Source organism: Lonchura striata, chromosome 20 (genome assembly GCF_050655825.1).
Source record: "Lonchura striata isolate lonStrDom1 chromosome 20, ASM5065582v1, whole genome shotgun sequence".
Classification (NCBI taxonomy): Eukaryota; Metazoa; Chordata; class Aves; order Passeriformes; family Estrildidae; genus Lonchura; species Lonchura striata.
In genome coordinates this window covers 13,126,553-13,198,242 of record NC_140722.1, presented here as the reverse complement: position 1 = coordinate 13,198,242, position 71,690 = coordinate 13,126,553, and the positions used below count along the sequence as shown (strand labels likewise).

The 71,690-nt window shown below is 44.8% G+C and overlaps 1 protein-coding gene across 1 annotated transcript; it reads right to left on the bottom strand.

Annotated features, from left to right (window-relative positions):
- Positions 1–15,532: 15,532 nt before the first annotated feature.
- On the bottom strand, positions 15,533–57,539 carry BMP7 (bone morphogenetic protein 7). Its single transcript, XM_021553590.4, has 7 exons — positions 57,014–57,539; positions 32,744–32,936; positions 22,578–22,726; positions 20,867–21,064; positions 19,553–19,629; positions 18,785–18,895; positions 15,533–18,282 (listed from the first exon to the last, which is right to left on the bottom strand). The coding sequence occupies exons 1-7, from the start codon at positions 57,522–57,524 to the stop codon at positions 18,133–18,135; spliced, it is 1,389 nt and encodes a 462-aa protein (XP_021409265.2). The 5' UTR covers positions 57,525–57,539; the 3' UTR covers positions 15,533–18,132.
- Positions 57,540–71,690: the final 14,151 nt, after the last annotated feature.

Here is a 71,690-nt window from a genome sequence, read left to right as displayed (position 1 = left end):
TTTGCTTTGCAGAGCACGCAAAGAAGCTCTTCAAAGCTTTGTGGTGCCACGTAACCTTGACTTCAACTCTGCTTTTAATGGCTACTGGGAAGATGACAACGACCACACTCTTTGGGAATCTGTCATGGGGTGAGCAGCCTCAAAAACCACAGGGCCCAAATCTAAGCAGAGATGAATGAAGCCCGTGCAGCCCACACAGCTGCAGTGGCAGCTGCCAGGAGGATGCCAGAGCAATCCCTGCTCCTGGCTGACAACTGCAGGACAGAGGGGCTGAAGCACAGCTGGAAGGAGAAAGGTTTCTCTGATGGACATCCAGGATGGGTGACTGCTTCCTTTCATGCTGATCAGCTCCCACAGCAGCCCTGCAGCCAGCATGGGTGGGTGGCATGGCAGGAGCCTTAATCCATAGGCAAAGTCACTTAGAGAATGTGGAGTTGATGAATTTGGGTGTTTGTTTGACTTGTCAGAGGGAGAAGCCAAGCTGTGGTTGATGGGTAGAGGAGGACTGGGCTTATTCATTTGCTAATGGCTTTCTGGCCACAGGCAATCCTGGTTTTGCAGGAATTCTGTCCTGGCACTTGGTTTTAGCAGGAGTTTTCTCCCCTGCACTGACCAGCATCCCATATTATCCCTGCCCGCCTCCATCTGTGCTCACAGTCTAGTTCCCTCTCAGTAACATGTATTTTATTAAATTTGGCTGTGAGAATGTCACCAATTATGAAGGGAAAAGCAAGAGTGAAGGTTAGAAGGGAAAGGTGAAGGTTAAATTCAGACATTCATAAGTTTATGGGGCAGTTTGTCCTCAAATCAAAGCCAGGCATTCATGTCAAGCAACGCAAACAGGAATAAACACTCATGTGAAAGTCACTTAAGGAGCAAAAACCCGTAAGAATGTTTGCTGCAAAATATGTGCTTTCTTCTCACTCCCTTCCCCTCCTCTTGGCCCCACAGAAGGAGATTGCTGAGAGTGTTTCCAGCATGGACAATGTGATGCCTCCAAAGATAAAGACAAAACCATCGCTGCCACAGAGACATTTCATGCTCTGAGCCACTGCTGGCAGCACGGCCTCAAAAAACAGCATTGGATTCCAGAGCCCTGGGGTTAGGACACATCCCAGTCCTTCCTGAGGTGCCCAGTGATGTTTTTCCTAAATACCACACTCTGTAAATGTTTAGCTCAAAGTAAAGTTTTGGGAAGAAATGAGAAAACTGGTGAGAACAGTTTTTTTAAAAAAGCAGATTAACCTCAGATCCTCAGCTACCTTTTATTTACCAAGCAGAAGAAGTTTTCTCTGTGTGATACATTTCTCAAATTATAGGTTTCCCATTTCCTGGCATCCCAATAAAGTCTAGATGAATGATGAGACAGTCTGCTGGGAGAATGAGTAAACATCTCCTACTGTCTGGAATGCAAGACGACTACTGTCTTATCCTTTGTTACAGGTTGTTAAGATAAAATTACCCTATATATCAACAGCACTGTCAATGAAATTAGAAAGGGCATTCTACCTCCACACTGCCCCCGAGGGTTTGAGGAGGGAGGAGGGAAGGCAGTTGTTTCTTTGTTTATTTTGGTTTTTCTTCTGCCGCGAAAGAAAGGAAGAAAAGGGGTTTGTTTTGGGTTGGGGGGAGAAGCTTTATTTTGCTTCTTTTTAATGCAAATGAAAAAAGAGGAGAAAAGCCAAGGAGAATGTGCGAGGCAGGTTTGGGCGTTTGATGGTTTGATGGGAGATGCCCCAGGACAGCTGAACTGCAGCAAAGCTCCGGTGCAAGGGGACCCTGAAGCTGCAGATGGCTCCAAACAGGGCAGAGTCCCCGAGCCAAGGACACCCCAGGGCTCTTGAACCCAGCAAGTGTGTGCTGTGAGCGAGGGCTGCTGCAAAATTTGTCAGCTGCAGTTTGGGGAGAAGCCTCTTGTGCACGCCTGTAACCCCCTGACCCGTCTCTGGTGTGAATTTTATCAAATCTCCTTGCTGTGTTGCAGTTCTCCTGGTCTTTAGAGAGAAGAGCTACTTCTAGGTTTTCTGGAAATGTGAGTTTCATGAATGTGCCAAAATACTAGAAAACACTGTATATGATCTCCCTGTACTCAGAGAAATCCAGTTTTCCTTGCAATTAGGCTGTATCACCAAAGTCATTACCTGGTTTAGATCTGTTATATTAATTGTGCCTTCAGTTGTGCCCTTGAACCCTAGAGACATGAGAGTGGGATCCAAAACTTAAATCCCATTGCCTCTTTTCCACCAAATCATTGATTCTCTGTTCCAGACACCTCTCTCAGATGATCCCTAAGCTGCAGGAGGTGCTGGGCTGTGGTGGAGCTCAAGGGCTCCTTGTGAGGAACAGGGCTCTACTGCAAATCAAACCTCATCACTTCCATCTCCTCTCTTGCATCCAAGTCAACTTCTGTCCCAATCTCAGTCCTTTGCCTTTTCATTCTGTTTGTTCTGAGAACTTAGGATCACTTTTTATTTTTTTTTAATTTTTAAACAAAGTTGTTTATTCGCTTGTGAAAGGCAAACATTTTGCACTTAAAATATTTTCATTTTGAAAACAGAAAAAAAAAATTAACTGAAAACAATACTGGAGAAAAGCTGGGCATAAAACGCTGGACTTGGATGAGAAAGGATCTTGGATTCACAGAGCATTCCTGATCTCCCCCATCCCATCCTGTAGCACGTCAGAAACTTTACATGTCACTCTCCTGCACTTACGTGTGTGTGTGCACACACACAGGAGAATTTTCTCTGACAAGCTGCAGGGCTTTGCTACAGATTTTCCATCCCTTACCAAGTCAAGAAGAAAATATCTTAATGCTCTATTCACAAAACACTTTTGGCCCGTTTCCATTTGAACATTATGCTTGTTTGCATAGGCAATTCAGAGGGGAGTCCATAAAACCTTGTTTTGCCTGAATTTGTGAATGTCTGCCCTCTGCACGGTCTTAAAATGAAATTACATTGGAAAAGGGGCTGTTTTGGGATGCATATGTTTTGCGCATATCCTTTAAATAACTCAGATATGTTTTCTGAGGGGGATGTTTTTCCTATGCACTGAAGGCCATGTTTGTACCACCACCTACGAATTTCTTCAGCTTCAAAACAGCACTGGGTAAATAGCTGAGGGTTTTGGCAACTCAGTGTTTCCAACACTTGGATCTTCCTGTTGAAGAGATCCCACAGCAAAGGACAACCTCTTGCTTTAATTCTTGCTGCTTGGTTCCAGCAGAAAATCCTTCTTCTGCCTCCGTTCCCAGCCTAAATCTGTGAAAATAGGGATAAAGCCTCTTCTCTGCCAGCCCTGCCAGGAGCAGCCAGCCCAAAACGGATGTTTGTCTGTATTAATCAAACACACAAAATGTGCAACCTGAACTCTGCGCGGAACCGAGTGGAAAAAGTGCAACCTGACCACAAAAGTATTATTTTAAAAATAAGGTCCTTTAGTAGTAGTTAATTGGATACACATTTTGCTGGATTCATGGAACATTAAAAACTATCATATCCAAATTGACTGACTGAGTTCATGTTACATCTCCAAACTGCCAGTGACCATTCTGCCTCTCAACATCAGACCTTGGGTTCAGCAATCTCGCTCCAGGGCCTTTTTTAAGTACGTGGCACTTTTTTTTTCCCCCCCCTAATAGAGATTGATTTAGTGTATGTTTAATGGCCCCATAAATCACTCAACATGCCCAACTCGCATACAAATTCTGCCAAAAAAAAAAAAGTTTTCAAGGAAGCAGATGCCTTGTTGGTGGAACCAATTTGCCCTGCTCTCTGCATGTGCACGAGCCCACCATTTCAAGAACCTCCTTATAAAAATGCTCTGCTCTCCTGGCCTGCCCTGGTCATTTTCTCTGGGGCTGCTCTCTTCCCATGCCAAGTTAAACTCGGGCGATTCCCCCGCTGTGCCCGTTCTGTTCGAGTGCCTTTTAGATCAGCAATAAATAAATTCATTGTGCGTTTCAACAAGGAGAAAGAGCTGGAGCTGGAGCTGCATTGTGCCTGCCCTTGTGAAGATCTATTGTGTGCAAAGCAGCGCGCTATCGGATGGCGTGGGTCATTTTTCATTACCCCACTGAGGATGCAGCTCAAAGCAGAGGATTATAGAAACTCATTTCCTTTGGTTAGGGGGGAAAAAAAAAAGAGTTAACATTCAATAAAGTCGAGGGCTATGACGCAACGTGGCCCTCAGAACCTTCCGAGCAGAGCTGTTAATAGCTTCCTTTCCCAGGACGCGGGTTTGCCCCGCTCACTTATCGACTTTGATGCATTAGTAAAAGAAAATATCAACCCCTCATAACTCTCAGAAATGATACAATACATCACTTAAAAGTAAGCTAGGATCAACACATTGTTAACTGTTTGATCTCTCGAGTCAAAATTAATGATAGGTGTTTTGCACACAAAAAAATGAATGTTAAAAGGCTATTTAAGCTAACTAAAGACATCCCTACAACATCAGGGTTGAATTGGAGGTGATTTCCTGCAATGCAGCTGTTATAAGTTTATCAGTCTGCGGGTGGCAGTAACCAGTAATCATAACCAGATTGCAGAGGGGTGGGATGGAACTTATCTTTAAATAGAAGATCTATCTAACTAACTAAGTACAGAAAGCTGGTCGGGAACTGAGTCCACGGTATTATTCACTAGAACACCCAAGGGTCTGGGAGAAGCCAGTTTTCTGTATATTTTAAAGAAATGAAATGATTCTGAAGGTTTAACTGCTAGGCAGGGAGAAACCAAGGTTCATAATGATTAACAGCAGACCTCCTGCGCTCTTGTACTTGCAGCATTTACACAATGATGATAGCTAATAAGAAATGGCATTAAGAAATGACTTCAGCTTTCTCCGCTGAGATCTAGCCATAGGCTGTTGATGAACTTTTAGCTCATTCTCCTGTGACATGGAAAGGAAAGATCTGAAATGCAGCATATACTTCAAGCAGAAAAGCGATTGAAAAAATTCCAAGAAACCTCTGTGAAGAGCCAAAGAGAAGTGTTGCACTGTGAGACAATGCCTCTGGACAATTACAGCCTGTTAGTCTTCATGCAGCTCCAATTGCTTCCGTCTGCAGCTAATCTGACCACTGGAAACAGGCACTTTTGCAATGCCCTTTAATTTTTCTGATTTGTGTGTGGGCAGTATCTGTTGGTATTAATATGACTCTTTTCCGGATTGAATTAGAGAGAACAAGATGAGCTTTCAAAGGAGCCTCAGCTGTCTTTGAGAAACGTGAGCTGCAGAGATCCATGTGGATGGGCTAGGTCTGCCCCAAGTGCCTGCTGTGCAAACACAGCAAGGAGGCACAGAGAAGTCCCGTGGACCCCCAGATGTCCCCTGCAGCACCCCACAACCTCTTTAGCCATCCTTGCTCCTAATTCTGCCAGATACTCCAGCTCCATCCTCAGAGCTGTGCCCACAGCCAGCAGGGATCCCCACACTTCCCAACATTCTGAGCCATGAAGATCCACTATTTTCTGTGGATGAATGGATGCCTCAACAGCTCATGAGTGAGCCAAAATCTTCTTCCATCCCTGCAGTCAGACAAATGCACATTTTGTTTTTAAACTGATCCTAGTTTGCAAGAGGTGCTTGTGTGAGCCTTTCCCAGATCCAGCTCCCTCCCTCTGTAGGGATTGTCTCATGCCTACACTTAAACCTGGCTTATGGAAACCACAGTTCCAGAGAAGCTCAAATTTGCTCTTTTTATGAGGAACAGGCTGAAAAATGGCAAACATAAAGTTCTAATAAAAATGAATGTATTTCTAAAAGTTCTTCACACAGCCTTCCTTCAAACTGTGCTGCAAGTTTAAACCTAAAATAATTCTTCCCCATGTTTGACATCTGTACGTTATTTATACAACACCTTTTTTCATAGAGGTTTTTTAATTATTATTCCAGAGGTGTTTTTCAGTGGAGAAAAAGGAAATTATTGATGAAACTGTAAATTTGAAATACATTTCAATTAAGACCCTTAGTCATTTCCACATTTTGTTTTCCAAGCCTTACTCAACAAAACCGCTTAATTATTTCTCCATGGCGATGGGATCAGCTCACTCTGCTCCTCTCCCTGCGGGGCCTATAAAACCCTCAGCTGGCAGATCTGTGTGTGCAACAGGCTGAGAGATGTGACACATCACAAATATCTGGAGAGGATAAATTTTCCATTGAACAAAGTGTCAGAGAGGCCCCTGCATTGCCTGCATGAGGACAGGTGGGTGGGGGCCAAACACCTCCTGATTTTTTGATTGCTGTGTGATTTCCCAGTTCCAGCATTGGGGGTGACCCCTTCCAGGCAGGCTGCCTGCCCTCATTCCTGTCTGCTCACTGTGGTCACTCCAGACTCCTTGCCACAACCTCTGCCCCCTGCATGCACTGCTTTCTGTCCTTTACAGCCCACCCCATCATAGCCATTCCTTCCAAAATCCTGGAAAATTAAGATTTTACAGATGAGGAGACTGTGGCACTGGTGGGTGAGGCCTCCTGCACAGAGTTATGCAGTGGATGACGTGAAACACAAATCAAGACTCCAGGTCCAGCTCCTTCCACATCATACTGAGTTATGTCATGTTAAAGGACAGAAATGAGAGTGGAAATTATCAATATTCAATAGAGGAACTTTTTCCAGAGTAGGCTCTGAAATTCTCTGATGTGTAAATCACTTAATTTACAGCAAGGGCTGTGTTAAGACATTGTGTGGTTTGCTGCAATCCTTAGAGTCACAGCCCCGTGTAAACACAGCCCTGTGCAGGTGTGGGAAGCGCTGCCCATCCACCTGAGCTGGAGAAGATCTCTCTGCAGAGAAGGGGGGACTGGTAAATAACCAGTTAAGTGGCTGGGGCACTGTCACTCAATCCCTGCTGCCCTGCAGAGTGCTGGATTCCTAAATGTGGCACCCAGATGCAGGGAGAACAAAGACCACATTAAAGTGGTGCTGATCGCCCGAGCTGTGGCTCTGGGGAGGATGCAGAAGTGCTTGGGAGGCAGACACGGGGCTGGGGACAGACAGCACAGCCAGAAATGGCTTTTGCAAGGCACATGTGGGGGGGAAAAGGCTCCTGTGCCTCCAGCAAACCTCCTGTGTGCAGCCTGGGGCATCTGAGACCATGCCTGCACACCCACACGCGTGGCAGGGCTCCCAACCCCTCTGCAGATGTGGGGCCCCCAACCTCCTAGAGCAGCTTGGGACAGGACTGCTTTGGGAGCAATCCTTGCTAAAATGAGCCATGAGATGTGAAAAAATCCACCTTTGTTACAGAGGATTTCCAGAGATGCAGTGATTTCACTAGGAACTCCCTCCCCACTGCCCAGCTGGACTTGTAAAACAGCCCCAAACCTGCCTGGACATCCTGATTCTCTGGGCAGGGAGAGGGAGACGAGACAGAGGCAGGTCCTGGCTGGTCCCCACGGTGATGTAGGGTAGAAAGTGCCCTTGCAGAGGGGCCAGGTGTGTGGGTGGCTTCTTGTGGCCAGCAGAGGACTCTGGAAGGCTGTGTGAGACCACAGTCCAGGAGGGGAAGGTGATCACCAGCATCATTAGGGTGATTGCCTAATTATGAGGCCCTTGGGGATGGAGCCTGGGAGAGGGGCAGAGAGAGGTTCTCCATCCTTAAGCAATATCACATTGGAGACAGAGAACCTAATTGCCTTCTAATGGAAAAACTGATGGGTAAATTATCACCAAATGAGGTGAAAATCAGAAGTTCCCAGAAAGGACTTATTTGTAGGATTTTAAACCAGTCACTGAGAAGCTGAGTTTGGTTCTGGGGCTTGGTTAGAGAGGCTAGAGTTTATTCTAAGGAGGGGAAGGGTCGTGTGGCCTCTGGTATTTTGGTGACTTCAGAAACTTCTCTTTTCCCTGGAAGGACAAAATGCTGGTGCTACCTTGATGTCACAGCTTACTTCTCTTGAGAAGATAATGTGGAGGAAATGAAAAATGTGATCTCTGTTGCTGGAGAGGTAAGACTTCTCTTTTGTAGCCCTGAATAAAATGATGCAGTAGTTTGCAGTGTCTGAGAAACTGGTGTTTGGCTTGATCACTGACCAGGCTGCAGCTTGAAATAGTGTGTGAATCCTGGTGGAGGAGATTCTGTGTAGTGTTTTTAGAGGAATGTTGTTTTGTTTATTAATCCAATGGTTCCTTCTGGCTTTGCCTTCTTTTTGGTGCTGACCAGGACTAGGGCTGGTTGTGACAGAAGCAATTTGGGCAGTGGCCTCACTTGTAGCTGGCAGCATTTGCTGGCTCTGTGTGCTGTGCCCTGCTCTGCTGCCACCCACCCTGCTCCACTCCCTGACAGGGGTGAGCACAGAGCTGGGGCTGGTTCCTGCAACTTCTTCACACTCTGCAGGCAAAATAATCTTGAAATTGTGAATTTTGCTGCTGTAGCTTGATCTGTAGGGAAGAGTGGGTGTTGCCCTATCTGTGTAGGGGACCAAAAGTGTTGTTTGGAACCAGGGGTGCAGAAACAAAGAATGAATAGATGCTCTGCCTTTGAAAGTTTGGTTTGTTCTTGTCCTGAGGACAGCAGGGCTCAGCCCTGCTCTCCAGGCTGATGGTGATGGAGATCAGCCCCAGGATGCTGTGCCACAGGCGAGGTCTCCACCTGCCCCTGGGACAGGGAAGGGACCTGTCTGCTGTGTACCAGGGCTCAGGTGGGATGTAAATGGATGAGCTTCTGCTTTGTCCTTCTCTGCTGTCCACACACAACTCCCTCACTGGGAGAAAAGCTCTTCTTGCCAGTAAAATGTGTGAGCTGAATCTGGAGATTGCTCTAAAGATTTTTTTGGTTGGTTGGTTTTTCCCCTACTTTAATGGAAATTGCTTGGTTACAAGCTCCTCTGTCATAGCTTTTTAGTAAGAAGTTCCTAACATTTATTATTCCAAATAGACTCACCAGAGTGGTTTTTTGACATAAATGTTGATTTGATCTGGCGAGGGAGGGTGATGTGGCTTGTGTAGCCCTTTGGCCTTCGTGTGTCACACCTTTCTTGACACTTGGGGACGTTGGGAGCTGCCAGCTCATCCCCTCTCAGTGATGCCAGCTCCCTGTGAGCAGCACAGAGCTCCCTTGGATCTGGGGCTGCCAGAAGTGTGGGTGAGTCTGGAATTAACCTTTGCCTGTAGTCAAAGGTAGTCAGGAGTGGTGGTGGCCATGACTTCACCGTGCCCACTGCTCAGCATGAGTAACCACTTCCATCCATTTCCATGCCAACCATTAATTTCCAGATGCAATGACTAGCACGGTATTTTCCATTTCCAGATCGTGTTTGTACTGGCATGATTTAAAATACTTTGTAATTACAGTGGTTCCTATAGTCGACCTTCTAGAGCAATGCAGGGTGCTTGGAAGTTCTTCTTTAAGCAGCAATTTCGGTAATGACAGTAATTCACATAATCTATCTTTGTGGCCTTGTGGCTTTCAGAAGTGTAGGCTTTTTTATTTAATTCTTCAGAGATGTAGCTCTATCTCTATATATAGCTCAGTAGATATCTGGTATTCTGGATGTGTTAAGGCAAACTCCACTGAGGAATTCCAGTCCCATCACCACAAACTTTCTGATGTTGTTGTTAATGCAATTGAGTAAATGGCAGAAGAAAATGGAGTGGGGAGGGGGAAATGGCAGTTTCCTCTCAAAGAGGAGGAGGCTTCAACAAAAACTTCAGGCAGCAGTGGAGCTTCATTTTGGCTGACAACTCACAGCACAATAAGCAGTTTTGGCAGCCAAATGTGACAACATCCTAGTGAACAGGGAAATCCTTTAGTTTGGGGGAGATGGCTGAATCCCAAAGCTGCTCTCATTTACTGGTTTAGAGTAACAGAGACACTTCTAAATTACTTGAGGGAGAAACTGCTCAGACAGATCAGAGGCAGACATCTCCCTCCGTGTGCAATTAGATGTGCTGCCTCCTTTGAGAGGGGGCCAAAGCAAATGGGAAGCAGCAATTAAGGGAGACACCAGCAATGAGGACCTAAAGTACAGGGCACAGTGTTTATCAGCTGTTGCTGCACAGAAAAGGTCATTAATTTGACTGAGGAGGGAAGAGCTGTAGCTCAATATTCCTGTGAATTGATGAACTGTTGTTTTTCCCAGAAGATCCTCATAAGTGCCGGGTGGGAGGGACAGATGTTGATTAAATGCAAACTTCTCTGCAAATGCGTGTGTGACCTCTGGCATGTTGTTCCTTCACACTCCCTTCAGAGGCAGGGAATAGAGCTGGGGAGGGTTTTCCATGCCTCTGTCCAATTAACCTGTGTATTTTCCACCAGAGGCTGACAAAACTCAGGGATCCTGAGCCTAGAACAAGCCCTCTCATACTGGCAATAAATCACCCCAAATAATTTGTTTGTTAAGCTGTGGGAGCAGGAAAGGCAGTCTCTGGTATGCCAGGGTCTGACCTAGATGGTGACAATCCTTGTGATCTGTCCCACCTCTCCTTTGCTGAGAGTATTTCAGGAGCAGGAAGGTGAGTGACAGACTTGATGCATCCCTGGTCTTCCACCTCTGTTGATAAAGGGAAGGAGGACACTTGAGGAGACACCGGGGTATGTCTGACACATGGTCTGGAAATGAAGCAAAAGCCACTCCAGTATCCTGCAGTGCTAGCAGAGATGTTTATCTTTTCATTTTCTGAGAGGTGCTGCAGCAGAAAACCAGATCTGCTTCCTCAAAGACTGTCACTCCCATCTGGAGAACATAATATTTAACCCATGGGTTTAATTTGCTGTCAATCTCCCACAACTCCCAGGAAGGAGCCTCCATCTCCTTTTAACTTGAGGCTGCTACCTCTTGCCCAAAAAAACCAGGTTTCTCAAGGCTTGCTCTTGAACCAGATGAGAAACATGAAATAATTGAATGCAAAATACAAGCATCTTCCTTTTTAACTGACATCAATAAAAACCTCTTAGAAGAGGGAATTCTTAGCAAGTGTTAATTAGCAGGACTGTCATTGTGACTCCACATTGCCACTGCAAAGTGCAGTGAGTCACTGGAGACACAGGCTCTTTCTGGCTGTGATTTTTCTTTTATTGAGCATCTTGTTCTCAGCTGCTACTAGAAGCAGGAAATCTCTCAAAGCTGTGAAGAGCAGATCCAGTCTGTGCCTTGAATTGGTTATGCTTCTCCACCTACTCCCAGGAAGAAGTGCCTCCAGCAGCTCTCAGATGGGGCTGCTGCCATTCCTGGCCAAATAAGAAATTTGGGATGCCCTGTCTTTATCAAGTGTGGTCTAAGTACATCCCCACTAATACAGACTATGAGGAGGTTTGTTTTTTCCTGCAAACCAAAAATACCAACTTTTTTAAAAAAAAAAATATCTGGAAATAAACAGTTACATGATCCACTGAAATTCATAACAAAGAACAAATTGAATCCTTCATGCTGAGTAAGAGCCATAAATAAAGGCTTTATGGCTGAGAAGTTGTAGGCAAAGCTCCAGCAAAATCAGATTTATTCCCTCCCTACCCCCTGCACTGTAAGTCTCTGGAAATGGGGGTTCCAAGGGCTGTTCTGACACAACATTAACTGCAGCTTCTTACAGCAGACTCCCTGCCAGTATTTACAGTTCACATTCTGTGCATGCTATGTGTGTATGTAACTGCACCAGCTTTTACAGTTGATTTCTCAGTAGTCATGTGAAACCAAAACAACTCATGGGCTGAACTTGGAATCACTTGTGCATTTTTCTGATTTAGAATAAAAAAAAAAAAAAATCTGCCTTGGTGTTAGGGGAAAAGATCTCCTGGTTAACGTTGTTCCAGGTTGATGGTGGCCCAATCTCTGTGAGTGTCGTGCTCCTTCTCCCCAGAACCACAGGCTGGGTTTCCAGGGGAGCCCTGCAAGATGGATTTCAGAACTTGGTTGTACAATTGAAAAGGCAGTAGCTGCATTTTTTCTTCTCACAGAGGCCTGGCTCTACCTCTACTTGCTGTCTCCTCTAAAACTTAGCCCTGAGGTGTCATGAAATCCATCTTTGGAGTAATTAACCTTGGAGTAATTAACTCCTAAAACTGCAGTTCAGACAGGTCATTCCCTGTTAAGGAAGAACAAGCCATTTCAGGGGATTTAAGAGCTGGTTTCTCACTTCAGGAGACAAATACAGGTCAGCAGTGCAGCAGATCACAGTGAGAATTGTATAAACAAATCGGAAGCAAAGCTCCTCACATGTCAGTTTTGGATAAGCTGATATGTTGATTTGTTCTCCTTTCCTGTGTGCTTAGTATGTAGCCTAAGATAGAAGCTAAAATGAGGAATTTGTTCCCATTAAGCAGCTGCCCAAATCTCCCTTTTTAAAGAGTCTGAGGCAGAAGATGTAGAGCCAGTGACTGCTCTGCTCTTGTCTACAGCTTGTTTTAAACACTGAGCAAAATGACTTAAATTGTTGGGACCTGAGAAATGATATCTTTGAGCTCTGACCCCTCATAACTGAATCCAGACACTCAATGTCTCTGCTTCCACATATTTTATACGAAGCACCTGACACAGCAGCAGCAAACAGCAGGGGAATAAATCCAGCAGCCTGCAAGAGTTCACCTTCATTAGCCAAGCCAAAGGTCACCTTGCTGGTGTCCCCATCAGTGTCTGCACCCCTGGGGCTGTTGGGTACTCTGGACCTTAGTGGGGAGACCCTGCAATGGAAGGGAAGGTGGGGAGCCAGATAAAAGAGCCTCTGTGGCCCTTTTTGCACTCCACAACCACAGTGACACCCCAAACCTGTAGCACTGCTCTGGAAATTTAGCACCAGCCCATCACGCTGGGCTGGAGCCCCAGGTGCTGACACGCTAAAGCACAACAGATCCACTGAGCTCCTGGCATCCCCTCCTTTCTTCTTAAGAGCTTCTTAAAATAAAGCCCATTAGGCCCAAGTTATCAGAGCTGCTCGCCCAGGAGTCACCCCAGCTCCTGAAAGGCTCCGAGCGTGGTTTTGAGCACAGGCGTGGAGGCTGCAGTGGCTCCTCAGCCCAGACACAACTGCTGCACTCCCCAAACTGCTGCTGACTGCCCTGGGGTGGGGTTTTATTGCAGACAAGGCAATTCTTTGAGGGTGAGGTTAATTCAAGCAGCCCCGTGTAGAGCTTTAGCCTGCAAATGGTTAAATGCTTAACCCTGCCTGCAAAAGCTGGTCAAGTGCAAAGTTGTCTTTCTAAGGGTTTGTGAGGCTGAGCCCCCTTTTTTCCCCAAAAAAAATTCCCCAGTACCTTTCACTGGGGGGGGGGGAAAGTATGAATCTGATGAATCTGTCTATGGCTCTTCCCATTTTCCTTTTAAATGCAAAGCCAAACTTAAACTGTTTTAAGATTGTGCTGCCTTCATTTATGAAATTAATTAATACACAAGGATTCTGTTGGAGAAAGCAGCAGATTTATCCCAAAGTGGTAAAGCTCACAATACCAAGAAACAACTTTCCAAATACTAAAATTAAAAAGTCTGTTCCCATGGCCTGGTAAATGCACCCTTGGAAAACCAGCTAGGAAACAAATCAGTGTTCAACCTGCTATCCTAAACTTCTGGTCTTTCTCAGCTGCTGATTTAGGAATACAAATACAAATTTTGGAGTACAAATTCCACAGCATTAAGCAGAAAAAGGGAATGTACAGTTTTATTTAAAACAGAGTAACTCGAAGTGGTCATAATAACCCATTTCTGTAGCTATTCTACGTGGGTAATGAGTGACTGTAGTATAAAGTGCTCCGAGTTTTTGCCTCAAGGTCTTGTCAATCCTTACCTGATACATAAAAACTTCAAACTGCTTCCTTTTAGCTTAATTGGGCAGAATTTCTCTCAGAAGGAAGGTTGAATACTGAGAATAATGTGTTTGTGGCAGCAGTGGAAGTCAGCAAGCAGGGTATTTGGAGGGGAGCACACAGAGGATGTGAACTCTGAACTCGAAAAATGAGTCTTTGGGGATTTTTATTCAGAAGTATCTGCTCCCACAGCTGAGGGACTGAATCCAGCAGCAGAGGGAATCCTGCAGCCCCTGGCCATGCCCTGAGCTGTGCTTGTGCAAGCTCTGCTGTCCCTCTCTGGTTTTAGGCTTTACAGCTGACACTTCCATAACAATCAGGAATCTTAAAATTGCACTAAGGCTTATTTAAATCATTATTTTTTATTATATGAACACTGGCAGCAGCAGAGGCAGTTTCCTGCATAGGGACAAAAGGATCTTTTTGTCAGTACTGGAACAGATCTGAAACAGCTCAATTAAGCAAACATAACATCCTCAACGTTTGGTCTGAAAGGAAGCTAAAATAACTGTTCTATAAAATGTTTTAAATGTGCTTTAAAATGTCATTACCCAGATAAATCTAGCTGTTTGGAAGCTCGTTCACCAGGGTTTTATGACCCTGCCAGTTTATGGCAGTGTATGTATTCATGTCAAGAATTCCTCTTCCAGAACAGTAGATGAGGAGACAAAGCCACAGGAGTGCTGCAGGCCAGGGGGAGGCTGCGACCAGCTTGGGAATGGAGTTTTGGCTCCTAGGCTGGGAGAGCTGCTCCAGAGCACATCCAGCCAATTGTGTGTATTTGTGGCAGAGCTGGAAAGCAGCAGATATTTCATGATACAAGGCTGGATGTGTTGAACTTGGTGGTAAAGCTGCTGCTGGCTGCAGGACTGGCCCTGCAAAGTAAAAAATATTTATTTTATTCTTTCTCTCCTTGCTGGTACCACCCCTGCCTTACACCTAAATGAATAGAATTGAGACCACAATGAGAAATACCAGAGGATCCTCCTTCTAAATTTAAGGCCTACAGAAGCTGAGTAGGTCTCGTTTTACATCAACAAAGGTCTTTCCACTGATGCTTTCCTGGACTCTCAGAGTAGTGCACAAAGCAAATTCACTTATGAATTTGCAATTGCTCGTGGAAGATGGCAGATTAACTCCCAGATGCTGATGATTTAATCCTTTGGCCCAGCAAATATATCTATGTCAGCTGGCACAGCTCTGCTCACAGTTCAAAGAAAACAAGAACCCCAAAATTGCTGTTGTGCCCCAAAGATATAATGCTCAGTTAATATAGGGATTTCGACCATTATTTTTTTCAGCTGCCTCCATAGCAATGCAGTGTGGTATCCACAGTAGGAAACCTCATGCCAGCAGCATCTCTCAAATATGCTAAAACAATCTAAATTAGAAAATGTCAGCTTCTTGGCTGATGTTTCTTTGGAGTTTCTTTTCTTCCTTTCTTGTGCCTCTATAATTTTATTGGGATGACTAAATCTCTGAACTATGTTAGCAGTAAACAGAACTAATTTACCCCCTGCTTCTTTGAAACAGCTGCTGACAGCTGCACCATAATTCAATCATGGATCTTTGCAGCACAGACTGCCAAACACATCCATATTTTTGCTATTCTTCCCTCCCTGTCGTATTTGGACCAAAGAAGCTGCCCCAAATAATGACATGTGATGGTTTTGCCTGTACATAGAGACTGAGCTGCAGGAAAACAGAGGCTCAAGATGAAACCTTGTCCAGCCAGAAAGGTTCTTTGAATAAAAGGAGAATAACCACACAGATACACAATGTTGTCGTGGTATCTTTTGTAAAGTTGCAATGATTTATTTTACTAGTTTGTACAAAAAGGCTTCTGACATCTGCTCTATGAAAAGAACCAGAAATGTGTATGCATTTTTGCCAACTGTTAATAAATATCTTCTTAAATAAGGAAACAAATGTGTTTAGGAACCCAGAATAATTTTTCCTGCATGTGATTGAAAAGGAATTCAGAGATGGAAATAAATAATTCTTCTTCCGCTTGTGACAACTATTTACATAAAAATGTACAAACAGTGAAGCTGATGTTGAGCCTAGCAACAGAAATCCTGTTATTATGCTTAAAAACAACAACAAAAAACCAAAACAGAAACAATCCCCACATAATATTTCATATACGAGTCCTATACAGCAAGACACCGTGGTCCAAGTTAAAAACTCAACACACCAACGCAGTGACCACCAACACTGAAACACCCACGAGAGAAAACTAATCCTTGACTACTAAATAGTGGAAGTTCAGGCATGATTAGCTTTTAACTTTCCAGGCAGCACCTTCCCTTCCTTGAGGAGGTTTACAGGAGCACTGGTGTGTGTATGTAAGCAATGTCAAATGGTGCTTCCTGTCTGTGTGATTTCAATTCCTCACTCGAAGCAGGGGTGCACGGAGGGCAGGTCTGGCTGGTTCTGGTGCATGGTGCTGTCTGCAGGCTCCACAGGGGCTGGGATTTTGGCTCCAGCTGTTGTCCTGCTGTGGCTGGCTGTGCTGGCCCAAGGTCTCCCCGTGGGGAGGTTTGCTGCAGTCCTACCTGTGGAGCGTGCCTGCTGCAGCCAGGCTGCTCCTGCAGATGTTGGAGAGGTCTGGGGGGACACCAGGCACATCTGGCAGCTGCTCACCAAGGCCCCCATCCAAAACCTACCAATGTCATGGATGGGCTTCCCCTTTCCCATCAGCCTAATCCTGCTACTGAGAAAACTGCTGGGAAAACCCCAATTGACTGAAATGAGATGAGAACTAGGCCATCAGAAACAAATTTCTAATTTATTTCATAGACAGTAGGGGTTTTTTCTTCCTTTGCTTTTTCTTTTTAAAGTGAGGCATCTGGTCTGGATTTGATCTGTGACTTAAAGGGAGAAGAGCAGTAAGTGAAGTCCAGAATTTCATTTATCTTCTTTCTCTAACTCTCCTCTAAGGCAAGACATGGAGCCAAGTCCCTACTGTGGCTGCATGGCCCCATCTGCTCACTGAGCACAGACCCATCTCCAGATTTATACTGTTGGAGGTTTAGCTTTCTGAAGTTTGGAGATTTAGAGCTGAGTGTGCTGGACATGTTGTTTTATTGGGCTTTATTTTCTTTTTATCTCCCTGGTGAAATTTATACCAATCCTACTTTGGTGCATGCCAAAGTGGGGAACTGGTCTGTGATTGGTTACTGCAACTCTGTATTCTTCTTTGCAACAATTTTAATTGAGCGTTAATCACTTAAGTGTGAAGTTTGTGTAACCTGTGACTTTAAAAGAAGGAAAAAGAAACGCCTTGAGGGGACATTCTCTTGCTTCTGGTTCCAGCTTCTTGGTGGCCCTTGAAGGGGATAGTTGTGGGGTTTTTTGAGGTGAAGCCAAGAGAGAAGTTTATCAGAAGCACTGGCCCCAGGAAGGAAGGTTTCCTTGTGTGGTGCTGGGCGTGCATCCCAACTCACAGCACCTCCTGCACTTGAGTCTCCACGTTCTTGGAAAAGAGCTGGACCTTGCTCCCTCAGGGAAGTCAATGGACATTTTCCACACAGCAGCAGGATCTTGAGTTCCAGCTCTTGCAGGAACTGCTTAGGACACCCCAGCTAAACACCAGCTTCCATCCCTGTCTCTCAGCATTCTGCTGATTTCCTGTTTCAATAGCAAATTGAAATACTTTCTAGCTGCAAGAGGAAATTTCCTTCCTTGTTGACAGAAAAAAGTACACCCCAACATTCTCACTCTTTGAAGCACTTTTCTTCAGTTCTTTTGCTTGCCAATTTATTTTTTTCTTAGGCTACTCTGTCCTTTGAATTTGTGTCAATCCACATCCAGCTTTTGCTACTGTAGTTTAAAACTGGAAGTTGCATGTAATTAATCCTTGGTTTTGCTTACGAAATTGAAGCAGAGGGATGGAAGCAATAATTCTCTAACAAAATACCTGTTCACTCCAGGTATATTTTGTTCACTTATTTTATTGCAAACCATGTTACAGGAACTACACACACTTATTAGTCACAGCACAGTCTCACCTTGGATAGATTATTAGTGTTTTACTCACAATCAACACTGGTGAGTTTGCAATCTCCAGAAAGACTCATTTGCAAAAGTATGTACTGTAGGAGCCAATTTTGTAAGCAGATTTGGTTTTAAACGGTTTCTCTGGCTTGTTTCAGTTTACAAGCTCATTGTCTGCAATAAACTAAAACAAAATGTGTTCAAATGCCTCTTTAGATCCAGAAACTGTTCCATTGTCTGAACTTTCAGAGGCCTGGTCCTAAAATGGTTTGGGACTTTTTTAAACCCATGGCTGGAGCACCAACCTTTCCCCCAACCCCACACAGCCACACAAACCCACTCTTTACAAAGAACTCCTTTTTCTTTCTTCTTTCTCTCTCCTACAAATCTAGTGGCAGCCACATGCTCGTACCACCATGTTCCTGTATTTTTTTAAGATAACATTGGAGCTGTCATCAAAATAGAGCACTGAGATGGCGTTGAGTTGTGTAGGAGCACAGCAGGGTTTCGGCACAGTCTCTGGGTTTATAAAGTGAACCTGGGGAATGAAAATAGAGGAATGTGAAGATTTACTTCTCCCCTCTCCTCCCCCCATATTCTTCTTTCCTGGGCAGCCTTCTGCCTGTCCCAAACCCTCGCTCAGACAGCAGCTGAGCTGTGTAACTTTGGGATTCACTGATTCTCAGCCTGACCCCAAATCCACTTTGGTGGCAGCATGGAGTGGATCCTTACAGTTTTCCCAGGAGGTGCTGACAGTGTCCTGCTCCTTCTTTCCCATGCAGTGGGACTAAACCCCCACTAGTGTCTGTCACAGAGCCTCTGAAACCAGAGATACCCTGCCAATGCCTGCAGCAAAGACAGGGTCATTTCTGGCCAGGTCCTAATTCAGGCCAGACACGTGGGGCCGGTGCTGCAGGCACCTTGAGAGCGAAGGCAGATCCTCCTTCCCCTGTTAGCTCAGAGACCCTGTTGAGCATAAACTGATTTCTGAGTAGCACCTGTCAGAGGTAACCCTGTGCTAGGAGATAGGGTGCACCTACCAGTGTCTGTACAATGGCATGATTTGTAGCATTCATGTAGGAATTCAGGGGGAAAGCACATTCTCCTTCACAGTAATAGGCAGCGTAGCCCTCCGGAGCGATGATCCAGTCCTTGATTCCATTGAAGCCATTAGATTGTGGAGAAGGACACAAATGCAGTGAAACAAAAAGACAACCAGCACGTAAATCTAAACATTCATACACATAGTTACAGTGGCCCACAAAATAAAAATCTGGCCCCCTGGCCTTTCTAAAACCCTTATAGAGGCCTCTAAAGAGCCTGCTCTTCCTGGAGGGACACACCCCAAATTGCAAATGTGCCCACAGAGCAGCTGAACATCTGGGTTCAGTTTTCATCCATTCAGCAGTGTCCTGCCTGTCCACGAGGATCACTTCACCCAGCAACACAATCTAGACACAAGCTTTCAGAAAGGAAAATAGCTTTAACCAGGTCTAAAAAAACAGGTAGATGAAAATGGAGAGCCATGGGTGCCTTCAGCACTGCCAGAGGACCTGCAGGGCCACAGCCCCTCAAAAGGACCTGAATGTGTTGAGCCTCCAGCCAGCCTCACATTAAATATTTGCATACCCAGCTTAGCAGAAGTGCTTAAGCATGCTAAAGGCAGTATACAATATTTTTCCCCTTCAGGATTTAAAATACAAAATCCAGGTGGTGGCTGGATCTCACGGCTGCAGTTGATAAATGATGTGCCAAGGCACCCCAGTCCCAGCCTGGTCACCCCCAGGAATGCCACCCCCTGCCCTTACCTGCCACCCCAGGTCCCTGAAGCTGACGTAGAGCTCGTGTTTCTTGCAGGCTTGTCGCTGGTCACTGCTGCTGTTCTCTGTGAGGGGACAATGGTGGCCATGAGGTTGGGCTGCCCCAGCTCCCTCAGCAGGGAGTGAGGCATTGCTGCTCGTCTGGTGCACTTACAGCTTCTTTTTTAGCTGTTTTAGTCATATAATAATAGCTGGGTTCAACCTATATGAAATTCACTTCTGGCTTTTTTGTGCCAAGCCAAAAAAGGCCTGGGAAAAGTAGGTTTTCTTATCTTAATTTTTTTGGGTGTTTTTGCCCTGGACTTCCTCTGACCTCCTAATAGCAACACACAGATCACTATGATTACTGCCTATGCATAAGAGGAGAATCAGTACAGTTTTAAAGTTTTGACAATCCCAGACAAAACTTCAGCCTGAGCTGAAGACCCAAGTAGAAAGAACAACTCAGAAATAATTTCAGCACAGAAAGGGTGGTGAGGCACTGGAAGGAGCTGCCAGCAATGCAGTGGAGTCCCCATCTCTGCAGGTGTTCAAGGACTGGACGTGGCACTCAGTGCTCTGAGCTGGTTGACAAGCTGGGAGTTGGTCAAAGGTTGGACTTGATGATCTTGGAGGTATTTTCCAACCTTAATGATTCTATAAAAATATGATTGTAAGCTCTGTTTTCCTTTTTCTTCCCCTCCTCACAACCTCTGCTTCCACTCAGTGAGGCACTCCCAGAGCAGCTGGAATTTGCTGCTGCCTCAGCAGAGCCAGCCCTGAGCTGTGGCTCCTGCTGGGATCCTCATCAAGGGCCCATTCCTCTGAGGTATCACATAATTAAGCCACATTTCTATTTCAAATGCCTGGTGGAGTTTTCTTCCAAATTAGGAAGCACAGCTCTCCCCGAGAATAGCCATGGTTATCCTGAGAATCAATGGGTTTTCCTCTTCTAGGCAAGAATTTTGGGACTACTACGCTTTTTAGGGGCTAAATTTAAAATCACAAGCCCTGAACATGAACAGCACTTGGGTTCAGATACACTGATCACTTTAATGATTTCAAAATGAGAACTTATTTCATATGGGAGAAAAGGAGTTTTTCTAGTTAGGTGCTTGGTGTATTTTTAAAATTTGGCTTAAGAAATCCCTCAATTTAACGTCACTTCAAACATTCTTTTCCTTGACATTTTTGGAGCAACCCGAACCCCACACCCTTTCCAACTAGTGGTGGACCATAGGGACAACAAACAGATGATGTGGGAGAAACCACTCCAACATCATCCCAGAGGCAGGAGCGCATCCCCAGGCAGCTGTGCAGTACCTGCAATGTTGGAGACCCGGAATGCCTCCTGGTTCTTTGGTGTTTTGGATCTGTTCTGGCTCCTCTGCTTGCCCCCCGTGGAGCGGATGCTGCGCAGGTGCACCTCGGTGGCCTTGAAGAAGGCCACGGTGAAGGGCTGCTTGTTCTGGGGGCCGTGCCTCCCGATCAGCCCCGCCAGCTTGGGGTTGATGCTTTGTCCTGCAAGCACGACAGACTGGTGAGGGCCCTGCAGCAGCTCTGCCAGCAGCCAGGACAGCACAGGGCAGAGCTGCTGCCTGCTCAGGGGCATTCCTGAAAATGCCATCTGTCGGATGGGAATGAAGAGACTGACTCTGACCAGAAGGCTGTGAGAGTAAAACTCTGATTTATTCAAAATACACTGCTCTTTTATACAGAGCTCTGTGTGGACCAATTCCTGAGAGTAAAACTCTGATTTATTCAAAATACCCCACTCTTTTATACAGAGCTCTGTGTGGACCAACTCCATTGGTTCTGAAGTGAAAACAACACAAACCATTGGTGTACAGTGCTTGACGCACAGTGATAGAACTTAACTATAAACAATGTGAAAAACAAGAGAGATAAAGAATTATTTACATTCTTCTCCAGCTCTTTCCCAGGCTTCTGCCTGGCTAGAAACTCTCAGTTTATTTCTTTGACTGAATCTGAGACCACAGCAATCCACCCTCCAAAAACTTAGGCTTAATGGGCGAAGCTGCTTCTGACAAGAGCAGCTCAGCACATTTTATATCTATGTGTAAAGTTGCATTAACTAGTCCTACGTATAATTATTTTACCCCAAATCCTCTCAGCGTTAACTTTTCCTGCATTCTTTAGAGGGGTTTCTTCAAGTTCACCAACTATAATTTGAAGTGATCCTATAAAAGGAGCCATAAAACTCAGCCCATAGGAACACTAAATTCCCACTGGAAGGTTATTAACTTAAAATAAAAATGCCTTGTATGAAATGCTGACAGAGTTCCAGATACACCTCAGCTGAGAGAAACAAATGTTTAGAGACATTTTGCTTATTGCTGCATCTTGCCACTGCCACAACTTTGTACAAAACTTTGATTATCATCCATGATAATCATCATGATTTCATCTTGGGCTCTAGAATAATTTGATTTTTGGTAAAAGACAATCGGTAGGTTTCTCTGTTGAATTAAACCAATTATTTACAAAAAAGGCAAGGAGAGGGTGGCAGTGGGAAATTTAATGTTTCTCCTTGTTGAGGGATGTCTGGGTGCTGCTTCGAAATGCAGAGATGATACCCAGGATTATTCTGTCCCAAGCTACTGAGTGCTGCTGCTAAATCCAAGTTATGGTAATGGTTTTGTGATCCTTTTGCTAAGGCCAGAGCTATGCCAAAGGACAGCATGCCAAAGGACAGCTAATGCTTTCCTGGAGAAGCCAGGAGAGTGGGACAAAGGCTCTCAATTCAATAATCTAGTATGATTTTTAAAAAATAGCCTGTATTTGCTTCATGACTACAGATCATGTAACAGCAAAGGTTGGGGGTTGATTTATTTTGAAAGATTGGGGGTTGATTTATTTTGGTATTTGATGTCACTTAAAGCCTTGAGTACTGCTCAAGCATAAAATGGTGCATCAAAATCCTGCTGTACTTACAGCATATGATATCTAGTGCCTCCCTTGGCTGGGAATGATGAACCAGAGCTCCTGGTTTGTGCTGGTGTGTGACACTCACCATCAACGCCTTCCACAGACAGCTGCAGGCCCAGGTTGTGCTGGGGATTCACCACCCAGTGGTTACTGGTCGCAGTGATGTCAAACACCAGCCACCCTTCTTCTGCAGCCCAGATCGTCCTGGAGTCCAGCAGGAACAAATCTGAATCCCTGAAACAAAAAGCAAAAGTCCCAGTTAGCCAGGATTTCCTCTGGAGTCTCCACAAACATCTTTTAGGCAGCACATGGGGTTGGGATTTCAGTGACAGGCGGAGCTGGGGTGGTCTGTGTTCCACTCTAAGCACTCTCAGATGAACTCTTCTCTCTTTCTCCTCTCTTTCTCCTCTCCTTCTCTCCTTCTCCTCCTCCTCTCCTTCTCCTCTCTTTTCTCCTCTCTTTTCTCCTCTCTTTTCTCCTCTCTCTCTTTTCTTCTCTCTTTCTCCTCTCCTCCTCCTCTCCTCGATGGGTTGAAGCAGAGCTAAGCTGGTTTTGGGTTATTTTGCTGTTAACCTTGAGCTCCTGATGCAACTTCAAAAAGGGCTTGCCAGGCCCAGATCTGCAGAATTACTGTTTGCATATGCAAATCTGGTAATTGGGCAGACAATGCTGCTCGTTAGCCTTTCCACACATAATTTCCTGACTTTTATGCATAACTGTAGTGCTGGTGCAAGCCAGCTGGAACATTGGTGTGCATACATTAACATATGTAATAGTTGTTTTGTTTTTTTTTTTAATTTGCTCATCTGAGGTTGCAGATAACAGATTGAGGCAATAACCAACCCTCTGCACAGTCACAGGTCTGCACTGCTGTGGGTTACAATCTTTTTTCAATTCATTGCTTGGGGTTTTTTTTAAAGGCCACTGCTTGGTTATCCTAGCTGGAGAAATAATACCAGAAAATGAAAAAGATCCTAAATAGAGAGATTCTGTTCTTTTGAAACAAGTGAAATTATTTCAGAATTACACGATGTTTCCTGTCAAAGTTCTGAAAAATTAAAATTTGAGAAAATACAGGTTCTGTAAAGGAAGGAGACTTCTCTTACCAGAAAAGAAGGAGATAAAACTCAGATTAAAAAATGGATGCTGTTGCAATTCTTTTATAAGAAATTACTTTAAAAGAAGAACAAAGACACATGGTGGAAGTGTCTAGACAAGTCCTCTAAGAGCTGCTTTTGTACCTACAGTGAACAAACATGATCACTTGTTCAAGTGTAATTATATCCTTTTGAATTAAGAACTATCCTTGAAAAACCCTTTAATCACATCCTCAAAGCTTTAAAAGGCCTTATGAATTTGGTCACTATAGATTTGGCAGTGCAAATATGTATATTCAGCTTGTTTTACACAGTGGCTCTTGTTTGCATGAAACATCAAGTGATCAGAAATGAATCTGAGCAAAGCTGTTGGTATAAGGGCTTTTGACTCACAGCTTTTAGTGATTTGTTCCCTTTTGACATACCAAGAAATTAGAAGCTTTTGTCCCATGCAGAAGGGGAATGGAGGGGGTTTTGCAATGCTTTTACTATTTATCTTTCCTTTCAACCTTAGTGGGCCAGTGTGTGTAAGAGATGATGATGTGAGCTGAGGGGTGTCACCACCCACCTCTGATTGTGCTGGCTTACATGAAATTAAATTTTTAAATGAGTTCCTGCAGAGCACACAAGCTCTTCACACAGCCCAGTGCGTGCAGGAAGAAAATTCTGTGTTTCCTCCCTAAAGCAGGAGAAATTTGGGCACCCCATGGCTGAGCAGCTGGTGCTGCTGAGGGTGCAATTAGTGCTTGTGTTTAAGCAAAGCCCTGCTTTGTGGAAGAAGCCCTACATCAGAGCTGGACCTGCTGCAACACTTCCTTGCTGAGGCAGAGGGGATCCTGTGGGAGTGTTCCAGTGGATGTTTGGGAGCCCAGGAGGGTGGCTCAGGAAGGGCTGTGGTGCAGCAATGCAGAGGCTCAAGGCAGGTGCTGGGAGCTCAGTCAGCTTTGCTGAGTGCTCCCAGAAATCTGAAGTTAAACAGGATGGGTTAACCCCTCTCACATCAGTCACAGCAATGCAGGATGCTTGAACTCCAAGCAGGGGACAAATCTCCTGGGGTTTCATCCCCACCCAGGAGCAGTGGCCCCGTTCCCACACCTCCCACCCTTCCCTGTTTGCAGCACACTGAACCAAACACATCCCAGAGGAGCCAGGGATGAGGGACTTGCATGGATTGGCCCTTTCCATGGCTGAGGCCAAGTTTCCAGGAGTAAAGGGTTTTTTATTCACCCATGCATTATTTAAGCATGGCCCCCGACTGGAACTCATGATTCACACAAGGTTTGGTTAACAGGGACTCGGCTTGCTTGATTTTCTCCCCTTGTCGTTTGCAGGTTGATGATAGTGGAGATCATGATCATTTTATTGTTTTTAGCTACTGTTCAGCTGCAATATCATTCATCAGAAAAAAAAGCTTCCCATGCTGACATCATGCAATCAGGGTAAGCAGACTACAAGAGGAGGCATCAAGTACCAGGATGAGTCAGTCTGGGAAATTGTATAAAGAGTTTGTTTTCCTGTAGTTACAAACAATAGGCCTGGAGGGGAAGCCCGAAGTGAGAGAGATCAAAGGGACCCACAGAAGGGAAATGTCCTTCCCACACACGCTTGGAACATTTGGACCCCAAGAAAGCCCCGTGTCAGATGCCCTTTGGAGGAGTTCAAGCACTCCTGGATTAATGCTTTCTGCCCTGGCTCGCCAGGGCTGGGATGCAGAACCTCACTGGTGTTGCACGCAGAGGCTCCCGAGATGTGGCTCCTGTTCAGATGAAAAGAAACCTCTCCTTCTTAAAGAAAACCTCCTTTAAGTGGAATGTCCTGCTCTCCAAAGTCAGGCAAACAGCATTAAATCACCAGCTAATAGGCAGCCAGCCCTCGAGATATCCTTGTTGGACAAGACACAGTAAACACAGCAAAGAAATGTTGTTCTGCTAAGGCTTAAACAGCATTTATTCTGAGGGCTCCCATCTAATGACTTGTCACAGAGGGTAGTGCTGGTTAATTCTAACTAATGTGGCTGCTTTGGGTTTTAGCTGTGAGATAAAGATCTGAGCCCAAAGGTTTCTAGTGCACATCTCGCTCCTGGTACCTCATTTTCCAGCTGTGTACTCACAGATCATGTTCCTGGAGCAATGAATGATGGCTCTGCAGCAAGGAGGCAAAAAAAACCCCTTTGGTTCCTTGGCCCAGCATTCATTTCCTTCATTTTAGAATTTCAGTGCATGCAAGAAACTGCACCATGCCTTTTTCCAGAGCGAGAGATAGGAAAGGCACATGATCCTCATTTTACAAAAAGAAAAAAAAAATTAAGCAGGGACATGGAAATGTTAATGTCTAGATTAGAGTTACATAAATTGCAAAGTCTGGATCCAGACCACAAGTATGTTCTGTTGAGACCACATCAAAATGGCTCAGCGTTCAAAGAACTGACATCAGCGGGAGTGTCGGAGCTTTTAGCAATGATAAAATTTGGGGCTTTCTGCTCAGTTGTCTCAAGCATCAGGCTCTCAGTGGAGCCTGAGATGAAGACAGGAGGTTGGCATTTGCCTGCTGATGTCTTTGGTAGTGTCTCACACTGGATGCCAGACAGGAGAGTCACCTCCTGTTAGAAAGCACTCCCAAAAATTTGTCTGCAGGTCATGTTAAGTGCTGTGTGGTCTGTGAAACTTCCTGAGTGAACTTGTTTTCTGGGCTCAGGGGTGAGTAACAAGCACTGCAGCGTGAGGGTGGCTGGGCAGGATGCATGTGAGGTCGTGTCTGGGAAGCAGCTGGAGCTATGGAGGTGGAAGGGCTGACCTGCCAAAGGGCTGACGGTGGTAAGGAAAGGGATCACAAATATTTAGTTGAAGAGAAAAGGGCTGGAAGAAGTGAGCATTGTGGGGGTGAGCACAGAAATAAGAGAATAAGGCAGGGAAGGTGTGGGATAAAGGGAATTGTTGCAACATGGCAATTCTAAAATAAGAGAAAGGATTAACAACAGCGAAGCCTTATGAAAATAGTATGTATGGCTCCTTTGCTTTTTGCTGGGGTACTTTTTCAGTCCCTGGGATACAGCTTGGTTTGAAGCCATAAACACTAGAAATAGATCCAAAAATGAGAAGTGCTGCATCTGCCCCAGTCACCTGCCTTGGTGAGCTGGGGCATGAGGAGAACATGGATGAAAACATGAGAGATAAAAATTCTGCATTAGCAAGAGAACAGGAGATAAAGCTCTGCATTTATAGACTATAATGCTGTAAGGTCTACACTATTTTAGGACAGTCCTCTTGCCAAACAGTCCCTGCTTTTAAGTCTATTTTCTTCACTCACTGTCCCCATCCTGCTCGTCAGCCCTGTTATTTCAAGCTGCTGGTTGACAAGTGGTAGTAAACACTGATGAGCACTTCCAAGAGGGATAAAAATAAATGGGAAAAAGGACAGGCAGCGGCAGTGAAGGTGACTTTGGCAATTTCCATTACACTGTAAGGCAAGGTGATTTCTGGGAGCAGCCCTCAGGCTCACCTGGCTCTGTCCTGACAGCAGCAGGTCCTGCTTGCCCTGCCTGCACCAGGGACAGGGAATCCCTCAGCCCTAAGAGCACACCTGGCAGCTGGGCTGCCCTGATCCCCCCCTCTACCTGCAGGAATTACAAACCTATCACTGCTTTAAACAAGAACCATACAGAGGCTCCTTGCAACAGCCTCTGGATGGCTTTACAAATGTGGGTTAACCCTCCTGCTTCTGTTTTAAAGCAGGAAGCACTTGAGGCATGGATATGTTGAATTCTTATTGATTCAGCATGTGAACCACAGCGTCTAAGCCAGGAGCACAATCCTCTCCTCTCCACTCATATTCTAACCCTAGAGGGGCTGTTTGGGTCGCAGGCATGGTGCAAGTTTTCCAGCAGGCAGCCCAAGGACAGAGCTGGCATGGGGGAAGGGGGTTATTCACGTCCAGGCTTCAGCAGGTGGAGGGAGGAGAAGGCAAAAAGGGCACCCTGGGAGGGTGAGAGGAGATGTGAGGTTAGAAGACATCTGTTTGGATGAAAAACCTGCCGTATCCAGATTCCAGTTTGCTTGGTGTCATTGCTTAAAGTCAGCTGCAGCTGTCCAAAGACAAGCTTAGGAAAATATTTTTCAGACTTTCCTACTTTGAGAGGGCCCCAGGATCTCCCTGGGCCTCTCCCTGGCACGTTTGCAACACCCTCTGTACACAGACCTGATGCAGCCCTCCTCCCACACCTTCCCTTCCCTGTGCCTGGGATCCCCTGCTCATCCTTCCTTCTCCCTCCCCACTGATAAAAGCTCTCCCCGCTGATAAAAACCCTCCCCACTGATAAAAGCTCTCCCCACTGATAAAAGCTCTCCCCACTGATAAAAACCCTCCCCATGCCACCAGCCAAACACAGCCCAGGGGCTCTGCCAGGTGAAGGGATGTCCACATCAGGAATTCAGTTTGCTAGATGTGTTTTCCAAGGATTGGCCTGAAAACTGGCTGTAGTGGTAGTGAAACAGATCTGTGTAAATTCTGCTGAATCTAGGGGAAAATTAAATTCATTTTAAAATTGCAGCAGATTCTTAATTCTGCTTTGTGTGCTTCCAGCAGTTGTGTTGCCTTTCTTGCACAGTGTTGGAGAAGGGTAAGATCCAGATCTCAAAGGCTGATTAAAAGTGGCAATGGGAGTTTGTTACTGAGATGCAACATGTTTCCTAAACATGAAGCCTCTTGTACAAACAGTGCTGGGAGAAATGAGGTTATACACACATCTCTGACACTTTCTGTGCAGCTGTTTCTGCTCAGCATTGAAGGGCTGTTCATTAGTGCATCACTTACCCAGCAAGGACCCACTGGGGTATGCAAAATGCCTCCTGCAGCTCCTCAAGTGCCTGTGAAGAGCTGTGCCTTGCTAAGTTCAGGACTTGTCAGAGGTTTTGCAGGCTGCAGTGGCTTTTAGGAATGATCTGAAGGAGCAAACCAGATAGAGCTCTGCTCTTGGAGAGCTGCAGGATCTCTATGCTCAAGTTTCCTCGCTACTTGCTGAGAGATAAATGTAGTTATCGACTGAGCTGCAGATAAGTCACCAAAAAATTATAATCAAAGTTATTGTCAGTATTTGTAGATACTGTCATGGTGCTGGGGCTCATTAAATCCAACTGTGCTGTGCTGCACCATCCTCAGAACAATCACACTGGTACTTAGAAAAGCCCCAAAAAGAAGGCACATCTGCTTTATGGGTCGGGTGAGCCTAAGCCTTCTTTAGGTACTAGAATTACATGTTCCAACCCACAACATGGAACCAGACCCCAACAAATGGCAGAAAGGGGTCTGGAGAGGGGCTCAGGTTTGATCTGGTGCAGCAGTGGTGTAGTTTGAAGCTCAAGCTAAAGCGTTCCAGCTGCAAGTCAAACGCAGGAATGCATCCTGCAAGAGCTGATTTTTCTTTAGGGCTGGTAACATGAGCATTCAAATCACTGTCTTTGAAGCCCGTGAAATCCATAATGGCCACAAAGTGAACATGTAACAACTGCATTTCAATTACCAAGGGCTGGTCAAGTACCTGGTTTTATTCTCTCCAGTAACAAAACTCCCATCGACTTCAAAGGGGCTGGGATTCACTCTGCAGTGCAAGAGTTGGGTCCAATGAAATAGGAGATGTAACTCTGGGATGAGGTATTTCAGCTTCAAAAAGTGCAGACAGAAAGGCAGGATGGAGCTCTGAGCCTTAGGGCTGCTCTACAGTTTGCATTTCTTCTGCAGCTTCAGGTTAATAATCTGAGGGGGATGCCCTGGCTGAGCACTGGGATCTGCTTTGCTCTCCCTCCTTTTCCAGGGAGGAGGAGATTGAACAGCCTCTGGCTCCCCAGTGGCCACCTTCAGCTCCCACTGAGGAGGGTTTGTCACCGCAAACGTGGGCTGGATGTCCTGCTGCTCTCACCCTGCCCAAGTCAGGCACTGGCTTTGTAAAACCTTCCCAGGCTTTTGGGTGAGCGAGCCACAAAGTCCAAACTGAAGTTGGACATGAGTCACTGGACTTTGAGTTATGCATTTGAAAGCTCTGAGACACATTATACCAGTTAAAACATCATCAGTGTTTGTGATATTTGGGGCATTTTTGTTCATGAATGTACTTGTTTGCCTAAAGTGAACAACTGATGCTGTGTGCCTGAAGAATGCTGTGCACGCCTTTTTATCAAGGAGATGTTGCCAGTTTGAAGAGCTTGCCTTGCAACAAAAGATTTGAAAAAGTGAGAAAGAATATTTGATCATTTAGCCTGATTTCCTACAAACTCCTGGAATGATATCTTCAGTCTGACAGAGATGTAATTTCTGGCAGTCCAAAGTCAAGTGGCATCTCATCTGCTGCAAAGGAAGGGCTGAGCCTTCATTTTTGCTGCCAGGGTTGTTAGGTTGAGCAGATGGATGGGGAAGAGGTTCTACCCTGTGAACACTTGAGCTGTTGAGGGGCAGGATTTCAGGAATAATCTGTTGGGGGTGCAGCTGTTGCTCTGGAAACACCCAAGCCTGTATTTTTCACTGACAATGAAATGCACACAAGAGATGTTGCTGGTTAGATACCTCAAACCTGTCTGAACTCGTGAAGTCATTAATTCCTGAACTGCTCATACCTCTGCTTTATGTGAGCTGAGGGCACCATCACACCCTCCTAACTGGAGGCTCTTCTGTGGTTTAACTGCAAATCCTGCCTTCAGCACATCTCACAGAGGAAAATCTCTCCAGCCTGAGCTCTCCAGCTCGCCCTGTGCTGTTGTGTGGCTCTGGGAGCTGTCCTGCTCTCTGCTGTGTGGGAGATGATGCTGAGCTGCCCCCGGGAGCCTGGCAAGAGCTGCTGTGCCCTGGGCACTGCACAGGAGCAGCACCAGCCTGGAGCATTCCAGGTTCAGGGCTCAAAAGGCAATTCCAGCAGTGCTTCTGTGTCAGAAGAGCCCTGGGAGAAGGAAACCCAAAGGCAGCAGAGGTTTCCCTGCCTGCATGGGAGGGAGGGTTTGGCTTTGTTTTGCTCCTGTTGCTAACAACGTCAGATGGGGCTGACTTTCCACGGCTCAGGATGAGACAAACAGCCAAGGAAGCATCAAAGTCAATGGGTGTTTTTTGATCAACACTGGAGAGAGTTTGTTTTCTTTCTCCACTTGCCCAATGACACACTGACTTGGATGACTGGGCTGTGACAGAGCCGGGTGGAAAATGTCAGTGGAAAAATGCAGAAAAAGAGCAAATATTTTTACAAATGTTAGTGACAATATTTTTTACCTTTGGTCAATCCAAACCAACAGGAATATTTTTTCAGGACAAACTGTTCAAAACTCGTCACGGCCTGTGCCAAAATGTATGCAAAAGGGGAATATGCATGGAGACTCATTAAAAATAGTGTTGCTGTGGTGAATATGATGCAGTAAAATTGCATCTAATCTTGTAGCTGGAACATCTGTATAATTAGCAAGATTCCTCACCTCTTCCAGACAGTGGTTGATGTATATGCCCACCCTTTGCATATGTTTTTTTTTCCCTTTAGGAACAGGAATTAATGGAGGAGACAGTTTGCAGAAACATCTGCTGCTCCACACACAACCCTCCCCAGCAGTACCTTCCCATCCTCTCTAAACAAATCTGTAACCAACTTTTGGATGCACCACTGTAAAATGAAGATATCAGATCTCACCCTGACTCTGTCAGTAAGATTTCTAGTGGGCACCTCACTCACCAGGACCTGAGGGGGAGCTTCCCTGGCACCTGATGAGGAAGGTCATTTACTCAGAACAGGTTCCTGGCAATTCCCCAGTGCCCTGGCACACAGGTTGGTACCTCCTCCTCTGCCAGCACATCTGCAGTTTCTGCTCTTCTCAAGACTGGAAGGATATCCCTGCAGGCTTGCACCTAAATAACCCACTCAAGAAATACAGCAAAGGGAGGCTGCTGCCTCTGGAATGGCCTAAGAGGGAATAAACCGAAATGTTTAGGGTAAGCAGGTAAGCTGTGCACAGCTCTGGCTTGTTGCCATCTCCTTTAAGGAAGACCTGGTTAAAATGCACAATTTGAATTACCACTGTTTGATAAAAATATATTAGTTTTAGCACAGTCCCCAAACACTGCAAATAATTGCATCATTAGAAATGCTAGGAGAGCCATGAGTTTTAAGCTATAAAATCAGAATTTCAGATGTGGAAGAAAACACACCAGTGGTTAAATAATTTTACCATCCAGCAAAGCTGGTAGAAATTCTCACTATTAAAAAAAAAAGTTGTCAAGGTTTCCTGACATATTTCAATTTTTCTGCGTTTTTATTAGCTCTTATAAAACTATAAAGCCAGAATCCTGATTATATTTTTTTTTCTTACCATTTTGGACTTTCCACTTTTTAAATCCCTAGTGTTTCTCTTTTCATAAACCTAAATTAGGACTGTAGTATTATTAGCCCATATTTAGTAGTCCTAAAGAATAACTTCTGACTAGAATGTGATTGTAAATACTTTTCACATAAATAAATGCAATCTTACTTTGGGTAGGATTTGTATGTAGAAGAAATATGTGCAAATGAAACTAAGTGCCTTTGATAAGTGGTTTGGGATTGCTGATTAATTGGAACTAAAACCAGATGAGAAAATTGAACATATGTTCTTATTCAAGTTCCCTGGAGGATTTGTCAGGGAGCTTGGCATACATTAATAATTGCTTGGAAGGGATTTAATAGCTCATCTTGTAGTTTTGCACATGCTAAACAATCAGTCAATATAAAAAGCATAGTGTCATCTGTCTTTGTTAATTAGGGAGCTCGAATGCCTTTGATAATAAGGGCTAGTAATTAAGCTACAATTCCAAAGGAAGCATTTGGGTTTGCCACCTCAGGATCCATCAGAGGCAGGAGGAAGGGGGGAGTACTTCCAGAAATCTTGAAATATTCCTGGTTTATGGTAGTTTTTCCTGCACTAGCTACTGAGTGCTCCCAGAGGCCAGAGCAGGAGCGCTGGGGATGCTCCCAGGGCACCTCTGCCGCATCTCAGCACGCAGGAGCTGCTGCAGCGGCGTGGGCTGGGACCCGCTGCACGCCCCAGAGCCAAACGCAGCCGCTGCTCTGATGGCATCTCTGGGAGCGCTGGCTGCAGCTCCCTGCAGGAGCAAACCCGCCCGTGCTCCCAGCAGGCTCTCCCCGTGGGCCCCTCACCTTCCCGGGTGCTCCTGCAGGACCTGGTAGACGCTGATCTGGAAGGTTTCGTTGTCGAAGCGCTCGCGGATGAAATCCTTGTAAATCCTGAACTCGGCCGCCGTCACCGCCTCGCCCTCCGGGATTCGGGAGAGATCAAACCTGAACTCTCGGTAGTGGCAGCGCTGGTGGTGGAACTCTCTGTCATGCTCCACTGAAACAGAAAAGGGCCCATTAGCCACCTGCTTTGCTCCCCTTCCCCTCGCCATCAAACGCGCTCGCCAGTCGCCACAACAGAGCAGGGCGGGAGTATCTGATGGGGCTGCTCGGGTCACTAAAGCTCAGAGGAAATACCTGCCTCTCTCTGGGCTATTGTGGGCATACATGTGTTTATCAGGCTCCCTTTGGAACAGCTTTACAGTTGGCTGGTACAGGGGGCCATTGTGTTTTAATGATTTTTGGCAGCTTTGTGCTTGACAAGTGACTCTGGACATTTGCCACCGATAAGGAGCGAGCGGCTGTGGGAAGGAGCTGAGACAAACAGATGGGGCTTTTCAGGAGTGCTGGTTCTTGGCCTGGCTCTGCTCCTGACAATCACACACACACATACCCACACACCATAGAAACAAATTCCAGCCCTTGAGGCTTTTCATGCCAGCGACCCACATTTGGTGCCATCACGAGCTCATGGCTCCGCTCCACAGGGTAAAAGCTTTCATTTTAAAAGATCTTTAGTGATCAGGGCTGTGAAGAAACTACTCCAAGTGAGGACTTTCTTCCACCTCCCAACCCTGACTGAAATAAGGGAAATAACAAGTGCCAGATCCTCCCAGGCCAGCGTTGGGATGGATGTGTGTTATCCCACGGGGTGACAGGCCTGCCTGTCCCCTGATGGGCAGCTGGTGGTCCCGTGGAACCCTGCTTGTGGTACGGGAGCAGGGGGTCAGTGCTGGGAGGAAACAAAGACTTCAAGCCAGTCCTCCAGCAAGGGGGAGGAGAGGTGTCAGTGCCCCAGCCCAACACATGAGCCTAGGCACCCTTCTTGGAACAAATTCCAAATTAAACAGACAAGTCGGACAAAGGAAAAGGGGGAAATGGAGGTATAAGGGGATGAACTGACTCGCCCAAGGTCACAACGCATGACATTTTAAGAGCTGAGGTTTGAACCAGGGACTTCCTATATGTCCCAGTCCTGTCGTCTGTCCACTTGACCTCTCTGCAGCTTGACTGCACAATTCAAGTAGTTAGCTCTGAGATTTCCTTGGCGAAGAATGTGTGTCTTTCTACAGGCCTGATTTTCTTCTGGCAGCAGCAAATCCATTGTGTAAATCCATTGACTTAAAGGGAATTACTCCTGAAAAAAGAGGAGTTTCAAGGCCGGGTCTGGAAAGTGCTGTTTAAATTTACAGCTCTGCGTGGTGCAAACACAGATGAGCCCTGGCCAGGGTGTCCCCATGGCAGGGACAGAGCGTGGGAGGCTCTGGAGCAGGGCTGTGTCCATGGAGCAGGTTCAGCACTGCTTTGCTGGCCCAGGCTCAGCCGCTGGCCATGGACTCTTCCTCCTCTCTCACATCCCTTCTGTGAGGAGTCCAGTTTGCCACTGTGTGATTGCTGCTCGGGGAAATGCTTCAGAGCTCTTACTCATAGCTGGGATTCATCTTAGAGGAGTTTTTGAGGTACGAAACCTCTAAACTTTCCAAGACAAAGGTGATTAAGTACAGCAAATGGTTTTATGTGTTGAGCAGTCTCTGTTGCACCTCTACTAAAACATCTCAGGGGCAACATTTAGTGTCTTATACCCTAATGTGGAGGAATATTGTGAATATTCACCAGTGTTTGTGAAAGACTTGGCAGGCTACAGCTGCCCTAGACGTGCTAGCAACACTCTTAAACAAGCCTCAATCCCTTTCCTCCAAAGTACTCCTGACAGAATAAGATATAAAGAGCATAATTTCAGTTTTAAAGGAATTTATCTGCAACTAAATTAAAATGGAATGAAAAATACTTTAATATGGAATCACTCCTTTAACCACAAATGTAGAAGAATTAGTATAATGCTGTGTGGCTTTAGTTGCAGCTGTTAGCAGTAGGATGTGCAAACCTGATTTGCTTCCAAAGACACGGGAAGGCCAAATTTCCAGAGGAAGGTGGGTACAGTTTTTCAGTACGTGTGTGATGACAACTACATCAACCAACACCGGCCTTTAGCTGCACTTTATACACAAGGTCTGACAACAAGCACATGAAGATGAAACTTTTCGGGGTGCTGCTAAAGTTCACAGCAATTCCCACTGCTGAGCCCTAAAAAAATGTGTCGTGTTAGTATGAAAAATTAACAGCCAGGGTCATAAAATAAAGAGCCCCAAAGTTTGAACTTTCCCATGCTTTGCAGATGTTTGGATATAGGGTTTTGGCCTGAGCCATCTTTAGTGTTAAAGCAAACATTCCTGTGGCTATAGTCATTAAGATCATGAAAATATGTGGATATGTAACTGAAGAAAGAATCCCAAGAAACCCTTCAACTCAGTGTTTATTGTTTTTCCCCTTTTTCTTTGCACTCTGGACCTATCTGCTGACCCAGAAGTAACAAATCCTTTCAGAACTAATTTATGAGAAACACTGACCCTGAATCAACATCTGTTAGATGACTGCAGTAAATCTTATTACATAATTAAACACCAAAATCTATGTTAAAATAACGTTAAGGGTCTGACTCGAGCTCATAAAAGCAAGACTCTTCATTATGAAGGCTGAAATCCTATCCCTAAGTCATGCTGCTGTGTGCTGGTATTTGGGAACATATGGTACAGTAGATCTGATCAAGCACTTTTTGTAGCCCCCTGTAATACCTTGAGCACAACAGCGCGGGGTAAGCAGGGGAGCATTCAAGGAGCCTGAGTTTCCTGGGTTTGATGGGTGTTAGACCTTTGACAATGCTGCAACTGGGTCATTTCCAGTTAATTACCTGAGGAGCTGGAAGGGGGAGAGTGGGGGGCAGAGCTTAAAAAAAAGGCAGGGGGGAATAGTGGTATTTTAAGTGTTCACTGAAACAGTCAAGAGAATTGCTGCAGCTCTTTGGATGTGACTGTGGTTGCTCCATTAGATTTATAAAATCCATGATCCCTACTGACAAAATGACCATAAGAAGAACCTTTGGTCATCCTTGAAGGACTTAATCTCTGCTGTTTGTTAGCCATTAATGTTAAATTAATGTTAAATGTTCCCTTAAAAAGACATCAAGCATTTTGAATATTTGCTAGATATGCTTCATAGCCCTTCTGCACACGGAACTTCAACTCATCTTTGTCCCAGGCTCATAGTTCTCACAAATCTACTACCCAAAGGCTTTGGTGAATGGTTTTAGCCCAATGCTAATTTCAAACATTGGAAATTCCAGCTCACAATTCAAATGCCTTGGCAAGGCAGCTGCTTGGAGAGGAAGCCAAAGCTCTGGATGTGCAATCAAAGGTTGTAAAATAGGAAAAGGAAGAACACCCTTGAAAAATAATTCTGCTATGAAACAGTGTGCCTTGACTGTGGGAAAACATTGCATTTCCTCTCCTTAAAAAACAATCCAAAGTCACTCACAGGTGATGAGTGTGTAAACATGAGCCTCTCCTCATTCTTAGAAGCAGTATTGCATTTTGAGGCACAACCACTGCAGACAAATTCTAACTTAATTTGGCCTAATTTAACACAGGGCTTAATCTGGCCTAACTAAGAAGGCCGAATTTAACACAGGGCTCAGAAATTGCTGGTGTAAAATAACCCTTGGCATGGTGAGTGTGGCAGTCAATTGGAGCTATGGTGGATGAGGATCAGACACTCCCTCTGGCACAGCCCTTGGGAATGGTGGAGACAAAGGGAGTTGAGAGCTGTGGGGTGGAGGAGGACATCAGATGCAGGAGAAAATAATAAGCAAGACACCAAAAATGGTGGGGGGACAATTAAAGCCATGCAGCCAAAACAAGGAATAGCTCAGGCTGGTGGTTATCAGTAGCTTGGCCACACCTGTCACAAATATGCAAGGCAGATCAGCACCTTTGAAAGCCTGGCCTTGCCTATCTGAGCAGGATCTGAGTGCTGCTCTCTGGCACACAGGGCTCCCAGCTCTCTGAAGTCCTTTGTCTCTCCAAGCCTCTGTTGTGGCCTGCTGGTGATGCAAGAGGGGGCAGGACACAGTTGTGCAACTGACGGGGATGGTTAAAAGAAAACAGGATGGGTACATGTGCTCAGGTGTGGAGCAGCCAGGTATCAGATCCGAAAATATGGGAAAGCTGGAGATAAAATGTCAACAAATACTGGGTGCTTGTTCTGACGTGTGCTGAAGATACAGAAGTTAAAAACATCAGCAGACAGGGATGAAACAGTGTGGCTGTTGATATTTAGAGCTTGCAGCAATACAGTTAAAGCCAGTACCAAAAAAAATAATGTTGGACAGAAAACCTTGTGGTCCTGATTTAACATCCCAGGTGCCCAAACTTCCAAAGCAAATGAAACATCAGCATAAAGCTGGACACTGAAATGGATCCCACGTTTGGTCATTTTCACAGCAAAGCATGTTGAGGTTAGAAATAAAATAACTACAACTCTTTGCATTTCCTTTGTAAATCAATCTCTGCTGGAAAGTGCAAAGCCAACCCGAGCCAATTCTGCAAACCCTGCTTGGACCTTTGGGGTTGTGTCAGGGATTGCTGGAAGGCCAGGCCTGGCTCGTGACACAAGGATTATGGTGAGGCACAGCTTGCAGTGTTTTCATTTCTCCCCAAAAATCCCAGCTGAGCCCAGGGACCCAGCACAGCAGCACCGTGCCAGCCACCAGCCCCAGGTGTTGAGCACAGGACTAGGGAATCACAAGATTTTTATCCAAGAATGACTGTGTTAAAAATAATTATTATTGAAGCATTAAAGAGCTTATCTAAATGCCAGGGAAGTCAATAGAAATATTTTCACTAATTTCGATGGATTTCACGGGAGGCCAATCTCCCTGCTTAGGTATTTTTACTCTCTTGTTTTCTGAAGTTGTAAAAAACTGGTTTTCAGAAAGAAACTCAACATCAGATTAATAGACTCCAATCTCAGGTTGCCAAACTGGGAAAGCTTTGGTAATTCCACACCTCTTCCTCCCTGGCACGTTTGGGTGATGCACTTAGAATATACTTTGAATATATAAACAAGCAAAAACTTAAATTTTCTTGTTAACGCTTTCAACTGATAATATGTTAATTGTTTTTATAGGGCACTTTGAGAGCAGTTGTCTCATTTATTGTAGTGCTTGCAACAATTAGAGCTACTTGTTTCTCATTTACAATGGAAAAAGACACCAGAAGGAATGTGCAGTAGGCTGTCTGTAACTTCTTCACTCCCGAAAAAGGCCAGAAGGGATTTGTAAAGGACTTTAATCTCAAATAGATAAAAGGTCCTGAATTCCTGAGACTGAAAGATAAGTCAAAGGAAAATAGATTCCAAAAGACAACACCCCCCCTGCCCCAGCCTCTCAGCCAGGCTGCTGCTGAGCCATCAGCAGTTGCCCGAGAAACCCCTCAGAGATTTGGATGCAAAAAAAAATTCTGCCAAAATCTGGTATTAAGGCCTAACAGGCTTTCAGAGTCTACCTGTGCAGTTTAGAGGGTAGGAAAGTTTATCTGCTTTCTCTCCAGCAGCTGCAGAGCTACAGAAAATGGGCACTGCTTCTTCAGAGGTGGCTGGGGACTGCCTGGATTGGACTGAGATCCAGTGGATGGATCCCAGCCTCAGTGAACCAAACCAAACTCTGGCACATCTGCATCCAGCAGTGCAAAGAAAATTTAACTTTCTTTCCCTCCACCGTCACCTCCTGAGATTGAAACCAAAGCTTCAGAAAGTTCTGTTGCATCATTTCAGTGCAGAGCAGGAGATTCCCAGAAAACAGCTCTACCTGAGCCCCACCAGCCCTTCCAGCCCCAAAGGGAAGCTCCACTCCTGTCTCCTGCCTCACCCTCCTGTCTCCCTTGGGAAGTGCATTCAACTGGGAAAAACAAATTCCCTTTCCCAGATGATCTTTTGGGTGGATGCTGTCCTCTCCCAGCATGGCAGGAGGACCAGGGACCTCCCAGCACGGCGGGAGGGAGGCCAGGGCCACCCCTCGGGCTCGGGGCTTGTGCTGCTTGTGAAATGGAGCTGTAAATTTTCGCAATGCCAACTTCGAGACCTCTCGATGGGCTTCTAATTAACAGGCACTAAATGTTCCCTCTATAAATTGCGCTTCTTTGTCTCTAAATTGGTGGATAAAACCATGGCATTTATGAAATATAGGCCTTTTCTCCTTATGTTGCTGAGGTTCAAGAAGGAGGAAACCAATTAGGGGGAGGATCCAGTGGTCTCTGCAGCTGAAAGAGCCTACTGGGCTCAGCAGGACGCCTGACTGAGCAAGAAATGCGAGGTCAGTCCTTACATTTTCTGAGGAAAAGGGGGACTATAATAAAGATTATTGCAATAATGTCATGCCAGGCCACAGCCTGCGAAGGCACATGTTTCCCTCCTCATTGTGCTTGACAGCAAGAGTTACAGGGGCAGTGGCAGGAAATTTATAATGGCAAGAATTTGGGAATGCAAAGTTCTGTGATTGGTTTTCATCTGTTTCTTTCTCTCGGCTTCATGATTTACACGCTGACATTAGGCAGCTAAAGCAGAAATAATTGAAGAAATAGTTGAAGAATATAAATTGGGAGTTCTATAAATGGAGTAGAGCAAATGTCCTGGGGTGTGTGATGAGATATATTTTTAATTTTTTTTCAAAGAGTGATAAAAACAGTATTTGGCAGGCTTTTGCATGGAATAGCTGCAGCTCTCCGAGTCATCTAGAAGCTAATGCAGGTTTTTGGAGAAACCTAAGGAAAAACAAATACAGCCTAGATTCTGATCTGTGAATACCCCTTGGTTTTCCTATAACTCATTAATGCATCCCAACACTGGGGATTGCTGCCATCCTGCCACTTCTTGAAACACAGCCTGTCCTTGAGCCACAGGTTCAGCTGCCCCAGATATTTGGGGGGCTCTGGGCTCGTCTCTCCAAGCCCTGCCCTGATGCCTTGTCCCCGTGTGCCCTTTGCTGGAGGGGCTGCTCAGAGCCCAGGCAGAGCTCAGCAGAAGGGAACCTGCACCCAGCTGCTCCCTGCTCAGGGACCCATTTTACAGCCAGGCAGAGGGAGGAGAAGGTGATAAAACTGTTTCTTGCATGGTAAATTCAGTGTATGCCAGGGCAAAGTCCTGCCCCATCCATGGGTGGAGAGCGGGGTTAATGCACTAATTTCAAAGAAGATGGAAAACAGCCTGCATAAATCCCTATCCCCAAACCCAGAGGCTGGAAATTCTTTAGAGCTCACTCTCCAAAGTGATCTGAGGTAAGCATTTTTGCTTCGAAAGGGGGAAAAAACCCCTCTGGAGTTAATATTCTCCCTTTAGCCATCACTTCATTTTTTCAGCTTTCAGCATGGAGCTGGTATTGCCAGCAAGACCACCTAGCCACAAACCCAGCAGGGAGCTTCCAAAATTCTTCTGAACACTGACTCCTTGTTATAAATTGAAAAGTGGTAATAGCAACAGTGCATATCACATCTGTGCCAGGCTTCAGGCCTGGGAAGCAGCAGCCTCCCTCCTGCAGAACACAACTTGGAAAGATCCTTTCAGTCCACACATGTATCAGCATTAGCCATTTCTTTGTCAACAAATCCCTTAATACGTAGCCTTTCTATCATGTACAGATGTCCAAAAAATAATGGAATACTGTACTACAAGATTAAACACTTTAATGTCAGCATATGTGTTGCATGACTCTGAACAATGGTATCATTGTGCGTGTGCAAACAGCCGGGCGAGGGAAGATGGGTTTAATTATCTCCCAAACAGCAGCAAGTTCTTCCTGACCAAGTCAAACTTCAGCTAGCAAGGGCTGCTCAGGACAGAAACTGGTGTTTCTCCCTTCCTGGTGTTGCTACATGGGTGTTGTTGCAGTGTTCGGGTTAAGTGTTGTACCCACGTCAGGGAGAGCTTCGAAGCGCGGTGCAGGAGCCGCCTGTGTCCCCAGGAGCCACCACGGAATGTGGCCTGGGGACCAGAGGATGCTGTGAGTCACCACATCCTCTTGTCCCATGTGTCACCCACGAGTCCTTTAAGTTAAAATTCCCAAGTATGGTAGATGGCAAAGGGGGAAACAGCCACTGGGAAGGAAAGGACAGAGAGAATCGTGCGTGCTGCCATCCGAATTCAGAGACGTTCCCTGCTGGGATTTCTCTGCAGACACTCTGAGGCAATGCTGGATGGCAAAACCATTTCTTTTTAAAGAACATCCATGAAGTTTCTGGGCAGGTTATGCACAGGTAATCCATTTTCTTTCCTGAGTGTGCCCTGATGGGTGCCCGCTTAGGCTGTGGTTTCTCTGCTGAAAGCAGAGCCAGACGAGATGAAAGGTATTGTGAAAAATTTACACGTGGGACTGCTCTGTGAACACGAAACTCTCCTAATAGTAAACAGACTGGTGGTGGTGTGACTCCTGGTGCTGTTTGCTGTGTCTACATGTGTATCTGGGGAAAGCAAAGTTAAATAAGCAGGGAAGAGATGTGTTTCTACAGAATACCTTATTCACAGCCCTGTCATGTGAAACACAGCAGCACATGGAGCTGCAATCCATCTGCAGCTGCTGTAATGCACTGAGGATTGCTGTGGGATTTGAGTGGTGTGAGGGAATGGAGAATTCAGGGAGGGGTGACAGGGAAAAGAAAAAAAAAAGGGAGTTCATGAAGTTGTTCCTATTGACAGACTCCCTCTATTTCTACCTTCATCCTCCTGGAATCCACCATAAAGAAATCTCCTTCTCCAGGCTCTCAAATCCCGTTTCTCTTCCTCCTCCCACAGCAAAGGGGGAACCCAGGACAGTGCTGACCTGGGGGTTCACCTCAGCAGCTCTCCTATTCCCAAAACCTTGTGGGTGGCTGTTTCCCAGAGCGGCGAGCTGGGGACTGTGGTGATGCAGCAAATCCTGTGTCCCCCCAAGTGCTGTGGCCAGCACAGATGTCTCGAGCTCTCGTGCTGGCACTGGGAGCAGGGTTAACCCAGGCTGGTGCTCACCCCTGACATGCAGGGCTGTTGTGCTCTCTGTACCTGAAGGATGGGATGCACTGGACAGCAGCTCCAAGCCAGAGGCTGCCACAGCTCCTGCAGGGACCGTGGGTGCACAGGGCAGGCTGAGGGCAGCGCACAGCACCCAAAGGCAGCCTCAGCTCTGCTCCACACCCTGCCCTAGAAACGTCCCTGCAGCCAAACTGAGCAGTGAGCAAAAGGACAGGCAGAAGCTCATAATTGCTCCTGCTTTCTTTTCTCTGTCTGCACAACGTGCAGCAACACAGCCTGAGAGCAGAGGCGTGTGCTGTCTAACACATCCCCCAGATCCTCTGCGTGCAGCTGTGGGAGGTATGTGAAGATGCAGGAGTACATTTTCCTTGTCCTGCTTTGGGCAGAGATGATGGCCACACCACATTGCTCACTGACTTTGCAATTCAGGGGACAGCAAGGCTGCTTCCCTGGTGCTGTGGAATCAGGGAGCTGTATCTGGCCAGGCCAACTTCCCAGGAAAGCTGTGCCAGCTTAGGTGTGAATTGCAAGTCACACATTTTGCCAGTGCATCCAAGGGTCACAGAGATAGCAGCAGTCTGGGGAGGAACCGAGATGAGGATCAGGCTGAGGTGGCAGCCACAGCACAGAGAAGGGAGGAGCAGAAAGCAGGAGGGTGATGGGTGTCTCAAGGGGAAGAGGTTGCAGAGCACAAAGAGGGAGAAAAGTTAAATGGCAATAAGGTTTATTGAGAAAAATAATCCCCCAGTCCAGACACTTGACAAATGGGGCCCAAGGTGCTTCCTGCAACCTGCTCTGAGACTGAGCAGGTCTCAAAATATCACTGATGCAAAAACCAGCAGCCTGCCCTGACTGCTTGTACACACTGAGCAAATGGAAACATCCCCAGGCCCAGGGAAGGAGAGACAAGCGGCTGAGCAGATCTGGTCAGAAATAAAGTGTATTCAGGCAGGGAGATAAGAGGCAGTGTGAGACTGCTACAGGCAAGACTAAAATGGGGGGGAAAGCCCACAAGGGAAGGACTTGCAGGAAAATGGGAACCTGCTGGGAGCACAGGCACCTCAATCTGCAACTGGCATGTGCAGAGGGCATGCAAATTAACATCAAATCTTGTTATACTAATTCTTCAATGCAATGATTTGATCATGCAGAGATGTAACAGGATCAATTTTTTCCTTTGCATTCCAGTACCTACACTGGGGTAAATAGGTCTTATTTGATAAATTAGATACTTGTAATAGATATTTGTAATAAACAGCCTGAGTCAGTAATTTTGGGAAGGTCACTGCCTGAGCATCTCTGATTTATTTACACAAAACAGACAGAAATGGCTAAAGGTAGTTCTCGTGTCTGGACAGTGAGTTCCAAATCTTTCCTCCAGGGCCAAAAGAACTTCATGAAAGTTGTGCTCATAATCTGATGCTTTTAAGTTAAGATGATTATATGTTAATTATCGTCTACTACATAATTTTTTTCCAAGCTGCTCTCTGTTTTTTATTACTATTGCAGTAATAAAATATATATAGCATAAATTTACTTAAGACAGCAAAAGATTCAACACTTGGAAAACTGATAGAGAAAGAAGGACTGGATTCTGGACTGGTACAGCTGGTTTAAGGTATTTTAGAAGTAAATGAAATCAAATGAGAATTTATAATCCTTCCTGAGGTCTGGATTCCATCAGACTAAACTCATTAGGCATTAAGGTGCAGGTGCAGCTAAATAAAGGATTGTTCTGCTTTTCTTAATGCCATAGATTCACATCTTGAGTTCAAAATAAAAGTCTTTTAAAAGTACACGTATATGTTGTGCATATACTGGCAACACTTGAAAGGGAAAGCTCAGCTGATGGAATCTTCAAATGCCTCATTTTTGCCAAAGGAATGTGCCCGTTTCTGCACCAACTGTGCTGAGGGACACAAGTGGAGAAGTGACTGGACATTGGCCTCTTAAGGCTTATTCATTTCATTTGCATTAGACTTCCTTTCATCTACTGAACAGCTGCCCAAATAAATAGCATAAATCTAATTAATCCTCCTTTAATATTGTATTGCCACAACAATTCCAGCATCCCCCCAAATGCTGCAGGAGTGTGGGCAGACACCTGCACGGGCACCCTGGGAGGAGCACGGCAGGAGCTGCAGGGAATCCAGCCTTTCTTGTGGTTTACTGGAATAAAAGGAAAATAATTCAAAACCAGTTTCCCAGGTTTGAAGCCACACGACTTGCTGGATTTCTTAGCTGAAATCCCAGATTCTGGTGCTGTTGAGAGAATGGTTTGTGGGATATTACAAAATAAGCAGCAGATATCAGGCACAGGGCCATCAGATAAGGATCTCAGCCTTTGATTGTGATCAGCAGAGTCTCAGCTTGGAATGCACGCACTGAGCTGTGCCCCAAGACCACGGCCAGCTGGGCCTTTGCAGCTTGTCTGTGCATGGACAAACATCTGCAGCTCTGGGCCAGGAGAGCTGGGAGATCAGGGGACAGCAAAGGAGTGAGGGGAAAGGTCCTGCAGCCCCAGAGAACCCCTGCCAGAGCTGTGCTCTGCAGGCTGGCACAGCCATTCCTCCTTCTCAGGTGTTCTGCACGTGGGAGGTCCAGGGGTATTAACAGGGTTTATAATTATTAGACACAAATGAAGTGTTTGGAGGGATGTTTTTGGAAAATAACCATTAGAAACTTCAGTTACTGCTTACAGAGACGCTGTGGAGTGCCCTTCCTCATGCAAGTGTGACTTGGTGACCTAGTTCACATTTTTCTTTGAGATCATCATGTTTCCTCTGTGCTGCCAAGAGAGGCGAGCTCAGGTGGGGCACTGGGTTTGGGACAGGGACCTGGAGAGGAGGTCACTGCCTGGAATGACCCTCCCTGCCAGCACCACACGTCCTCTCACTGTCCTTCAGCCTGTGATGGGACCCAGCTTATGCATAGGAGCTTTTTGCTTTCTAGGAACATGTGCTGTGCAATACATTTATTTTATTGAGAAATAGGCAGGCAGCTGTTTGTTCTTTATTAACCCTACAGAGCCCCGAGAGCTGTAAATGTAAGACCTGGGGTTGCTGACACCCACATATACTCCTGTTTGCAGATGCAAAATGTCAGTGTCTCAGGGTGATGGCAAGGTTAAACTGTTATTTCAGGAATGTCCTCAGGAAGATAAACGTGGTATATTCACGTGTAGAGCATGGGCACATGCCTGTCCCCTTTACACTCCAAACGTTGGTGGCCCATGCCCCAGGCACAACGGCATCTGAGGGTGAGGCAAAGATTTATTTGCAGTTTAATTCCCACCCACGATCCCTTTTATACAAGAGGAATTTTCTTTTGGTACAAGATAAGCCCATCAGTGACATCAGCAGCACCTAGCCCTGCATACCACAGCCCTGCTGGATTCCTCTCACTAGGGCTGGGCCATCCAGGCCTCCTGAGTCAGCCCCTAACAACAGCATTTTCTGGTTTGTTTTGGTTTTTGTGTGTCTTCAAACACAATTTTGCAATTGCAGTTCTGGGGTAAAAGATCAGCTGTTGAAATACACCCTGGTGCCCTCGCAGGGGTCTGGCACGGATGGAGGCAGCGCAGCTCACGTCCTGCTGTGTGCATCTGGCAAAAATGGCACAGAAAGGAGAGAGTGGGGTTTGGGAAAGCATCTCTGAAGGAGCAGGGGCAAAGAGCACTCTTCTCCAGCTCGGCTGAAGCTGGAGGAAAGGGAGGAAAGACTCTCAGTGGCTCAGCCACACTGGCTTAGATTTACCTCCCTGCTCTGCAGGGTTTTCAGTGAGGCAGCCCTCATCTCACAGCTGTGGACTAATGAGCAAAATGACAGTCCCTGTTTGCTGAAGAAATATTTGGGGTTTGCTTGGATGCATTTCTGCCCCGTTCTGGGTTCTTTTGTGTGTTTCTGTATTCCTTGTGTCAGGCTTTAATGCAGCGAACGGTCAGAGATTTTTCTGCATGTGGACTCTAATATTCTGTAATTTGATTACAGTGCATGCCATGGATTGCAGGAACTCCTGTATTCAGAGGTCAAAGTTGTGTCCACACCAATGAGAGAAGTTTTACACCACATGTCTGATTTGCTTCTCCTTTTCACCTGTCTCGGGAGACAAATGATTCATCACATAGTGCTGAAATATCTTCATCTCCTGATTTGGGCCACTATTTAAGAGTGGTTACCCTAAAGTTTCTTTTTGAGCTGAGGAGAAAGATCTGTGATTAATCATTCTTTTTCAGTTCTCTCCTGCAGTTTATTACAAGTATATTTGTGTAATTAGGGGGCCCAGTAGTAATGTTGTTAAAATACAAGTGGGCACATTTATTGTTTCCTCCAAAAGGAAACAACCAGTCTCTAGCAGCTCTGGTTTTTCCCTGCCTCAACTGAACATTTACTGTTTTATGTAGCTAGCAGATTGAGGTTAAAGTTACTTCTTTTTTTTCCCCCGCTTTTATTTCTTTTTGTTAAAAAGAAAAGAAAAAAATCCCCTCCATTCTCTTAACAAATGCTGGATTTTTTTAAGGATATGGTCAGAAAGGGGAACTTAAACTCAGCATAATGTTTATAGTGCCACACAAGATCAGGAAAAGTGATGTGCAGTACTCTTTATTAACATCTAAAAAGCCCCTGTGGGACTTTTTGTATAATGACTGCAGAGTAATAAACAAATAAAAGGAAGATTAAATTGTTCAGAATATTTTTTGTGATGGAATAAGCAATAAGTTTTAACCTTGTGTACCAAGGGAAGAGCAGCTTGTGGGTAGAACAAATACAATTAGGAGTGGATTCCTCTTAGTGATGACTGGTTATCACTCATGAAATTACAGATAATTGCCTTCTGAAAATAAAATTGCTAAAATATGGATACAAAAGAACAGTACTCCAACGTAAGTGCCAGAATTCAGGATTTCTAAATTACAGGAATCTTTAATATTCCCTTTAAATGACAGACCTGAATTTGCTTTCCCTGGTGTTGCAGGAGGCATTGACACAGAGAAATACAACCAAATACATCCAGCCCCATCCCCAGTCCTCACCCAGGAAAAAACTCTTCTCTCCATCAGCATTAAAACTCCCAGCTACTGCTACTGCATGATTTTATGAGCATTTTTCAATGCTCCTCCCAGAGCTCTTCTGGTCTCTTTTTAAAGGTTTTACAGCCACGAGCTGTGGGAAGAACAATTGGTAAAGCCCAGGGAGCCCCCCCAGTGCCAAGGGCAGGGTTTGGCCAGGGCCAGAGGGGAGGCTGATTTACAGCCCCCAGGCTGGGCACGGGACATGGTGACAGCTCCTCTGGGCACGGGACACGGTGACAGCTCCTCTGGGCACAGGACACAGTGACAGCTCCTCTGGTCACACTGTGCCAGCTCCTCTGGGCACGGGACACAGTGACAGCTCCTCTGGGCACACTGTGCCAGCTCCTCTGGGCACGGGACACAGTGACAGCTCCTCTGGGCACACTGTGCCAGCTCCTCTGGGCACGGGACACAGTGACAGCTCCTCTGGGCACACTGTGCCAGCTCCTCTGGGCACGGGACACAGTGACAGCTCCTCTGGGCACACTGTGCCAGCTCCTCTGGGCACGGGACACAGTGACAGCTCCTCTGGGCATGGGACACGGTGCCAGCTCCTCTGGGCACGGGACACAGTGACAGCTCCTCTGGGCACGGGACACGGTGACAGCTCCATTGGGCACGGGACACGGTGCCAGCTCCATTGGGCACACTGTGCCAGCTCCTCTGGGCACGGGACACAGTGACAGATCCTCTGGGCACACTGTGCCAGCTCCTCTGGGCACGGGACACAGTGACAGCTCCTCTGGGCATGGGACACAGTGACAGCTCCTCTGGGCACACTGTGCCAGCTCCTCTGGGCACAGGACACAGTGACAGCTCCTCTGGGCACGGGACACGGTGACAGCTCCTCTGGGCACAGGACACAGTGACAGCTCCTCTGGGCACACCCTGCCAGCTCCTCCATGGTGTCAGGGCTGGTGACTTCACTGCTGGGGGAGCCTGGGGCCAGGCTGCTGCAGCTGAGGGTGTTGGGGTGACACCAGTGGGGTTGAGGTGACATCAGTGGGGCTGTGAGGAGATGAGGTGACATCAGTGGGGCTGGGGTGCCATCAGTGGGGCTGTGCAGACCTGAGGTGACATCAGTGGGGCTGTGAGGAGCTGGGATGACATCAATGGGGCTGGGGTGCTATCAGAGGGGCTGGGGTGCCATCAGTGGGAGTGGGGTGCCATCAGTGGGTCTGTGTGGATCTGGGGTGCCATCAGTGGGGTTCTGGTGCCATCAGTGGGGCTGGGGTGCCATCAGTGGGGCTCTGGCTCAGCCCAGCGTGGCTCAGCTCAGCGCAGGGGGGCTGCAGCAGGACCACAGCAATCTCTGGGCTCACGTGCAGAGCACTCGTGTGCCCCAGGGAAAAGCTTCCAGGGCGATGCTCGCAGGATCATCGCTCCTCCGCTGCTCCCCCAGCACGGAGAGAGCTCCTGCTCACTTTAATTATTGCTTAGGGGAAGCTGCCTTCCCTCTCCCCTCCTTGTTTTTTGGTTTGTGTTTTTTTTTAAGGAAGGTAGCTTTTAAGAGCTTGCCATGAAGATCTAAGTGAAGGGATTTTCTCTACTACAAAGCCTGCATACTTTCCCAGGCCAGGTGGACCCGATAGCACTGACTGCATGCTGAAAAATCTCATCCCCACCCTTCAGGCACTTTAATTGTAAGCCTTTCCAGATACACTGGATAAACACTGTCAAAATGAACCTGAAAGGGTTGTTGTTGTTGGTTTAGCCCTTAAATAATTATGAGTTTGTCTGTCTAATTACAACATAATCTTGTTTAAACTTGGATGGCTATTTGCAGTATCTCTTAAATGAGGTGGAAGCAGAAACACTGAGAAAAAAAAAAAGAAAATTCACAGTTCTTCCAATTTAAGAGAAAGAAATAAGATTTTTTACTCCTGTAAAATTTAATTCAACCTGACAACAAAATACTCTAACCGGGAAGCAACTGTGGTAGGATAAAGATGATAAAGAATAGTGTGGAACCTCTGAGATGCAACAGAAACTTAATCTTCCACGGATAATATTTTTCAGCCAGTTTAGAAATAGTTTAAGGTAATTTACGGGAAGACTTGAGTGACAAAGCACATTACTTGAAGTGCCTTTCCTTCACTAGGCACTTTCTAAATTCTTTCTCTTTCATTTCTTTACTCTCAGGAGACTTTTAAATCCAGTGAACCAAAACAACACTTTGTTTGTTGGTATAGCACGGGGCTGGCACAGATGGCAGACACTGCACCTGTTCCAATAAATGGAGGAAACGGAGAGATAAACCATGGCACTCATTAAGGGGAATCTACTGAAACATGAACAAGTTGTATTTTGAATATCTTCCAGGAATAAAAGGAGAAATACATAAACAGACTTTGTTTTTACCATTATCAGTTTATAATAAACTTTGTTTAAAGGGAACTTCACATTTGGTTTATGCACAAAGGAAGACATACCACTAAAGAAGTTATGATAATGCTTGATTTTCTTTAAGAAAGGTAAATGATTTTATCTAGCTGCTCCTATTCTTCTAAAGAAAAATTACCTGTTGGCAGTTTAACCAAAATCAGTTAATTCCCCTGTTCCTTAGTAGTGGCAGCTTTTTTTGCTTTTGCATTTTCTCACGTTGAGTAATATCACATTCTTACAATCTAGTTCAGAATGATCAGAGGAACAACATAAACTAAAGTCCATCTGTTCATCTATTAATAAATAACTAAAATTATTGGGGGGGGGGGCGGAATTTTTTGGATTGTTAGCAACAAAGTTCCCTGCAAAACAGCTTTTTGCTGGGCACAAGGAATATGCTATGTAACGTCTCACAGATTATTAAACAATCCTAAATAAGAAGAAACATTAAGCAACAGTTCCTCAAAGGATAAATTTTTTGAAACATTTTGCCTTGATCATCGGAGCTTGTGCTGTTCAACATGCCATACATCTCCCTCAATTTCTCTCTCTCACACACACAGCATTAAATACAAAATGCCATGAAAATTCCTAAGTATCATTTAATGTTGGCAGCCCTGCACTGTAAAGCCATTTATATAAAACTGTGGTTGGCAGCTCTCACTCTTCCATGGGAACAAATTAACATTGGCATTCCAAACACAGGAAAGTAAGGAAATTAGAAACACAGTTTATATTTGGCCAGTGCTTTGAAATACTGTACCATGCTACTGATGTCAATTAATGAAAAGCAGAATTTTGCGGAGAGGGTCTGGTTTTGAAACACATTAACACACGTTAAACATGTTTGCACAGGAACTGCATTGTAAGCATCTTGGTTCCAAAACAATAAAGCAATTACACTAGAACTTGTAGTCTCAAAGTTGCCATTAATTCAATCCACTCAGTCTGGATCACTGAAGGATTTTCACTGACTCTGAGATGTAGATGGCATAAATGTTTAAAAGAAGGGCTAAGGCACAGTGTGGTGGGGATTACACCCCATGATGGCTTCTCTGTTACCTGCTGTAAATCAGGTATATTTTTGTAAAAAAAAATTGAATTATAGAACATACACCCAAATAAAGGGGAAGGGGGGGCTCAGCAAACTTTGTGGTCCTCATCAATGAAACAAGGATTTCCAAAAGAGCTTTTTGAAATTAGAATCAGTTCAGTCTTTGCTACCTGCAACCTTATTTGTAGCAAAGATTTTTACTTCAACACCAAAAAAATCTAATGGCAGTTTATCTCCTGGCACCATTCCACTAACTTCAGTGGAATTACTCCAGCACGGAATTTGGCCCCGCAGCCTCTACAAGGCGCTGTTTATTTGTACTATGATTCAGATATTTTGATACCAGGAATCTTTCAGCACTGAAGTTTCTCCATATGAAATATGTCTTGTATTAAGAAATATCAGTTTCACATTTTTGTCAAACATTATTTGCTAAATTGTGTTTGTTGCAAGGATGGGAATTCAGCTGTAGTTCAACAACATGGATCGGACTAATAATGATAAGCAGTGACTAATAGGAGCTGGTTCATGTTTTTATTGTTTGCAGTAAAGGAAACTTCCCTCAGAAACAATTTCAAGATTAGGAGAGAAAACTCTGTGAAGCTCTAGCAGAAACTACTGCATGCTCATTATTTCAACACAGGGGCACTTCTTTGGCCCAATTGTGCTCTCAGTGGTGCTCGTGTAAATCAAAAGGGAGTTTATGGGAATTACTTTGGACGTAGAGTTGTATAAATGAGACCACTGGGCCAGCTTCAGTAGGAATTTGACAATTTACACCAATGAAGACCTAGCCAAGAATTTTCTCTTGGGTGTCCATTTTTCCAAACTTAAGCATGTGCAGAACTTTATCCATGTGATTAGTCCTTGTGTGTAGTCTCGTTTATTTCAAACAGTTGTGAAGGAAAATCTTCATCCTGAAACGAATTTAAACAGCTCTCTAGTTTCTTTAGAAGTTTCTTCCATTTAGAGAAGAAATATACATATATAAAATAGCATATTTTATTTATGTATAGTATGGCATGTATTTATATATATACATATATATATATATATATATATGTAGTTAATTCATAAAAGTACTTTGATGTAGGCCCTAGAGAGGAGGATTGGAAAGAGTTTAAAATATCCTGGTTTCTTAATGCTGTATATCAACAGGTAGTCTCCTTATCTGGCATGCTATCAAAATTTGCTTACTTGTGTTCTCACTCAGATGACTTCATCCATCATTGCAACTTCCCACTGGTACTCATCCAGTTAGGACAATTTAGAGGCATAAAACTAAATGTGTTATCATTTTAACCACGAATTAACAGTTTCCATATAAATATTAGCATTTCCTCACTTGATTCAAGGATAGCAGCCCTAATGGCACTAACCGTATATTTGATTTAAACTAATTAAAAACAGGGGCTCTTGCAATTTAATATATTGATTTTACCAGTGGGATTTAAATCTTTTATAATAAGTGTACACAGCTGCAGCACTCACCCACCGCCACTCTCAGACCTAATCCCTGCATTCCTCCTGACAATAACATGACAGGATCCACACATCCCAGTATTAGCCTTAACCCCGGTGACACTGCCAGAATGTATTAAACTAAAACATCACAGTGTCCTGTTTAAAAGGAGCCTGTCAACGGCTCTGACTGGGCTTTAATAGTTATAATCTTTTTTTTTAATTAATGTTTCCAACCACTTGTGTAACCTTCTCTCACACGTCTCTCCCCGCCGACCCGAAAATGTGTTTCAGGCTTATTTCCAGGGAATGTAGTGCCTGGATTCTGCTGCCTGTCCAGAGGCCATTAAAGCTCCTTTGCAGGGGGAGTGCTGGGACACACACAGAGACGCAGGATGGCACAACTGGGAGCACTGGGAGCAGGTCCTGCACGCTCCACTGGTGCCCAGCTCCTTTTACTGGCACCACAGGACCCGGCCATCAGCCTGGTCCCCTTCAAAGCCCTTTAAGAGCTGTTGTGTTTTGGCTGCTGAACTGCAGCTCCCAGAGGGGGATTCACCCCCCAGGACAGCCTGTGTGGGAGCAGAGGAGAGACCCTGCCCTGGGATAAATCTGCTGGGTGCCAGCGGATGGGGACAATTTCCAGGTCCTTCTTGCTTGCGTAAGGACATCTGCCCTTAGCTGCTCCTTTCTCTGCTACCAGCACACCCACATGGCAGAAGTCAATACTTCCTGTCCTGCTCTGCCTGTTAGACACCTGGAAATCAGAAAATTAATTATATTCTCTCTGGGATGGGTCTGCACATTCAGAGAATACCTATGGGCACTTGCTGCATGGTCCTTCTACCTTTACTTCGCTGCGAGCTTTCTGCCTTAGCCAGTGTTACACCACCAAGGGCTGCACAGATCCACACTGCCCAAAACAATTATGGGATGGACCTGCTCAGGCTTGAGAGCTTTTAACAGCATTAGGTGGAAGAGAAAAAGAAAAAAAAAAAGCCGAGGGTTTGGCCTAATGTATGGACAAACCATGTGATCGGGACCAGGCATCCAGGGCTAACTTTTAATCTGCTTTGTTTCAAGTGGGAAATATGTGAAGATCAAATAAGTTCAAATCCAGGTCAAATATCCTTGAAAATCTTTGATTTATACAAGCAGGAAAATGAGGTTTAAAAGGAGTGATTATGAAAGGGTTACTAAAAACACAGCTGTACGCATACTCTTATATCTGAGGCTCTCCAAAGAAAAACTGTGTGACATCTATATTAACCTTTGGCTGTACACCAATGAAGGCCTGTAGTGAGCTGGAATGCAAGGCAGCCCCTTCCAAATTTTAACACAAGCCAGGTTACAGCTGCAAATGCCTGCAGCCCGTGCTCACTTTATAAAGTATTCCCCGAAGGAAATTTTTTAACTGTTATAGAATCTTTTTCTAATACCCTACAGTGTTAAAGCCTGTTATTAAAGGGCAAAGAGATGGTTCTCTATGCCAAACACTTGTCAACAAAAAGGATAGCCAGATGGTATGAAATAAAAGGAAACTTGGGGGCTCTTCAGCTTCTTGATTTATATTAACAAAAGCCACTTTCAAGTGCTCCTTCCAAGAATGACTAATTCCACCCCCCCCTTCTTTTTTGCCAGGATTAAACAACGTTGTTCATTTTATAATCAACCACGAGACAAATTAACAAATTGCATATCACTTGTGCCGACTCTTTTAAAAATATTCTAAGCAAGTCTGTTTACCAAGGCAAGTTTACCAGCATAAGGACAACACAATTATTTTTAGAAGAGAAGGCCTAAGTCATCTAGAGGATGTTTACTCCTCTAGCTGCTGTTTATAAACTTGAAATTAAACTTGTGCAGAAAATGCTTTGCGTTTTTTCAGTTCCTAAGATGGATCCGTTTGTAAACTCTCTTGGACAGGATCTGAAATTAAATTCCAAATGCTAAAATTATAGTAATAAATTTTACAAAATTAGCCAGTAATTAACTGGCTAACTTAGTCAGACCACTGTGGCTAAATTCTCTTTTAATTTACAAATAACTTCATTCTTGACACAATTCATCTTAGCACAGGTGTAAGCTAAGACAAAATGTAGCCTGTAAATTAACTGGTTATAAATCTAAATCTAATTAGTTGTCAGGATTTTACAGTAAGTAAAACTTTACTTAGTACAAAGCTCCCTAAAACGGAGCACCTGTATTCTGATTCCTCCCTACCGATACCCAGAATAAATTTTCTGGACGAAATATACACAGTATCTCCATAGAAATCAACGTGTGTGGGGTTTGTTGTTGGGGTTTTTAATGTGTAGCCCAGTAAATCCTGCAATGTAGTTTTTTAAAAATATTATTCCCTCTAAAGTTGTACAACTAGATGGATGAAGAATATGATTAAGGCAAAAAAAAGGTGCTTTTGTAGATTAGCATTTAGAAGCCTGGAATTACAGTTTTTTATTGACTGAAATTTCAAAATATTATTTCCTTACTCGCTTTTACTTCCTCCACGCTAAAATGAAACTTTATTATGCTGTGACACTTCCTCGTTGTGATGGCTCTGGTATAGTAATAAAAGCCTACCTGTGAAATGCAATGCTCACAGAGTATCTCTTACAAAAGTAGGACACAGTTTACTACAGTCTGCATTTAGGAATTCAGCTCTGCTTAAAAAGGGATCATTGTAGAAAGTCTTCAAAAAAATGCAGTTCTACAATAGATCTTCTAATTTTCCCTGAACGTCATAGAAAACTGTACGTCTCAAAGCAGGTGGTGTGTTTGATTATATACGGAGTGAGTGGCTGCTCTAATTCATTAAAACCTCCATAAACAAGCCTGCCTTTGTCCTATAAAGATGAAAGGGCAATGACTATAATGGGATGAAAGGTGTGCACAGCGATGAAGAAAGCTATTATAGATCTGTGTCCTTTTTAAACTCGTCCTGGCATGCACTGTTGACAAGGGAACAAAACAGCACAGATAAACCTCCAAAATGTGCCTTGCTGGTCGTAATTCCACCTGTCCTTAAAACTATTTGGCTTTGCTTGAGCTCTTACTACTGACAGCAATTAAGTAAAACAATCGTTTAGGATTTTGCATAAAGAACATTCTTGCATTTCTAAGCTGACAACAAAACCTGGCGGGTTGAAATGAAAGGATATATCCACTGCAGTCACCAAACTGCATCAGGATGTCGATTATCAGGGATTATGGCTTACATAGGTGAAACCTGCTGCATACAAAGTTGTCACAGAGGCACAGACGTATCCAAAATGCAACTTTTCATTCACATTTATGGATCGATTACACTCCTTTGTATTCAAAATCATCAGTGGCCTAAATATTAATTCTTTCTTATAACTCTTACATGAGCTGACAAGGAGACTCTTCCTTACATCGGCAATGTGGGACAGGAGCGCTGCAGTTTCACTGGTGATTCAGTAAATTACTACACCTGAGGAGCAGAGCTAAACTCCCTCCCATTATGTACTTACATATGTTTCATAAGGCTCTTTCCTCTCTACTGAAATGGAAAGCAAAGAATGAATTTTGCTATTGTTATTTGAACATCTTTTGTCTTCTGCTCAGGAGTCTCCTTGCACTCAGCGTAGGACCCAAGAACCACAGAGAACAGTGTTAGCAAGGTCACCCTTATCTTTAAATTCAAATATTTGACTGCTATTGGTACTTTTGACTGCTCAAATATTTGATTTTAAATGTATCACTCCTCATCGGCTTAAGTGTCCAGCAGTGACTAGACAAACACTGTAATTCCAAATGGAAAGCACCAGCCCTCATAGAGCACAGCCCCCGGGCCAGATGTAATTCCGAGCTTCCCACTGGGAAGCTTATGGCAGTTAATAAGGAGGCGCAGCTCATGCAAACGAGAGCTCTCCCACAGCGTCCCGTGGCTCCTTATCATGCAAGAATTGTGCCGGGATGGCTACCGTGTCTAATAATTATTAACGTGTGTCACAGAGCCTTTACAGCTGCTGAGCTTTTCAAGTTAGTTCAAGTGCTGGGATTAGAGAGCTGGTGGTTTAGGTGGTGATTTAATCTTTGCTGCCTCTGAAGTTCCAGACAGTGGAAGCGTCCAGAACAGTGACATCCATAAAGGTGCTAATGGATTTACTGGAGATGGGGGTCTGTAATTCCTGGCAGGTTATGTGCTCCTCCTGCACTTCGCGTTTCCCTTTGTTTGGGACAAAGTCAGAGCTGATCTTGTTTTGGAAATACAATTCAGGTTCTGCCTTGAACTTGCAGGCAACCCAATCTGTACGTGTGTGGTTTGAGAGCCGCACATGATGAGGTCTAAAAACGGATCGAGCGAGCCAGGTCTGTAATTATACATTTAAAATAGAACGCGCACCCTGACAATGTTTTACTCAAATCCGGCCAAGTCAGTCCACACGGGTGTGCAATCTACAGTGAGCAAATAGAAATCAGATTGGGTGGGCCGTGGCATCCAATTAGAGAGGCCTAGTGAGGCGCATACAAAGCGTGCCAACTCTCGTATCGTTTGCATAAACCCATCCACATGTGCTTGTGAAAAGAGGCGAGTTAGCGGCATAAACTGGGGTCAACAGGAAAAGCTGAAGGAGTAAATAAGGATTTACTGTGGAATCCCTCCCAAGCCATTAGGAAAACATGTGCGAGCAGCTCAGCCCGAGGGAGCCGGAGCGGGGATGCCGCACGGAGCCGTCCCGGCCATCCGTCCCCGCAGCCCCGGTGCTCCGCATCCCGCAGAGCACCGGTCCGCTGCGGGACCCGTGCGGGACCCGGGCCGTGCTCCTGCCTGCCTTTCGTGGCTTCCTTGGCGGGCTGGGATGTGGAGCAGACCTGCCAATCGTCCCGTTCAACTCCTACCTGCAAATCCCGTTTCTGACGCGCAGCAGCTATCAAAGGGAGCGGGCGACAAAGACCTCAGTGCGGAGCGCGGGGAGAGCTCGTGGCTGTCCGGATGCTGCGAGGGGAAGTCAGAGCGCTCTCCCCGTCGACGCCGCTCAATTACCGCCTGGCCAAGCAGCCACGCTGCTGCCTGCCCTTCCTTGCCCAGGTGGGCTGTCACCCACCTGACCCGCTGGGAAACAGCTCCCAGCCGGGGCCACCTGCGCCACCAGCCCCTGGCCGCCGGGTCGCCGCTCCAGCCTCCCCCTGGTACGGTTCCCCGCCCGGCCGCCCCGGTCCCAGCCCCGCCGGGACCGGCACTCACCCAAGTTGACGAAGCTCATGACCATGTCAGCCTCGGTGAGGAAGTTGCTGTCCTGCAGGCTGGCCAGAGGCGGCCCCTGGGTGCTGAAGATGGGCTTGTAGGGGTACGAGAAGCCCTCGCCGTCCTCGGCGGCGGCCCCCGCCGCCCCCTCCTCCACGGACATGGCATTGTAAAGGTCCAGCATGAACATGGGGGCCGAGTTGTGCTTGCCGTGGAGGTGCGGCCGCGGGCGGTGCGGCAGGCCGAGGATGGAGAGGATCTCCCGCTGCATCTCGCGGCGCTCGGGGCCGCGCAGCCGCCGGTGGATGAAGCTGGAGTGCACCTCGTTGTCCACCGTGAAGTCGGCGAGCACGCAGCGCAGCCAGAGGGCGGGCGCGGCGGCGCCCAGCACCAGCAGCCAGGAGGCGGGCTGCCCGCGCCCCGCCACCGGCATCGCGGCGCGGCGGCGGCTGCGGGGCGGCGCGGCGGGCGCGGGGCTGCCCCGCCGCGGGACGCGCCCCGCCACCGGCATGCGCGGACGGACGGGCGGCCCCGCGCTCAGCCCCCGCGGAGGCGCCGCAGCCCGCTCATGGCCCGAGCGGCGGCAGCGGGGGCTGATCAGCGGCACCGGCCCATGGACGGGGCGGCGGCGGCGGCCCGAGGCGCTTCTCCCGGCGGCGGGAGCGGAGCGCTGTGCCCGCGTCCCGCACGCCGCGGCGGAGCCGTGTGAGCGGCGCGGCTCGGCGGGGAGCGGCGGGAGGGTGGCTCTGGTGGGAGGAGCAGGCAGCAAAGCCCGAGCGCTCTCTCTCGCTCGCCCGCTCCAAAGCGCTCGGGAGAGAAAATCCCTGGAACTGCCTCGAGGAGGGACGGCTGCTCAGGTTGCTTTTCAGGATGTTTGTGGAGGCTCAGCGAGAGGCTGAGCCGGTCCCCAGCGCTTAAATGGAAGTGAACGTCATTAAGGAGAAGACAGCCCAGGAGAGAGGGTGGTTTATGTATAAGGAAGGGGCCCAAACTCCCACAGACTTTATAGATGCGAGTACATCAGCTGTCTGCACAAGCACTTCTTTTTCCTGCCTACTCTTTTTTTTTTTTTCTTAAGAAGTTCAGATTAGAAGAAACTGCCCGTGACAAAACAAACTCCATTAAACAATTTAAAACGTGATGATTATATATTCACCTACATAGACATGTATCTGTGCCTCTGTGCACAGAGCCCCGGGTCACTTTTTCCAGCTGGCGGTGGGGAGAGTTAATGGAGAAGCGTTAGAAATCCGAATGGGGAGATATTCTCTAAGAATGGTAAAACCAGGAACATTTACTTGAAATGTAACTATCAACCTGTGCACACGGGTGGTTTATGCCATTACCCTGCCCCCTTGCCTTCCCCTCTCCTTCTGCTCCTGGTACATGCCATTTTTGGGATACTGCCTTGAAACAGATTGTCAGCTTCTTAAAAGCAATGACTTTTTAAACTCAGTGGGTGCAACATCTACAGTAATGGAACCCTAGTCCCTATTAGCCCAGCTAGATGTCTGCTACAACAGTAATTAATAAAAATAATAATAATATCAGATGACAAATGACCAATGCTTCCCAAATCTTACTTGGAAAGAAGGGGAAGTCAGGATGGTGTATTTGGGTCACTGAATGGAGCCTGAGGTAACCTCAGAAATCATACATATATACAATAAGTTTATGTTGATTTTAATGCCTTGGGCAAAGGAGGAAGAAAAGGGGTGGAGGATAAAGCAGGTCAGTGGTTTTGGAGGATGTTTTTTGATAGATTGTTTCATCTAATATTTTCAGACAAGCAACATCTGGTAGTGTCCAGCACCAGATCCTGCAACTCTTTTGGAAACTAATATTCAGCACTTCTTTTAGTTCTTCATGTTTCAAATCTTGGTGTGAACAGCAGGTAGCCAGTCAAAAAACTGCATGGGAATTGTGGTGAATGATATAATGTGATTGTATGCATGCATGTGTACCTCTTAATAACAGGGAAACTGAGGCATCACATAGAAATTACTCATGGCACTATTGAAATAGTGGTGGAACCAGCATTAAACCCTCAGCTCAGACCTAACACGTGTTTAGGAATGGTTCAAGCTTGGGGAGGATGGAGGGGACAGAGAGGTTGTGGAGCTACATCCACCTTAGGTACCATGAAAGCACTTTCTACACCCACTGGTGCTGCTCAAAAATCCCCCCTGTAGCTGCCTTCCCAGGGCTCCCCACTGATGGAAACACCAGCACCCAGCAGTTGATTTTTGGCTGCCCAGTTAAGATCAAACTCTCCAGCATCTTTTGTACTTCCTGAGGAGCAGCACTAACTTGTTCTTCACCATGCATGCATTTGCTTAAATTTCTTCCTTGCCGAGGGTGTGGTTTCTAGATCAATTTAAACTGATTTAAAGCCAGGCTCCCCCTGAGAAAGATCTTTATTTTCTCATTCCACCCCAGCCTGGACCCTCAGCTGTGCAACCCCACCCCTCTGCAATGCCGGTACCGACTTACACCCAGGTCAGAAAACTGAATGTGTTTTTAAAATATTTTGGTTTTTTAACCATTTGTGTATTTGCTGAATATCAGCTTCTTGCTGAAGATCAGATTCTTGTTCTGACTGGCTCCATGCTGTGGTGGAAGGAGGGAGGCCACAGGAATGCACAGCTGGGGGCAAGGAGAGGGTGTCTGGGTCAGGCTGCTGTAGGAAGGGCAGACGGATGATGTGAGATTTCCCTGCTCTCCCTTTCAGCTGCAGACAACTTGATTTCTCTTCCCTTTTTGTTCCTTGTAGACTGTTTTCCCAGAGTTGTGAGTGTTGGCCTTTCATCAAGCAGCAGTAGGACAAGGAGCCTTGCCTTTGGCATGGATATGAGATGAAAAAGCAAGGATGGAACAGTGGGCTGGAGAGCAGGTGTCTCTGCTGCCTAAATTACTTGTACTGGAATTGCTTGTAGCTCCCATTTAAAAACAGACTAAACTTCAGGTCAATGTTGTGTTCTGAGAGAAAAAAAAGGGAAAACATGGGAGGTTTCTCTGCTCACTCATTAACACCTTAGGTAACTGCTCTGTAGGTGTCACTGGAGAAAGAACAGAGGACAAAAACTAAACCTTGAAACTCTTGATTTGACAAATTTCTTGGAAAAGTGATGTTTGAAACTATTTCCTTCTTGTTTCGTCCAAGTGGTCTGGGTTAGGCCTCATTTAGCTATATTCTGATTTAATGCAGGATATACTCCTAAAAGAGGGGCAATGTTGCAGCTGTAACTTGTGCTTTTACAGGAGCAGATGGGAAAGTTTTCTCTTTTTTACAGTATTTTCTATGATCCTGCTGCTCCCGTACACTTTTTAATAAATGCATGATAGTTGGCAATGGGGGTTCTTAAAAGAGCATAACAAAACCATGGCAGCAGCATGGGATGAGAACGTGAGTTTGTTAAAGAATAACTTTTTGATGTGAAGTCTCTTGCCTTCATCTTGGTTTGGGACACAACAAAGGGCAGCATTTATTCTGCTGGATACAATAAAGGATGATGCAGCTCCAACTGCAGTGGTTCAGCCCTCAGATCTGAGCTTGAATTTCAAATACCTTTCAAACAGAAAGGCAATCCAGTTTGTACCTTTTTTCATGGACAACGTCTTTCTCTTCCCTCCTTTCCTGCCTGCTGTGTAAACCCTATCCTGCTTCCTGTAGGATCAGTTCCACACAGGTTGCTGAAATATTGGCACCTTCATGTCACTGGCTTTTTCCTCCTCCTTCCTGGATCAATTAAGAAACCAGTTTTTCCTCTTAGTCTTCTCTACTTCTTTTGTGTAGCCTCCTCTTCTTGAGAAGGACAGCTGAATGCTTGTGATGAAGTAATCCCTGTTTGTTGGTGCTTGCTGCTTCAGATCATTTCTACAAAACCAGGCTCCCAATGTTTCTGGGGTCCTGCACAAGCCACATTACCAGCTGAGTAACTTTTTGATCTCTGTGAGTTTGAGTGCACGCTCTTACCCAAGTTTAGCACCAAACACTACCATTTTTTTGTTTGTGTGTGGAAGACAGAATATTTGAAAGTGTGTATTTAGGGGATAAATAAAGGGGCTGATTTAGAAACATGAAATGAACAAAAAGGTACAGGTTTTTGCTTGGTGAATTTGTCATCCTCATGTACCCATGTGAGGCATATGCCAAGGGCAGAATTTGGCCATTTGCATTCAGTTTTACCAAACGGGCAGTAAAAAGTGTGGGTTCTGCTCAGAAACTCATTTAATGACTTTTCAAAAATTATACACAAAACATTTTGTCCTCTTTTCTGCCGATTCAGTTTCAAGCTCCTTGTCTTCCTACTTTGATGTCTTCTTTTTAACTTTAACCATGGTTCTTTTCCATTCTGTTTTGCATCTTCTCTCATTTGTCTTGAACAAAGTGCAGCTCCTAAATTACAGCAAACTTTTTTCTCCTTCCAAACAGTCCCACTAAACTAGCATGTGTTTGGGGAATTTTGAGCTGTTTGTCTATGCTCTTTGCATGAAGAACATTAATACAGCAAAAATAATAGCATTATTATTTGTATAAGAATGGATAATTAGGTCACGTATTTTTTTACTCTGTATTGGATTATTCTTATCAAAAGTTTCTAGTAATCTCTCCAGCATTATTACTGAGAACATATTCTCCAACATGCAGTTAATCACATTATGGATAAAGCCGTTATATTTGCTCTAATCCAGGAATTTGAACAGATTTGGGTTGAGCTGTGCTCTGTTGGACAATATTGATCACATTATAATAATGAAGTGTTGATTCTCAATGCTACTGATCAGAGGAGAATCAGAAATGAAATCTGTGTTTTGGGGTGTGAAAAAGGCATTATTACTTCTGAGGATGCCAGTGAAAGCTAAAATAAAATTTTAGGATTTATGAAACGGGGCTATGGCACTGAATTTAATGTTCATCAATGGGGAAAGTGGGCAGAATTCAGTCCTTCAGAGTTCAGCCCTTCACTTCCCAAAACTGGATTGCCACAGGGATTCTTTTGTTGCTGTTTACTTCAGAGAACATTAGAAATAAGTTCATGTTACTGAAACTTTTGCAGTGTTACATTTATCACACATTTATATACAATTTGGATATTGGCATGTGCTCTATTTTCTATATATGTTTATATATTGGTATGAGCATGCATACATACACCAGTGTACTTCAATCATCTCTTTAAACTTTATGTAAGTAATCTATTTCTGCAGATAGATACAGGCATGGGAGTATTGTTTAATGTAGACTCCAATATCGCCAAAGCAGCTCGGAGAAAACTGAATTTAATTTTGTACTATTAAATTATTGTGTGCACACTTGATTTGGTTGACGCTTTTGGCACAAGCCCAGGTATTTCCTGCGTTGGTAACTTTGTAACCTGAACATCTGAGATCTCAGGCTTATATTTGTGAAAAGCTAAGCTGGGCACGAGCTCGGACGTCACTGTTGGGAGCGGATTCGAGTTGTGCTGCAGCGCCTTGGAAATGTGCCTCTGAAAATCTGCTTAGCTGTTACATTTTCTTACAATAAATGGTGATCTTTGCTCCTACAGATATTCAGGATTCTTCTTATTAACATATATTTATGTCTTTTTCGGTTTTCTGCTGTTTTCATTCACTAAAGGCAGAGATGTTTGCTATTGTTTGTAATGAACAAAAAAGCATATAAAACATATGCATTTTTTTCAACGGGAACAAAATAACTGATCCCGACCTGTGAATGCAATGGGATGAATTTGGATGGCTTTCCTTTCTCTCTCCAGGCAGGTGCAGAGTAATACCTCAAAAGAACCATTATTTTGTGCCTTTATTCCAATGTGTACATAAATGCTTGCATAACCCTTGCACAGCTGCTATACAAACTACTCATGCCACAAGTATTAGTAATCCTAACAGGGGAGGTTGCATGGAAAATTGGGGTGTGTATGCTAAACCATATGTACCATGCCCCTGAATCATAAAACTCGTGTTGCTGGAGCAGAGAGATCTTTGGAGACTGCTGGTTTCACAGGTCTGTAGGAAGCAGGATTATATACAACAGCTGCACCCCGCAGCTTCTCTCCTGTTGAGGCTTATCTTGTGCATTTCAACAAGCAGGAAACAGAATTTGGTCCAACATTATCTTATATGGTCTTAGCTCCTACTTTTATTTATATTTCATTTCCATAGGAACAATTATTTTCGCAGTTTATTTTGAATACACATTAGAGCCACTCCAATTGGAAGTTTTGAGCTGCCAATTCCAAGCTGCATGGGGCTGCAGAGACACAATGTGCATTTTTTTTTTTTTTTTTTTTTGTTTCTGGTTCTGCCTCTAAAATAACTTTCTTTATATCTGTGGTGATTTATAGCAGCGTTTCTGAACCAGTCTGGAGGAAGATGGAAGCTGGAGATTCATTTGATTCTCCAAAGCCCTGGCCACAAAAATCCCCTCCCAAGCAGAGCAGGGTAGCAGGGCTTGGCCCCAGTTCTGCAGGGCTGGGGGAAGGTTCCAGCTCCCGGGAGGTTTGCCACATTACAAGTGGCTGCGTGAAGCAATCTCCCAGACCTTTAGCAGCACAAAAACACGAATCGGGAGGATTTTTAAATAATCCGTAGGGGCGGTTTCCTCTGCTGGTGGTGGGAGCAGCTGGAGGTGTGCGTGTTTGCGCCCGGCAGGAGCTGCGGTGGCCGGGCGCGGAGCGCTCGCTGTCACCGCTGTCCCTTTGGTGGAGGGTGCTTCAGCTGCAGGAGTTTATCTTTCCGAGACTGGCACTTCTAAGTTTTCAGTCAGAACAAATGCGCTTCCTAAATGGTGCTCAGCGTGCACTGAGTTGGCTTTGTCAAGTGCATCTTTTCAGCATTCATCCAAAGCCCTTTCTGCAGTTGTCTGAGCCCCATAGGCGAATATATACTGTTAGACTATTAAGATAATTTTTCAGTTAAGACATCGTCAAACTGCAAGCGGGACAATAGAAACAAAACCCCTTTTGTTCTGACTAAACTGTTCCTAATGACCCCCTCTATAAACAGTGGCACCAGCGGAGGTCTCAACAAGGCTCTTCATTGAGCCCCCTTTCAAAAGGACAAGCAGAGCAGAACATGGGGCAGAAACTCTCAGAGTTCCTGCACTCTGCTCCGCTCTGGTGGTCTGACCGCAAGAGAGAATCTGTTGTTTTTGTTGTTCAAGGCACCCAAAAAGCATAATTTAAAAGCATGGATTTCCACAGTTAGCATCCTATAAAGACTACTAAATATTTGGATTGTCGGGAAAGGAGCAGAAGGAAGTTGTTTGTATGTTTGTTTTTTTGTTTATTTAAATCAAGGAGCTATAAAATAGGCTATTTAGAGTTCCATATAAAAATTTAAGTTATTTCCTTGGGGTCAGCTGCTGTCTGTTAAGCTCATGAAAATGTAAAATCCAGAGAAGTGAAGATTTTTACATTCCAGAAAGATCCCCACATTTGTTTTGGGGGTAAAAACCATCTTCATGAATAACATGTTTGTCATAAACAAGGGAAAGGTTTCAGTTGTTTAATGTGTACAGAAATTGAAGTTATGATGATAAACTGAAACCACACAGGACCAAACTCCTGTTCTTCCAGCTGAGTAACTGCAGGATACGTGCAGCTCGGGCAGTGTCCTCACACAGATGAGGGCTATGGAGATTTTGAATCACTTCCTGATTATTCCTGTCCCTATTTCCATGTCCTGAATACATGAGGAGAACAGCATAGGAGACCTCCCACTTCAACAAAAACCTGTTTACAGAGCATCTTACTGTCTGCAATTGGGAAACGATGACAAGTCAGACAGCAAACATCCCTAATTTGGATGGTTTGGGAATTTACACTGGCTACATTTGCAAATAGAAATGCCAGTTTCTTTTGAAAGAATTTGGGGTTTGTGTTTTAATATTGGATTTAATAAGAGTATTTCTAACTTAAAGCATAGGCTACTGCTTTGTTTGAAACAGGGAGAGACTGAGGAAGGAGAAGAGAGAAGAACATCCATTAAGACAAGAAGTACATATTGAGTACAGGCTAAATCATGGAGAAAAGTAAGAATATTCAGAACATCTTAAAAATTCCATAATGTGATGAGGATCTGAGGGCACTCTGACATCTTTAGGAGGAGTTCAGCAATTCATAGCTCTAAGGTTTTAGTTTTTTGGTTAAGCATAGTTCCTACACTCTTCCTTTGTAAAGTGTGGGTTGGAAGGTGTCAGTGTGTCCTGGAAAAAGGAAGGATTTGGTTAAGTCCCAGGATGAAGGTCCAGTGCCCTGTGACAGGATACTGAGAGAAAGAGAAACTCCAAGAAATCTTTAAGAGATTTTCAGTAGAAACAAAAGAATCTTTGTGAAAGATACTGTTAGCAAGTCTAATGGAAGGAATGGGGACGAAAAGCGAATTGAGAGGATTTGCGAGTTGTTTCTAAGCCTTGAGGCAAGAACAAAAAGCTGAGCAGTTGCTGTTTGCTATATTTGGTAGGTATGGAAGAGCACTTTGGCCATCAGGGGAGCTCATAAACTGCAGAGCCTCATTGTCCCCTGGCTGTTGTCGTGCTGGGGGTAGAGAAAATGCTCCTGTCAAAGGACAGCTCTGCCGAGGAGCAGCTGAGTCTTGGCCCTGCCTTTTGTGAAAATTCTGTTTTCACAGCAGCATGAGATCCATGAGCACACAGCCGTGTTTCCACAAATCTGATTTTATTTTCCTCGTTTGTATGCACGTAGGCATGATCCAGAGTGTGGCAGCTCTAGTTTTCAGGATTAAATATGGTAATTGCAATGGGATAGCATGGAAGTACAGGATTCGTTTTGTCATATCTTTTCTCAAAAATACACATTTGAAGACAGTTTTTACTGTCAATTTCTAGGATCAAAATATTAACTGGATCTGACTAAAATTTGCTGCCTCAGAGAAGTCAAAGTGGATCAACAAAAGAAAAATTATTTTGTAAATCTAGCTAAATAAGTTTATGGGAATTAATTCATTAATCAGAAAAAAAAATAAACGTATTTTTAACTGTTTAATGCCATGTAAAGCAATTTTATTTAGCATTTGATTAGCCACTCTTATGTTTAGGGTTCACATTAGGGATGTGATAACTTTTTAGCATGAAAAACAAGTGTGTCAAAATTATAATTTTCTCCAGTTTTTATATGGGTACATGAGGAGAAAGTAACAACTTGAACTTTATATTAACTTTAACTGTTGTAAAATTGCTTTCTCTTGAAAGCGATGGATCTGGTTATACATGCATCTCCTGAGCCAAAGTATTCTTCTTACTCTCTTCCAAAAAATGTTGTGATTCACTTAGTTTTTAATAATGTTAATAGTTTTTTTATCCCAGTGCAAATAAAAGCTTATTGTAAGCTTTCAACCTATACTAACAGCAGTAGGACACAGGTATATTTGTATAAAGCAGTGATCTTTAATGTCTTCTAATTTTCAGACTTTGGTGGCAGCCAATTCTTTATGTCATGCCAAAGCAATGTGTCTTATTTACCTTTTTGGATCCCTGTAAAAGCAGCTTATGGGCCCCAAAGGCCTGTGAAGTCATTTTAAAAATCAGTGATATAGGACAATACAGAATGCACAAATCAAATTAATTTTCCCTATGCAAGAGCTAAGTGTCTCTCACTCTTCTAAAGGCCAACAAGTTGGACCAAGTTAGAAGAGAAGAAATGAATTGAAGAGTTAAGGGTGGTGCACTGAGAATTAGAGTTGACCAGAAACAGAAAAAAAATCTAGTGTATAAAAAAATTAATGGTTTTGACATTTGTTTTAGATTTGTCACAGAATGATTTAAAAAACAAAACATGAATAGAAAGAATGAGACATCCCAGAATAGCCAACATCCAGTGGCTAGGGTATTTACTTGGGCCCTGTCCAAGGAGTGCTTTATGGGATTTGGAGCAGACATTTGACATAATGTTTTCAACATTATTTTTGTCAGACCAAAATCTGGGCTCTGTAGTGGGTTGAAAAAGAGCTTGCTTGGAGTCCTGTGCTTCATAGGTGAGACTTAGTCACCAGCTGTTTCATCAGGCAGTTTCTCTTCAGCCTGGGGAATTTTATTTATTTATTTTTAAAAATAAAATAAAGTACCTGCATGGAGAATAGGCAGTTATTCTGTTGTGCTTGGTAGGGTGCTAGCATATATTTGGGTATATTTCTGGCTTTGGGAGTCTTATAAATCACCCCTCACATTTCTACTCCATTCTCCTTTGGAACAGATTTTTCTCATGGAAATTTCTGAACCTACCTAATGGTATTTCCATGGAAATCAGCAAAAATATAAATTTCTTTGCAAGTTAGTGTTTTCTGATCGAAAAAAACACTTTGTCCAAAAATTCTCAACCAGGTTTTCTGAGGTGAGATCTTTCTATGTATTTGACAAATGTGAGGCGTTTACCTGCAGTATTTTTGTAGGTTGAAGAAGAGATCATAAGTGAAGTGCGGTCTGGGGTGATGAAATCTAGTGGGTAAATTTGTGGAAACTTTGTAAGAAATATCTAGAGCAAAATATAAGAAGATGTTGGTGACTGTCTCTCAGCTCTTACTTAAATTAGGTTAAATTCAGTATGTGCGGAGAAAAACTCAGAAAATGAGTTGAAAAGCAGAAATTTCAACCCTTCCCCTTTGCTTTGCAAACATGGATCTTTCAACCCAATCCTTTCATCCCTGTTCCCACTCTGAATCTCATCAAGCCACTGGACACACACGCTCAGCTTCTCTTTCTGGTTTAGCCTGTGCTCCTGCCAGCCTCCCACTGGTTTGTATTCCTTCCTTCCTTCCTGCAGCTGCCTGACACCCAGGCCTGGTCCTCCCCCAAAGGCTCTTCCCCAGAGCTGGGCACCTTTGGGCATTCTTGACTAAGAACTGAGACTTGCAAGTGTCCCAGGGCGCTCTAAAGGCGTTTGCAGAGGTGGGGAGCAAGTGTTTCACCAGGCACAGCTCCACACCTCAGCAGCCTCCATTCATTAATCAGCAGAGCTCATCTGAAAGGTGTTTACCACACCTGAGACTGGATTTTGGATTCCTGGATTAATGGACCTGCTTGGGAAGAGTTATCCCATTTCTGTAGATGAGGTTGGTGCAGTGCAGGACACTTTGTAATAAAGCCTGGGCACAGATCATGAAGAATCAAGTGGAAATATATTTGCCCCCAGACATTAAACGTTGCTTGTCCAACTCCCAAGCAATTTGAAGATACTGGACAGTATTTGGGGCAGCTGTGTTTGATGTCATGTGTCTCTCACCTCTGTTCCCTTGTCCAGATTCATTATCTGTAGTGTTTCTCTTTTAACTGAAGTATCTAGAAGTGAAAATTCATGCAGGGACAACAAATCTATCTCAGTCATCTCCAGCCCAGGATTTGGTGTAGCTGTGCTAATTTGCTGACTGAGAAATAAACCCGGGTAATTATCTACTGAGAGGCAGAATTTATTAGGTCTGATGCAAGTGCCTTGTTGTGCTCCTAGAACCTGGTCCAGCTTGTTTTTGAGACCATGCAGGTAGACTGGACAGGTGCTGCACACACTGCAAACAAGATTTTACTGACTTCTGGTCAGTGCAGATCCTATCACACCTCAGTCTGGTTCCCTAGGGAAATCACTTACACAATCTAATTATTTGTCTGACCCAGTTTCCAAGATGCTGACACATTTGTCACAGGTTATGTAGATGATTTCGAGACACTCACCAGTTGTCCTTACCAGTTTTGCAAGAATTAGCATCTAAGGAGAGGAAGGAATCCTTATTAATTCTCCCTCGGAGGGAGAAGGGAGAGTTCAGCAATTGTTCATTGTGTTTGACAGCAGCAAGGCTTTCGACTGATTTGCACATTGCTGTGATATTCCTTGGTGAAAACACTGCTTCGTTCAGCTGCCAAATCAAAAACAAAAGTCGAGGAATGGCTGGGAGAAGATGCCAAGGCATGCTACGGGATTCCCCAGGGAGTAAGGCAGCCTGCACATGTTCTTGAAGGGGGGAGGATAAAGGGGGCTGGAGGGATTGGAGTGGGATATGGTGGAGGACACCTGGGGTTATTCCAACAGGGAGGTGTAAGAGCTGCAACATAAATCCATGAATAACCAAGCTTCATTAGCTCCACTTTCAGGGAATAATTTGTTAGGAAAATACCGAAGACTTTATTTTGCTGTTTTGGCTACATTTACACACTGATTTAACCCTCCTACAATTCCTCTAGCAGTCAGGGCTGGTACACTACCTTGCTGTTACACAGCAGGCATCTGCTGTTATTTGACCTGAAAAGATCATTATAGGAGCTTTATTTGCTGTGCATTTAATAAAGCTGTAGCTGTTGTGACTATAACTCATGGCTCCCATGGCATTCCGCAGTGGTGCAACCAGCGATTCAGCATTCCAGGCCCATCAGTTCAAAGGGAATTGTGAGGGACGCCAATGTATGCCAGAGCATTGGGACTTTTATTGCTCCTCTCCTCTGTTAGGAAGATACATTCTCGAGGAATTGAGAAGTACAAAGCATCCTCAGACCTTGTAGTGCAAAATGTAAAAAGTGGTGTTATCTGCAGAAAGTGGACTTTAGATTCTATCAGCGCACATTTAGCATAAAGCATTTCCTATGGTAATGCCTCTCACTTTCCCAGACTTTTAAAGGCTCCAAGTGGCACACAAGGCTGCAGACCTCTTTGTAATGCTAATGAATCATCTTAATGGACTGTTTTAGCAGAAACATTCATCACCTTTTGTCCCACAATGATTTTTTTTTTTGTTATACTTAAATGGTTAAGTAGGCAATAAATGCCTATCAGACCAACCACTATGCTCTAGTAATCCACCTCACTATAAATCACCAGTGGATTATTATTGTCCTCTTTAATTAACACTCTTAAGGGATTCTATCATTAGATAGACTTTCACCTTGCACTAAGAAGGCATTAACATTTGAAATAAGAAGTGTGTTTATGTGAAAAGCATTAATCAGCATGACCTGGAACTGGTACTGGTGGGTTGGATGAAATATGTGCCTGTGTCCATGGGTGAGGGTTCCTTACATCAGTTTTCAATGGAAGCTATGGAATACTTACCTAAGTCATAGCAAATGATAGTTCCAGAGTAATCTTTAATTAGGTCTAAATTATATTTGTCTATATTTAGTTGAAAACAGCAAATTTAACCATTTTTATTCCAGTAGTTAGGAAGGCAATAGTTTTGTGAGTGTAACGGGTTTGTTTGTGGTTCAGTTCAGTTTTTAGAGGACTGGATCAAACCCTTTTCTTCTTCTCCAACAAAAGGTGAGAAGGGAATTCTGATCCTGCTGCTGACTTCCCAGCCACAGAGAGTGAGCAGCAGCCAGAGCTCCTGGGAAGGGCAGGCGTGTCTGGAGGCTTGGATGCTCTTTGCAGAACAATCCCAGCAGCTCCTTTGCAAACAAAATTCCCACACTGGGACACGAACTCGGCACAGGATCCCTCTCAATATACAAACATTTTTGTACCTAGTACCGCTCGATGGTGCTTTTCTCCTCCTGGCAGCTTGGTTTTTTCCCCTCTTATAAGACAATTTAATGCATTTACAAGTAATTTCCTCATCTTTTGTCAGGAGAGGAAGACTTTTGAAAAAGGCTCTTGTTAAGGCAGTGTTTCCCATCCATGAAATCTTATCCCGATCTCTTTGATTTTGTTACACTGGTAAGAGCATAGTGCATTTACCAACTGCTCCTGCTTTGGATTCCAGCACTAACAGCCTTGTGAGATAACCCGCTGCTGAATTTCATTTTACAGACAGAAAACTGACATGTGCAGAGATTTTCTGAGGTCTTTAAAAGTTAAAACTAGTAGCAGTGCTCAAGAGATCCTGGTTCTTGTCTGCACACAGACCTGGTATGCACATCCCATTCCTCCTGGCATTTTCATTCAATTATTTCCCAGTATGGACTCCTGCAAATTAAAGAACAAATAAAACTGCTAAGTGGAACACAAACACACTAAATCTTTTTAATTAAGAGATTGGATCTCTTAGTATAAATTCATTTCCTGAAACAAAACTCCAATTATGTAAGATTAATTCTTTCCTCTGAGATTGCAGGGATTTATTGACTAACAAAATCTACTATTGCGTAAATGGAAATGTGCTTTTTTAATGCAGCCTGCTGCTCAGAGGCAAAACCATAGCATTAGCCTTTTCACTGGGCATTTTTGTTTTAGTTGCATGCTAATCTGCCAGGTTTCTTTCTATTTGTAACAGGAAAGGGGTGAAACGGTTCACATCTGAACATGTGGTAAATAACACAAAACACTAAAGGAGTTTAAACAAGATGAGAAATTAAACAAAGCTCCTAAAAAGCCCGTTGTGATTGCAGGAGTCATTGTAATGACAGAAATAAGAATATCATGCAGTGTTGTGAGGAGGTGTGTGTGTGTGTGCCATTGATCACACAATAGAGTTTTCAAATCATTTAACACAGATGCACAAAATCCACACAGTTTCAAGTGCAGGCACGTCCAGAGAAGAATCTCCTTCATTCCCTCTAGTCACACCCAGCTCATTAAATCCATCACTGCCTCACAGAAAGCCCCAGGGTTCAATCTTTTCTAGAGTTCTGTTACTATCCAACCTTTTAGCTCATAGAGTGGGCAGCCAAGATTTCATGTCTATGCATATGGTAGGACTCATAGCCAATATTTCCTACAGTTTCCTCCTCTCCATC

Coding starts and splice junctions, on each gene's coding strand:
- BMP7 (XM_021553590.4), bottom strand. CDS start 57,524: ATGCCGGTGGCGGGGCGCGTCCCGCGGCGGGGCAGCCCCGCGCCCGCC. Junction 22,727..32,743: donor CTGCAGGAGCACCCGGGAAG/GTGAGGGGCCCA, acceptor TTTTTGTTTCAG/GGATTCAGATTTGTTCCTGC. Junction 21,065..22,577: donor GTCTGTGGAAGGCGTTGATG/GTGAGTGTCACA, acceptor TCGTGCTTGCAG/GACAAAGCATCAACCCCAAG.